Raw genomic sequence first — 67085 nt, 5'->3', positions numbered from 1 at the left:
CTAATGCTGCTGCTGTGCCGCTGCTGCACAATTTCTGTTCTCATCCTGAAGCAAAGTTCTTAACCCGAGGTACTATTTCTGGGTTAGCGGAGTCTGTAACCTGAAGCGTATGTAACCCGAGGTACCACTGTAAAGCCACACTATCCTGTGGGCATGGCTTTTAATAGCCACTAGAGGGCACTGGAAACTACGGAAAAGGCCAACTCCCGGCCTGAGGGCAGGGAGCCAAGGAATTGCAAGCTGGGAGAAAGCTGTTACACTCAGGTCCTGTTTGCAGGCTTTGTACAGAGAGGCATCTGGTTGGCCACTGTGTGAGCACAGGATGCTAGACAAGATGGGCCTTTTGGCAGGGCTCTTCAGATCTGATGCTGTCCCACGTGGGATCCTTTTCTGGCCCGGAGGCAGAACTGATTTTCCAACGTGCGTTTGGGCAGCTGGAACTCAAAGAGCTGTCTGCTTTGCAACCGTGTCTGTGCTGCTGCGTGTCACCATTTAGCGCAGGGATGAGCCAGCCTTGAGAATCAACGTCTTTCGTCGTGCCTGCCTGCCTACCTGCTCGGGGTGACTCACCAGAAGCACAAATCACACTTTCCATCCCACGTTCTGCCTCCCCCTCCTGCGAGAACATTTGTGGCAATGTTGAAGGATTCCCAGGACTCTCCCCCACCCTGCACACATGCACACACACATACACCCCGTGAGATCTGGATTTGAGCTGTGTCAATTGTTCTTTCGTTCAGCCAACATCCCTGCCAGCAAAGATGTGTGTGTATATGTGCTTGATATGTCATGTTTGCGGACACCCCAATCTCCAAGCGGCGAGAGACTACAGGGACACCTGCACTTACCTGGGATTTTTGTTTCCTTGGAAAGGAGGTCAATGGAGACTGTGGTGTTCTTGGGTTGTCTGGTTTTATTGACACATATGTACAACCTGAGAATGAGATGGGTGGGCTCCCAGCATGAGCACGCCAACAGCTTTTATCTCCCCATTAGGGTTTCAGGGAAGCCCCTACTCACAGTTCTGGGTCCAGCACAGAGCAAGTCAGTCTAACTGTTTCCCTATTTGACAGTGAGCTGGTGCTGTCAAAACAGTTTGTTTATAGCTCTGAATACACTGCAAATTACTTGACACGCCTTGTTAAACACCTCTGCCCTTCTCCCTTCCTCTTCCCCTCTTTTCCCCATTGCTTTGGTAGGAGAGAACAGGGGAAGGTTTGCATCAAAATGGTCCAATCGTTCTGGTAGAACTCCCGATCATATGATCTGGTCAGCAGGAGATGATTTGATCTGGAATGTGGAAAAGGGTCATAGTTTGTGGCTTGTGACAGAGGATCTGGTTTGCATGCAAAAGGTCCCAGGTAGGGATGGAAGGAACCACCCATTTTGGTTCTCGCAGTTTTCTATGTTCCTAACGTGCAAAGGAACAGCAAACAGAAAAAGTGCAGAATACATTTGCAGCATTGCTTGGGGGGCACTACTGAGCCCTTTGCTTCTGATAAAAAGGTGCCATGGGTGGGAGTCAGCAAGCTTGAAGCCTTGTCACGTCTTTTGAGAAGCAAGCCACAGCTGGAAGCAGATCACCTATATTTAAAGGGAGTGAAATTGAATCAGTGGGCTCAGATAGCTGGATCTGCAAGAGGGAGAGGCATCGGCAGCTTGTTGTGAGTTCCTCCCTCTCCCTGGCAAATTCTAGGCCCATCCTTCTCACCAAAGTGGTAAACTGGCCCACTTCCAAAATGGCCCACAGCAGACTGCAGGAGCAGGGAAGGTCGCTTAACAACACATTAATTAAGCTCCTCCACTAAGAAATTAAGTAAATCCCTACAAAGAGAAAGCAAGCATGTCAAGGACAAAGGTTGAGGGTAGCTTTCTCCCTCGCATGCTCAATTTCTATGTGTGTGTGATTTATGTAGTTATTGTACAAATAAATATTCAGTTACTTGGACCCACACCTTGGCACAGCCCAAACAGAAGTTGACCAGGTAAGTCCAGAAATTCTGACTTGGGGGCAGGGAGGATAGGTTTATTTGATTTTATTTATTACATGTATATCCCACCTTTTCTCCAGAGAGCACAAGGTGGTGCACACAGTTCTTTCCCTCCCAATTTTATCTTCACAACAACCCTGTGATGTAAGTTAGGCTGAGTGACTGGCCCAAGGTCACCTAGTGAGCTTCATGGTTGAGTGAGGATTTGAACCCTGATATCCCAGGTCCTAGTCCAGTGCTCTAACCATTACATCATACTAGCTCCTGTGGATGGCCCAACACATTTTAGCACCTGAGACGAACCACAAAATGGCACACACCCCTTACTTCCAGAAAAGGAAGGTTGAGTGAAAATCTACATCAGGAACAAAGGGGAGGGGTAATGCTTTACATTAGAATCCCTGTGGATCCTGCTGCCTGAGGCAGTCACCTTACCTAGTAACCTCATGGGTGGGCCAGCCATGTCTGTTGCACAAGAGTGCCTGAATTTGCCAGTATGTAACTGAATCCCACCCTAAAAGAGTTGCAGTCTGGAATCGCCCTAAGGCTGGGTCATGGAAGAAATGATGAATAGCTCATCAAGATACAGATAGGTAGCCGTGTTGGTCTGCCATAGTCAAAACAATCCCTGTGGCGAAACTATGTGGCGAAAACTATATAGAAGTGTCTGGTAACTTCTGTTTCAGTGTATCTGAAGAAGTGTGCATGCACACGAAAGCTCATACCAAGAACTAACTTAGTTGGTCTTTAAGGTGCTACTGGAAGGAATTTTTTTTTTGTTTTAGCTCATCAAGAGTGAGAGCTGGCTCTTTGAAGAAAAGGATGGTTTGGGGGCTTGAACGCAGGGCTCAGAGTGGAGCGGCAACATTTCCTTCTGCGTCCCCTTGTCATCCTAGTCAAGGTGCTAACTGTACAGCCTTCCCCAACCTGATGCCCTCCATATATTTTGGACTACAGCTCCCATCAGCCCCAGCCAGCATGGCCTGAGACTCACGGATTCACGGAAGGAGAAAAGATGTGTGTGTGTTTATATATGTGTATACAAACATATCAGAGAATCCATTTCTACTGTTGCTTAATGACAATATTCCACTTCTTGTCCATCTATTAATTATCCACTATCCATATTATGTTCTCTTCCAAATCATGGCCTTCCCACACTTCCCCCTTCCTCAATCCAGATTGTCTCATGCTCTTTCCTTTTTGGAGTATCCATGATATGAGAAAATCCGGTCTAAAGGAGTGGAATGTGTGGGAAGGCAGCACTTTGGAGGAGAATGTCATATGGACAATAGAGAATTAAAGGAGGAACAGGAAGCTCTGACTATCCACGTTAAACAGCACTATGGACGAGCCTTTAGTAAATACAGCTTGCTGCCACTGATGGTCTCAGTCACTCTGGTGTCTGCTTAAGGGTAGGAGGCAGGGACGAGTCCCACAAGGGCTTCTGGTTGCATTTAAGTTTTTGTCCACTAGTGGAAATCCATCTCCCCCTATCTTGCTTCAAGATAGGATTCATTAAACACCCACCCACCCACCCCTATTATGTTCACTTTTCTGGATAGCCATAAACGCATGCACCCTTTGATGGTGGGGGGTGCCACCAACTTGGTTTGTGAGGGGCCCCTCTTACAATCACCTGAGTTTTGTTAGGGGCCAAAACTACTTCTTGGTCCAGGGTCTTGCCAAGTGCTTCCATCCCGATCCTTTAATTCAGTGGTTCCCAAAGGGGGCAGTTTACCTCAGAATGAGCACAAAGGGGGCGGCAGGGAGTGCTGGAGGTGTAAATAATTGTCAGACTTTGAAAAACTGGTATCACTTAATCAAGTTCATCAGTGTTGTTTAATTAATTAAACTAAACGGTTTTAATTGGATTTTGAAAAGATGTGCAATGAATTGTTCCTGTTTTTAAATTTATTATGTTATTATCTTCCTCAGAGAGTTGAGCAAACCTCTGTTCTGAATACAGTAGTGCTTTTTATAGGGTAGCATAGGGGTTGTTGGAGATGAGTTTAAGGCCAGAAAAGATTTGGGAACCCCTGCTTTCATTCCTTGTCCCCTTCGCTTCCTGGTAGAGGCACCATGCTTTCAACAGGCAGAAATGCAGAAATGCAAAAGGTGTTGTCTCTTTCTTTCTTTCTTTCTTTCTTTCTTTCTTTCTTTCTTTCTTTCTTTCTTTCTTTCTTTCTTTCTTTCTTTCTTTCTTTCTTTCCCTCTCCCTGGCAATCACTGCACCACTAAACGTGATGCCACCCCCCTCTCGCTCCTCCCGCCAACCAGGTGTTCAACGCCCAGAGCTTGTGTTGGTGAAAAAGATATTCTCCTGGGTGGGTCTGTCTGTGTGGAGGGGACAAAGAGAGAGTGACTGGCGAAAACTTCTTTACTGTGGTTTTATCCTAATGAGAGTGTTTTAGCCGTGGAAAATTAAGCTCCTTTTTATATCATAAACTGGACTGCATTACATAACCACATACCCTGCAGGGATTATCATTGGGCACTTGCATCAAAACATCTGCTAGTCATTCTTCCTGGTAGAGCAGACACCAGCCTTGTGCAAAGGGGGAGAGAGAGAGAGAGAGAAAGAGAAAGCAGTGATTTTTGAGGGGAGGAGGGGGACTGCACCCCCACACCTGCCAAATGATGCTATGCAAAGTTCCAAATAGACTCCTCCAGTAGAAGATATATATGTTGCGCATCAAGTCTTTTGTGGAGCGTGAAAACTATCTAGAGGTTATGGGACAGGCTCTCAGGGGACCCACCCAGATGGTGTCTAGGTGTTGAAATTGGATGCAGCAGAGGAAAGGGCTGTGGGGTCCCCAGGGCCAGCCTGACAGCACTTTGTGGGTGAAGGGATCCTGCTGGGGTGCCTCTCTGGGGAACAACCAAGTAGGTCTGGCTGGGTTGGATTGTTATGCAGGAGAGGGAAGGATCTTGGCAAACATAGCCATCCTTGGCATCTTCTTCTGGGCAACACCTCTTAAAGATGCAGCAGGGCTCATCAGCTGCACTAGCTGTACGGTGTCTGCTTCATTTCGCATCTGTGCAGTGCACACCTGTGGGTGCCTCTGGCTGTGCTGGTCTCCAGGTGGATGGCAGGTGGCATTAAGGGAATGTTGTGAGCTACAGAGTCCATTGAGCAGGCTGCCTGCAAGGCAATGTGTGAGGCAGAAAAGCAAGGTAGCTAGAACCAGCTAAATCACCTTAGAGCTTTTGACAATTAAACAGTATACAATTTTGTATCAATAAACTGTGGTGTGTCTCCCAGGCATATCCTTGCAAGGGCTGCGTCTGGTATATAATGCAAAATTCAGCATCTTGAACATTTTCATTTGCACAAAGCATCCAGCTGGCAGAAAGTGGTTGTCCCATCTTTGGCAAAGAAATTAGACCCTTGCTTTAGTGCTGAGAGCTTATTCCGGCTAGATTGAAAAGAAGAGGGAGGAAAAGTGAATTCACAGAGAAGATGTCTAATCAGCAGCAACTGGCCAGGAAAGGAAAGCGGAGCCTCCTGATTCAGAGGCAGTCTACCAGATACTGTGGGACAAACAAGAGTGCAGGGCGCTTTCTTCCATGCCCCACTTGTGAGCTGCCTGGGAGCATCTGCCTGCCTACTGACAAGAAACAGATTGCTAGACTGGTTGGTCTCCTCCAGCTAGGTTGTGCCTGAGCATGTGCAGAGTATTTTCTCTTAACAATGGGTTATTCCCCCACAACCAGAGTCTGACTGGATCAGACCAAAGGCCCATCTGGCCTGACATGTCTGCTTCCACAGTGGCCCACCAGATGTCCCGAAGGGAACCTCACAGGCAGCCCCCCCAACTGATATTTCCCACAGGTGTAGAGGAACCTTTTGGGGGCTGAGGCGCACAGCATTGCTCCTGGCAACCTGTGTCAGTAGGTGGCCTCTGACATTTACACAAACACAGACCCTTCAGTACACACAGAGACACTGGCACACGTAGCACTCAGACACCGAAAGAAGATCTGATGGTGGGGGTGGGGGAGAGAATCCTGTCAATCCTAGAAGGTTGTGCAGAAAGATCAAAGTCACAGCCATACCTTATCGAGTCCCTTCTCATTTTACTTGCCTGAACACTCCTATCAGCCTTCTAGCTCACACATTCCCATTGGTAGTGGGAGGCACCAATAGCCATGCAGCTGCGTAATCCCCTTTTCAAGGCCATTCGAGTTGGTGGCCATCACTGCACCTTGTGGCAGGGAGTTCCACAGTGCAAGCTGTGTGCTGATGTGTGAAGAAAAGCTGCTTCTGGTCAGCCTTGACTCCCTCAACCTTCACTGGATCATCCTGGTGCTTTCTAGCATTATAAAAAGGAGGAAACCCTCTTTCTCCAGCCTAGTTCTATATAGGCTAACTAGTTCTATTCACCTGCTCTCATGCTTAAAACATGAACGGAGCTTTTAGAGAAGTCTCTCTCTTTCTCTCAGGAATATACTATTTGCAGTGCCCAGCTCCTTTTAACTGCGATTGCATGTTAATTTGCAGTGAAACACTCCAGATTGCCGGAGGGGGGGGGGACACACTTCCCTGCAACAGGACCAGGAACAGCTTGCCAGTACTGTAGCTGCAGCAGTTCCTGCCCTGAGGAGGTTAAGTGACTCGGCCACTTGATCTGGCAACGAGGGACGCCCAGGAGGTTCATGGGATCCCTTATAAAGAGCTTTCTCTGAGGGACGGGCACACACGGCAATCTGTGCACACGTGCCTGCACCCCCCCCTCCGTCGCCGCCGCAAACACACAGACACAGCGACTTTGCTGCTGCCTGATTCATCCTCGTTTACTGAGCTGCATCCAAAGGGCTACCGGCTCTTGATCGCGGGCGGGCAGGCAGTCCTGTGACAAGAGGAAAACAAGCTGCTCGTTGCCATTGCCACCCTGCTCCCCTGGAAGGACAGAGAGGAGGGAAGATGGACCCGGCAAGAGCTGGGCCCCCAGAGAGCAGAGGAGCCCCCCGAGACTCCGGCAGCAAAGCAGCCAACGGCGGAGGGCAGCCGAAGCAGGAGGGATGGGAAGATGCCCAGGCGTTTTATGAAAACCTTTCCCCCAAAAAGAAACCCAAATCAGTAAGAGATTTCTTTTTTACTGGGGTGGGAGGAAGGGTCAGCAGGTGGCCTGCCTGGCAGGGTGGCTTGTTTACTTGCATGCTTGTACATATAAAGAATATGACACTCTGGCTGGGTGCAAGGAGAAAGAGAGAAAACCCATCCTCGAGAATAGGAAATGTCAGTTTCGGGAACCTGTTGAATCTCCCTGCTTGGCTACCTTCAGCTGTAGAGTGTTGGAGGGCTGGGAGACCAGGGTTCAAATCCCACACAGTCATGAAGCTCACTGGGTGACCTTTTTAGCCAGTCACTGTTTCTCGGCCTAACCCACCTCACAGGGTTGTTGTAAGAATAAAAATGGAGAAGGGGAAACCATGTATGCCACCTTGAGTTTCTTGGAGAAAGAGGTGGGGTGTAATAAATAAATGTAATAAATAAAAATAGGTGATGTATGGTGGAGGGAGGCCCACCTGCTGTGGCCACAAGGAAGGGAGAGCCCTCAGCTCCAAGATGGAACACAGATTTTGCAGGCCCAGCCTGCAGCATGTCCAGTTAAAGGATTGCAGAGGCCTGGGAAAGTTGTCCTCACTCAACTCCCACCAGCCTGGATCAGCAGCTGGGAGTTGTAATCGGAAGTATCTGGAGGGGACCAGGTTGGGGAAGGGTGCCTTAGACTCAAGGGGTCTACTCTTAGACAGAGCAGACAGGTCTATACTCAATCTATGATAGTTATTCATTTAAGTTTTGAATTGGTTCCTATGAAGCATAAAAAATATATAAATACAATTAAATACAATCCAATACCAACTGGAATGGACTGATGATCGGACTCAGTATAAGGTACCTTTATATGGATCAAAGGCACATGTTGTACAGCATCATCGAGATAACGGGCATTCAGCAAAGAATGTTATTTTTCCTGGAAGATGCTGTTCTCGCTTGCATGGAAGAGGCCCATGACAGCTGCAGAGATAAAGCAGGAGAAGGGAGTAAGGAGTAGATGTAGCCATGAAAACAGAGTGTGCCTTCTTCCTTCTGGGGACCAAGGTCAAAATCTTGCAGGCTGAGACACACATTCCATCTGATAAGACCCCTTTGCCAGTTCATATGCCCAGCAGGTGGATGTGTCTGTGTGTACGCACGCACACACACACACACACACACACATCATGTGTCATGGTACCACATCCACTTTTTCCAACAGCAGGCTTATAAACTGCTACTCCCAAGTATTATTTCTGGATGATGTGGTGGATCATCACCATCTGAGGCTGATCCTTCTGTTTACTGCAGGAGAGTGCCAAATGTCTCAGGGTAGCCCAAGTATCAGCGTTTCTTTCTAACATGACTGCTGGAGACAGCCAGTCCAACTGGCATCACCTGACAGACTAACCTGGGCGAGGACCTGCCAAGACCACCTATATAAACCTTATTGAAATGAATAGGAGTTGTGCTGGAGTGCTTCACGAGCCATGGGCAGAGCCATCACTCACACCTGTCCATCTCCAAAGTTCACAATGTCACCACTCTAGCCATCTGACTGTTTGGCATTAGGCAGGTGGAAAATTCTTTATTAGCTGTCCATTTAGTTACTTCACACATACTTTAACAGGCTGCAAAGCTCTTGCAGGGAGAGAGAGTAAAATCTGGCCCACATACGCCTGCAACAGCCTACACAGATTTTCTGCTCATCATTTGCTTCTCTGTGGTCCAATGTCTCCTGTCCAGGGTAATGTTCGCATCCCTGTTTACTGTGCACACACAATGTTATCCAAAATGCACATGTATCCTGTACTTTGTTATACAAGACTACTGCTTGATGCCGTGGTTTCTCAAACCAGCTTGGAGTACTTAAGCCACTCTTAATTCACCTCTAGCCAAGGTGTGAGCACCTTGGCATAGGGTAAAGACCTTGGTGTACTGTATACACAAACAGATATGAATCTTACATTCATGAAGCTGTGCTGATGTGAACAGCTAGTGGGAGAAAGAGCTGTGAAACACAATGGGACTCCAATCTAGTACCCACCAAATGCTTTGGATTACAACTCCCCTGAGCAGGGTTGGGCTGGGCCGTTTTGCTGTTCTACCTCCTGAGGCGACTGCCTCATCTTTCCACATGGGAGGGCAGTCGCTGTCCATGAGTCCCAGCATCATAAGGCTGTGCAGACTGGGGTTGATGGGAGCTGTAGTTCAAAATATGTGGAGGGCGCCAGGCTAGGAAAGACAGTTTCCTTTTGAATCAAGCTCGAAAGGCTCATTGCTAAAAAACTGTTGGCAGAAATACATTAGTTTTTATCTGAACCCATGGCCAAATGAAAACCATGACAGCTTTTACTTTCCAGAACAGTGAATGGGTAGGGCCTTAATTTCTGATCAAAAGGAGGTGGGGGCACTGCTCCAGTCAACTCCCACCTGCAAGAGAAATGCTTCCCCTCCTGCACTCCTCTCACCAGATTTGCACCTCTACAACCTTTTATGACAGCCTTTCAAACAGGAGGTTGTTTGTGAGTTTTTCATATCTAGTTTTGCCCTGTACCTGGTGCTTGTTTGGGACACTCCCTTGCAGTTTTTTTTATTCCACATCTCTGCAGATTTTTAAGCTTCTGGTGAGGCAGGTTCCTTCCCTTTCCCCTCTCGGTTCCCGGCCCAAATGCTGGTGGCCTTTGCCAGCTGGCTGGCCCTTGTGGCTCGCGGACTGGCTCCACTTCAGCAATGCTGAGATTGGACTGCTGAAAAACAGCCCCCACCCAAGGGCCCCAGGCTAGCCTGAAAGCTGGCCACAGCACCATCCAGCTCAGGTCCAAAGTGTGGGCCTTTCTTGATAGGTAAAATATACAGAGTGTAGGGCCATTGGAAAAAATGTGCATAAAATGTGCTTATGCTAATTCATGCAAACTGATGCCTTTATCTAACTGATGCAAATTTAAATTTAAAGGCCAGGCAGCTAATTTCTCATCCAGCTCACCCCAGATGAATTCTTAAATTAATTTTCACAGACCAACTCACCCCAGGTCAGTTCCTCTTCAATTAATTTATCCCCCATTAATTTCCCCGTAGATCCTATTCAGAATCATTTCAGTCACCACCACCCCATTCACGGCTGCCAAATCATTTCAAGATGAAGTCATTTTTACTCAGTTTGGTCCCCAAATTAATATCCTACCCAGTTACCCTGATCACCCCCAGTTCAATTTGCCCCAAATTCATTGCCCTCCCATGATCACTTGTGACACTAATTACTGGGCGATAATATTCTGTCTTTGTGTATTAAATAGGGCTGCCATATACCTGGAATTTCCGGACATATCCAGGATTTGTCCGTGGAAAATAGTATCTGGGCTGAATTTCTGAAAATCGGCAAAAATGTCCAGGAAAACCTGGGCGTATGGAAGTGCCCCCCCCCAAAAGAGCTCAACAACTTTTGTGTCCGGATTTTCACTTTTTGAAATATGGCAATCCTATATTAAAAAGCTTCTCCTGTTAATTTCTGGAGATCAAGCTGCTGTTTCCTTAGGACATCCCTATTTTCATTGGAGAAATGTGGGAGGGTATGGAGTTATGCGACCCTGAGCCAAGGAGATAAGTGGTAACTGTACAACCTTTAGAAGACATCTGAAGGCAGCCCTGTTTAGGGAAGTTTTTTAAAAATAAATAAATTAATGTTTAATTATTATTTTTATATGTTGGAGGCCACCCAGAGTGGCTGGGGCAGCCCTGTTAGATGGGCAGGGACTAAATAATAAAATTATTATTAGTATGGAATAAGATGTCCCTATTTTCACTGGAGAAATATTGGCGTGTATGTTCCCTCCTCTCCACACCCAGCACTTTCCCCATAAAGACCTGCTCTTGGAACAAAAGGTAATCTGCAGAAAACCTGGATTGCTATTTGTTCCATTCCAGCGTTAAAATGTGGGTTTTCCTGAGGAAAGCAACAAAACAAACAAAACAAAGTGCTTGGACAAAGAGTGGGAAAGCATGGACCTGTGGTTCAAAAGGTAAGTGTAAATGAGCCGTAAGCTTACACAGAGGTCAGACTTTATTGAATTGCTTGCAGGGCATTTATATGCCTTCCTGTTTATTCCATTTATACCATTGCTTCGCCTCATACTTTCCAGTGCATTCCCCCTGTCCCTTTCCTAATTGCAAAAATTCACTTTCTTTTTAAACAGTCTTTTAAAAAATTCTTACAACTTGAAATTCTTACAACTTGAAATCACATCCTCTTGTAAATTCTACCTGGAGCAGCTGAAAAATACAAGGTCTTCTCTTTTTATGGAAAAAATCCTTTGTTGCCCTAGGGCAGCTGTGGGCAACATCTGACCCTTCAGTTGTTGCTCAACTACAATTCCCATCAGCGTGGCCAGTGGCTAGGGGTGATGGGAGTTGTAGTTCAGTAACATCTGGAGGGCCAAAGGTTGCCCACACTCGCACTAGGGCAATGGAGCACTTCAGCTGTCCAAACATTTCTGGTATGTTCTTGCATCCCTCCTGCAATTAACAGTCTGGATGTGACCTCCACAATCCCTATACACCTGACACAAGGTTTTCCGGGTGGAGGCCTTTTCCACCCCCACTTCCATACCTTTGTTTTTTACTCCCAGGGGCAAATTTCTCACTTGACTATCTCTGCACTCTATATTCCTGGAGGCTTCTGGAGTTAATAGGATTAATAGAGCACCATTTCTCTGATCTAGCACTTCCATTCTGGCTGCCTGGCAGCTTTCAGCTGTGAAATAGCTTGCATTCCTTGATAGTAACTCTGCCTCCTTGTCTCCTAGTACAATGCAATGGTGTTCTGATCTGTTTTGGGATGCCAGGCTCTGGTCAGAAACCCAGCAAATGCAACCAAATCACTCCCTTCTCTGTTCCATTAATCTTTCTACTAAACTTAATCCTCCACCCCAGTCAAGAGAGTGAGGAAGAGGATGGTCTGGAAGGGAGCTGACCTCATTTTTCCTCTCCACCCCAATTTCAATCTGCCAGGTTCTGTTTGCATTTATGCAACCAGCCCCTTCCCTCTCCTCCCTGCCAGCCAGGGGCTGCTTTCTAGATACAGACATCTCATTGGTGTTTCCCTGACCTTGTGCAACCTTGGCTGTTGCTAGGATAAATGGGGCTTGCTCGGAAGTATTGCCATCTCTTGCATCCTTGCAAGAGCTGAAGGTTGCTGAAGGTCACACGTGCACTGGGTCACAGGTCCTGAGGTTTGTCTGCCGTAATAAGAGGGAGCCTGACAAAGAGAGATTAATGCAGGAATAAGACTTGCATGGTTTTCTTAACTAGTGAAATGCCTGTTATTACAAAAGGCAAAATGGGAATGTGGATGGAGAGCCTGTACATTACTGTTGATATAGAAAAATAGGGGTGGTTGGCTTTTGCTGCCTAACTCCTCAAGGGACCAAGGCCCCTAATTCTGTGATTGGTCAGAGGTGAATGGATGGAGACAGGATGCAGTGAAAGCAAGCCAGATATTTATGTTTCTGTTGCAACAGAGTTCCCTCCATTCGCAACAAGGCAAGAGAGACCCAGAATCAGAAAGAAACATCTCTTTTAAGGGTTTGCATTTTGGCATGGAGAAGGAGGACATCCCCTCTACAAACAATCAGAAATTACATTGATTGTAATTTCCATGAGAACTAGTGTTTTGAGAGAGGGAGCAAAACTTTGTTTCTATCCACTTTTTCCATACCATGTCAAATTTTATAAACTTTTGTCGTGTTATTTTTATAAGGTCAAGGATCAAAAACAGGACCTCAAAGGCAATTGGTGCACTGGGGTGGGGTCATCCCAGCAACAGACACAAAGCAAGATCAGTTATTTTTCAGCTCTGCCAACTAACAGGCTCATTTGCCAGCCAGAGACAACTAAACCAAATTATAATTATTTTTTGAAAGAGCTCTCAAGGCAGCCTCAAACAAAAATAAAACAGACACAAACAAGAAAATCAAATAATTAAAAGGAAAAAAAACCAGAGGGCTAAAAACTAGAGCAACGCTAAAACCATCTGTAGTAGCAAGGAGAGGTCAGGGGAGTTATGCCTACGGCAGGAATAAGAAACAAGATTTGGTGGGTAGGCTGGATACTAACCTGTCCCAGTACCCAAGGTCATTTTGACAGGTGGGCAGGGCTGTGAGGCACTCCAGAAAAGGGCACTGCAGCAGGAAGCCATTATTATTATTTATTATTTAATTTTATTCCTTGAATTTGTATCCCACCCTTTCTTTCCAAGGAGCTAGGGGCAAGCTGATAAACAGTTTGAAAACAAAGCAACCCCCCCCCCAAAAAAACAGTTAAGGCATTAAAAACAACAACAGCAATTACAACTAAAAACATTTATTTCCTGGCACTGGGAATACTCTGTGGTACAAATTGTCAACTTGGGGGCAAAATCTGGGATTTTGAGAAACTGCTATGGGTGTCAGTAACAAGATGGCTGCCATGGGGTGCAGCATAACACAAAATGGCTGCCACATCCAAGAGAACAAAGAAGGGGACTGGGGGAAACGGTGTCAGCATAGTCCGTTCGGTGGATGTTGAATCCTGGCGTCCAAGAAAATGTGAGCATGCTTCAGGCAAGAAGGTGTTCAGCTCTGGAGAAGCTGAGTCAGTGCAAACAGGAGCTGAGCAGGAAGATGAAGGTCTCATATGAGGATCGTAAAACTTAATCGCCCTGCAACCCCTGAAGAGCTATTAAAATAATATTTTAGCTACTTAGTAACTCATGGCTCCCACATTATTGAGAATTATTGTTAGCAGGGATGTTAATAACTAGTTAATAGCTGACTACCTTGAACAACTAATGGCCCAATAATGCCTCATATTTTGCCTTTTTGAAATGTGGAGAGGTGGTCTTAGGAACGTGTTTCTACTTTTACACAGATTTCCCAAAGTCTTTGACCTCTGTTTTGGTCTTGCACCTCAGGTGCCGAGCTAGGTCTGAATGAAGCTTGCAAAAGAGCAGGTGGTGGTAAGAAATGGGTTGCACTGTGTGCCCATCCATGGCTGGTTTAAAAGTCCTTCTTGCCTGTCCACATTAGCACTTGCACACCAGACAGGGTCTCCCAACAAACAGGACTGCTAACTTCAGGGCTGCTCTGTCAGTCTGCCTTCAAGAGCTGTCCAGTCAGCAGCCATTCAGTAGCAGAAACATTCGCCTCTGTCGTCATTTTGTTGCCTAGTTAAGGCTTTCTTTTTTCAGCAGGTCTTTGCGGTGGATTTTTTTTTTTTACCCCATTCTGCATCTATATTGCATTTAAAACTGTTTTAACTAGGACATTGTTTATATATTTTTTTTATTATTAAAGCACTTTGAGATGTTTTATAGGAAGTGGAATCCAGGGAATAAATAAAGCCATCATGCTGCTAATTCAAAGGGCAGAGACCAGCCTCATAAAATTGCAGGATCCTGCCAAAGAAAATGCTAATTTGCAGTGTTGCACATATTATCTCTCCCAGGAGTGTCCAGTTCAAACTTTTAGACCCAAAGTGCCAATTATTCTCAAGGGGGGAAAAAAAGATTGTAGCTCTTGACTTCCACTTCCTGTGCTGTCTTTGGTCTCTTTCCCAGAACAGAGAGTGTGACTCCTGGGATGAGTTAATTCTGCTCATCCATGGGAGACAAGCCATATCTCTAGTATGATGTACAGACTCTTCCTCCAGTTATCAGTCAGTGAGAGTTAGAGGGGGTTGGTGGGGCTGGGAAAAATTCCTGCCTGCAGGGCCATTGTTGGGTACTTGGTTATATAGTTTGCTTTCTTCTTGTTCTTCTATGCTGGTTATTTATACATACTGTATCTGTATACATTTTAAGTTGTTTTAAACTGTTCTTAATATATTGTGTATCATTGTGTTTTAATAGTAATGTTGTGTTTTAATGGTTGTAACTCATCCTGGGATCTGGGGGTGAAGGGAGGGTAATAAATTGTAATAATAATAATGGTTTTCAGATATAGGTTACACTTGAAATTTTGCTAATTGAGCTTTTTGGCAGCTCCCCCCCCCCAGGAGTCTTGTTTTTCATTTGGTTTTCTTTGATACATTTTATTAATGCATTTTAAGGTATCTTCCCTATTGTTTTTACAAAAGTAACTTGATATGTTTTTATTCATTTAGCATGAGATAATGAGAAAGTGTTATACATTATTATATTTTGTAAACACTATTCCATTACTTTTTATGTTGTTCATATCTGTATAATGCCCCCAGGAAGGATTTTAGTTTGGCCTGAAATAAATTATATTTCAAGCCCCCCATTTTTTCTCCATGTCAGGGCTGCTGCCCTCATTTTTGTGGTTGGCTTTCAATCACAAAATTTGCATAAAATTTGCATGTGCTAATTTATATATGTGGATCCCTCTGGAAAATTATGATGTTGGGTGGTGGGGGGTACCGCCAATTATTACATTTCTATCTCACCTTTCCTCTGAGGTGCTCAAGGTAGTGTACATGGCTCTCCACTTCCCCATTTGACCCTTACAACAACCCTGTGAGGTAGGTTAGACAGAGAGACTGTGACTGGCGAAGGTCATCTCTGAAAGTTGTAGCTGAGTGGGTCCTAGCTTTAAGTAGAAAGTGTGGGTATGACCTGAAGCTCTTGATTATATTGCTACTGAAAAATATGCAGGCAGTGTCTTTCCTCTACATGGCAAAAAGATTCCTACATTGCAGGGGGTTGGACTACATGACCCTCATAGTCTCTTCCAACTCTATGATTCTATGACAATCAATATACTATATTATTGAATTAAATCAGGCTTCCCCTACCTGGTGCCCTCTAGATGCAACTCCCATCAGACCCAACCAGTAGGACCATGGGAAGTATAGTCCCAGACATTTGGAGGTTACCAGGCTGGGTAAAGTTGAATTAGAATAATATAATGTATGTACAATTTTATGACATCAAATTCCATCAGAATGGCCTTACTGGATCTAACTGAAGTCCATTCTGCATCCGGCAGTGGCCAGTCGGATGCTCTGGGATGTTGACAAGTTGAATATGAAGCTGATGGCCATCATCTCTTGATATTTGTCCTCAACAGGAGCACCTGGTGTTTAGAAGCTCCCTTTGGGTGCCATAGGCAATATGGCTGTGGATAGGCCTGTTGTCTTTCATGGGGCACTACCACCGCTTTCTCTTTCTCTCATGCAGCCAAAGCCACAAAATGCCATCACGATTGCTGTGTCATCGCGAGCCCTCTTCCGTATGGAAGAGGAGCAGAAGATTTACAATGAGCAGGGTGTGGAGGCCTACGTGAAATTCCAGCTGGATCACGAGAATGAGCCCTTTCTACCTGGAGCAGCCTTCCCCTTCGTCAAGGTCTTTTCCTTTTCTGATGATTTTGTTCACCTCCAGATGGAAACATCAGAATCTGGGTTCAAGATAAGGGGATGAAGCAAGTGCTGGTTGTCACTTATCAGTAAATTAGCCCAGGCAGAGGTTTTATGATTGATCCAATGAAATGTGGGTTGTGGTCTGTTGCAATGCCACAATATGTGTGTGCTAGGTTTTTCCCTGAAGGTCTAATATAAGACTCTGGGCACTGGAGAGTCTGTTGGGGTTTTTAATGCCATACTGCCATCTATGTGCAAATACTACTAAACACCAATATCCTTCTTGTGACCCCCCATTCCAAAGGGTACTGAAACCCAGCAAGCACTGGAACCCCTGAAACTTCTCTTTGCTTTGAGAAATGGGATCTGCTTAACAGTGCTTTAGGGAGGGACCTCAGTCGGAGAGCCCATGTTTTGCATTACAGAAAGTCCCAGGGTCAGTTCCCAGCATTGACCTGAAAGGATCAGGTGGCAGGTAAGCAGGAAAAGGGACTCTCTCTCTGCCTTTGGGGAACCACTGCCAGTCAGAATCAATATTGAGGTAGATAGAGGGACCAACCCATATAAGGCAGCTTCAGGTGCACAATCAGGGCTTCCCCTGCTTTTCTTTTGCATGATTTTGATTAAAAAATGATGTAAAGTATCTGAAAGATGAGCTGTTCACCTGACAGTAAGTACTGTACTGATGGTTTGGGGCCTCCTTCCCCCACCTGTTTATTGTTTTATTTAAGGAAGTCCGGTTGTGTTCTTGGCCAGACTGCTCTGCCATCTTTGACTTTCTAGGCACTGGAAGCTGTTAACATGCAGCTGCGGGTGCTCTACCCAGAGAGCGAAGAGCTCTTCGACATCGTCCTCATGACTAACAACCACGCTCAGGTGGGAGTCCGCTTGATCAACAGCATCAACCATTACAGTGAGTAACCGGAAGCCGCCTCCCTTGACTGGAAGCATCCAAGCAATTGATGGGTTACTTGTCACCTATTTGCAAACTACCAAGTTGTCTTGCTTCTATACCAGTCTAACTGTCTTGAGTCCCCATCCCACAGAAAACCCTGGTAAATGTATCTCAGTGATGGTGTTAGAATGGGTGGTCCAATTCACAGTCCAAGGGACACATGCAGCCCTTCAGGCCTTTTTTGGTGGCCCTAAGCAACATTTGATGCACCCTCACAGCCCTCACACTGCCTTCCCAAAGCTAGGTAAGCTTTGGGAAGTAAATAAGGTAAATAAGTACATCAGAGTGCTGCCTTTGAAAGATGCCACCTGGATTCCCCGAGAAACAGCTGAACAAAACTTTGGCACCAAGAGGCAACCGAGTTACCCGTGCAGGTGTGAGTCCCTGCAGGTGCTACATCTGCTGGTGGATTGCGCTTCCCAAGGCCTCTCTTTTCCTCCCCTCAATGTTTTCTTCTTCTTGCTCTCTCTTCCAGACCTGTTCATCGAGAGGTTTTGCATGACAGGTGGGAACAGCCCCATTTGCTACCTGAAGGCCTACCACACCAACCTGTACCTGTCATCTGACTGTGAGAAAGTGAGTGAAGCCATAGAAGAGGGTGAGTGAAGGTGTTTGTTGTCCTTCGCCTGCTGTTGGAAAGGAAGTAGGAAGTCACCCGTGTGTGCGAGTGTGTGGTCTGTTGCCACGTGTGGGTTAAAACCTAAATTATTTTTTCTGTTGTGACTCTCCCCCCTCCATCCCGGAAACCCCAGGTACTCTAGTTTTGCATGTGTAGTCTTGTAGGCTCTTTGAACTCTGTTTCCCATAGCAGACTGTATGATCCTGGGAGGGCTCACAATAGGTTTATGAGGCTTTCCCATTATGATAGTAGTAGGTAGGGTGACCGCCAGTCATATGAGATGAATTTGTGGGATGGATGCCTGGGAAGCAAGAGTTTGTTTACTACATGCAGAATCAAGTTGCCTAGAATAAACAATTGAGGTTACGGCTACTTCCTTTTGAGGATGGTGCTTGGTGTTGGTTTCTGCTTTCTTCTCTGTGCAGCGAAGTGCTTGTCACGAGACAGGTTGTTTACATTCCACAGAGTCTGTACTGTTGGAGGTTTTCTCACGGGAATGGAGACTGGATGTGACGTACACTGGTTTCCTGTTTTTCACTGTTCTTTGCAGTTTCAGTTTGGAGATTCTCTCTGTGCTTTAGAGGAGAGATGACGCTTTCTCTGCTCCGGCAGAGGGAAGATGTTTTTCTGTAACTTACCAGCTTTGAAATGTAAATAAAGCAATATAGAGTATGTTGGCACGTACTTTTCATCATTCCGCTGTGCACTGGACACTGCTTATCTCCAACATTTGGTTCCGGGCCCAGAAAAACGCAGTGTTTTGAGAATGGACTCCAGAAGTCGGGCTCCTGGCAAAGGAACAAAGGAGCAAGAAACGAAGTGCCGGCAAAGCATCAGAACAGCGGCAGAGAGACGGAACGCAAGGTATCTGCTCTGCGCGTCAAGATGATTGATGAAGGTATGTGCTACTGCTCCGGGCAGCCTGCCAGCTTCTAATTAATGGCTTTATGGCTGGACTTTGAACTTTTAATAGCCGGTTTTTGCTGTGGCACAGGCAAAAGGCTAAAAGAAAAGGATTTCCTATGCTGGGGGAAATCGAAAGTAACTTTTAGAAGTGCTGTTGTTTCACAGCAGCTGCAGATGTGACGCAGCAAGAATTAAAGGGCAACATAGAGAAAGCACTTGGGGACTTTCGCTTTAGAACTTGCTTTTGGAATGCAGTTTGAAGCAGCTGCAGATAAGCAAAGCAAATAAACAGAAGAGCGGCACAGGCTCATAGGCAGAGGCTGTTTTGATTTTGCTTTTGGATTGAAGCAGCTGTACACAAACGCAGCATGTATAAAGCAGCCTGATTTAATGCAGCAGAGATGATGCAAAAGGCAAATGCCAGAGTCATGATGGCTAGCTGCAGAAGGCTGGATGAGGCAAGTGGGGAATTTGATACCACTGATCAGCCAAATGCTCAACTCACAGTAGCTTGTGATACTGCCATGATTCTAAATGAAGCAGATCGCCGAGGTGCTGGCTGCATGGGAAATGGGGAGACTTCACAGATGTCATCCCATAGTGCAGTGGAACCACCAGATGGCGCCAAAGCTTTGAAGGCAGTGAAATGCTACTCGTGTGGACGTCTAGGCCATATGAAGAGGGAATGCAAATATCCCAGGGCCAAGACAGAGCAGCGCAGCGAAAGCTCATCGCGTGGAAAAGGCCAGAGCAAAGGCAAAGGTCCAGTGTCCAGGACAACGCAGCACAAGGCAATGGTCTCACGCTACGCTCCAAAGGTTGCAGAGGTTGCGGAGGTTGCAGAGGTCCAGAAGACGTCTAAATCTTTCTTCGTTGTTGATTCGGCTGCAACGCATCACATGTGCAACGATAAGCGACTGTTCGTGTCTTTTACACCGCAGGAAGGTGCGATTCACCAGGCGGATGACCACACAATCCCCAGTAAAGGCTACGGAACTGTTGTTCTTCACAGTTTGGACTTATCGATACAGGATGTTCTTTATGTGCCGGATGCGAAACATAATCTGCTCAGCGTTAGACAGCTGATTGAGAAGAAGATTGACGTTTCCTTTAAAAACAATAGATGCATCATCACCAAGAAAAATGATTATCAATTGTATGCTGAATTTGTTGATCGTTTGTTTGTTTTGTATTATGATGATGTTGTGCAGGATGACACTTGTTGCATTGCAGGTTCTAACAAAAGTTTGCATGCAGAATGTATTCATGATTTTCACAGGAAATTTGGTCATTTGCATTTTGAGGCAGTATCTAAAATGCCTGCCTTGGTTGAAGGTATGACTATTAAACCCTGCAGGTACCACATGAAGTGCAAAGCATGCGCAGCAAACAAGGTGAAAATGGCTGCGAAAGGTAAGGTGTCTAGTAGGCAAGCTACAGAACCATACCAAATTATTCATGCTGATTTGGTTGGACCACTAGCGCCCTCTTTGGGTGGAAATAGGTACTTCATGGTTCTCCTTGATGCATTTTCCAGGTATATTTATGTGTACAATCTCAAGCAGAAATCAGAGGCTTTTCCTAGGTTCAAGGAATTCTGTGCTTGGTTGGGAAATGTGCATGGTAAGAAGATAAAGATTCTTTTCACTGACCGGGGGGGAGAATTCACTTCTCAGCAGTTTGAAACTTTTCTGGCTGAGAAAGGAATTCAACACGATTTGTCTAGTCCTCGCTCGCCATGGCAGAATGGACTTGCGGAACGAGCAAATCAAACATTGCTTCAAGGGTTAAAAACCTTGCTGCATGATGCAAATCTTCCAGAGAGTTATTGGGCCGAAGCTCTCTCATGTTTCACTTACAGTTATAATCGCAGGTTATCTTCAGCGATTGGTTGTACCCCCTATGAGAAGATGTTTGGCAAGAAGCCATACATCAAACACATGAAAATTTTTGGTTCGGGCATGTGGGTTCACTCACCACAAAACTCCAAGTTAGACAAGCGTGGATTGCATGGTATCTTTCTAGGTTATCAGAAAGGGTCTTACAGAATAATGATGACTGACTCTAAGGAAATTAAGCTCACAAGAAGTGTTGAGTACAATGCCAAGTGGGGGGAGAATGTGGGAATTTTCCAATGTTATCCTGATGACAGTGATGAGACTAAGGATAGTCAAAAGCAACCGCAACAACCCACACCCACTGATGAAGGTTCTGATTCTGAGTCTGAAACTGAATCAGATGATTCAGAGGATTTCAAGAGTGCGAAAGCCTCTATGCGACCCTCTGAAAGCTCTGATCAAGAATTGGAGGAACCATTGTTCACAATAGGTCACTTTTCTCCTAAGAAGGAAGAGGAGAGTGTTGAAGACTTAAGGCTGATTCGCAGGTCACAGAGAGCCACAAAAGGCAGACCTCCAAAGAGATTTGCTGATGAATTTGCTAAGATAGCAGTAACAGCTGTTAAAAGCTCCAAGAAGGTTTTTGAACCTTCAAGTTTCCAAGAAATCCAGGATTTGGATTCAAAGGAAGCTGAGCCATGGTTAAATGCCATGAAGGCTGAGCTTGATTCCTTGGAAAGGAACAAAACATGGGACCTAGTTCCAGGAGTTCCAGGAATGAAACTGCTTGGAAGCAAATGGGTCTTCAAAGCGAAGACTGATCAAAATGGCAAGATAGTCAGACACAAAGCCAGATTGGTAGCCAGAGGATTTGCTCAGGTACCGGGTGAAGACTATCATGAGACCTACTCACCCACAGTGAGGTATGAGAGCATTAGGCTTATGCTCAAGCTAGCTGCAGAGGAAAATCTACACATTAGTCACCATGATGTGAATACAGCTTTTCTGTACGAATCTCTAGGTGAATCACTTTATATGCTTCCACCTGATGGCGTACAGGTAAAACAGGGATTTGTTTGTGCTCTGAAAAAGTCCCTTTATGGTCTCAAACAAAGTGCACGGTGTTGGCACACAAAACTCACTGAAGTGTTGTTTTCTCTAGGTTTTCAGCAAGGGAAAGCTGATCCATGTGTATTTGTCAAAGAGGAGGGGCAAAAGAAACTGTATTGTTTGTTTTATGTTGATGATCTTTTATTCTTTTGGAAAGATGTCACAATGTACAATAACGCCCTAGCTCAACTGAAAGAGCACTTTGACATGAAAGATCTTGGTGAGGTAAACAACTACCTATCTCTGGAAATAGAGAGAGATCAAGATGGTAACATTCTAGTACACCAGTCACGGAAAATTGCTGATGTGTTAAGCAAACTGAACCTGATGGATGCTAACCCTGTGGACACACCGATGACAACAGGTTATCAGGTAGATGACACTGAAGAAGCATTTTCTGACACTACACTGTACAGAAGTGTGCTAGGCAAGCTAAACTTCATTGCCAGATGTTCAAGACCAGACATTGCTGTAAGCTGTAATTTGCTAAGCAGACAAGTCAACAATCCTACTGTTAAGGATTGGAAAGCTCTGAAACGCATAGCGCGGTATTTGAAAGGCACTATGCATTACAGACTGAGATTTAACAATCAGAAGTCTGGTGGTCTTGAGATATTTGCAGATGCAAGTTTTGGAAGTGACACTACAGACAGGAAAAGTACGTCTGGAGTTTGCTATAGGTACAATCAGGGTCTATTTGATTGGTCATGCAAGAAGCAAACAACAGTTAGCTTAAGTACTTGTGAAGCTGAACTGAATGCACTGTCTTATTCACTTAAAGATTGTGAATGGTTGTTACAATTATGCAAAGACATGAAAATTCCTGTCAAATGTCCAATCCAGGTTTACCAGGACAACAAAGCATGTTTGGCTTTGCTAAATTCTGAAGGTTGTAAGCAAAGCACAAAGCACTTGCAATTGAAGTTGCAACATGCTAGGGAACGTATTCAGAAGGGACTCGTAACGGTGTCCTATATGCCAGGTAATGAAATTCCTGCTGATGTATTGTCCAAGATTGTATCAAGGGATCAACACTGTACCTATGTGCAGAAGTTGGGTTTGTACTGATATTGTACGAACACGCTGCCCAGAGATGTTCACAGAAAGGGGGAGGATGTTGGTTTCTGCTTTCTTCTCTGTGCAGCGAAGTGCTTGTCACGAGACAGGTTGTTTACATTCCACAGAGTCTGTACTGTTGGAGGTTTTCTCACGGGAATGGAGACTGGATGTGACGTACACTGGTTTCCTGTTTTTCACTGTTCTTTGCAGTTTCAGTTTGGAGATTCTCTCTGTGCTTTAGAGGAGAGATGACGCTTTCTCTGCTCCGGCAGAGGGAAGATGTTTTTCTGTAACTTACCAGCTTTGAAATGTAAATAAAGCAATATAGAGTATGTTGGCACGTACTTTTCATCATTCCGCTGTGCACTGGACACTGCTTATCTCCAACACTTGGTTGCTTTGCTTCCTTGACAGAATCATAGAATTATAGAGATGGAAGGGACCATAAGGGTCATTTCATCCAATCCCCTGCAATTCAGGAATCGTTTGCTCTAGTGGGGCTCGAACCCACAACCCTGAGACTACCAACTGAGCTATTCTCTTCAGATAAGTCTGGAGAGAACTCTGCCTGACCACAGTCCGTTTGACAGGTCCCCACGCCTAACACTTATCACACACTCTGACATATACACTACATTGAGGATATTGTTTAGTTATGCTCCAATATAACTCATATAGCATTTTGGGTTTTACAGACCTTTACATATTTTTTTAAAAGCAGAAATTGAAGTGCGAGCCACCAGGAGGCTGAGCTTCTAGAAAGTGCTGCTAGATCCTTTTCTTCTTCTTTCCCCAAGGAATTGCTGCAGCCACCATCTTCAGCCCCAACAGGGACGTGCAGGTTTCAGAGAACCAGCTGCGTGTAGCCTTCGATGGAGACGCCGTGCTGTTTTCAGACGAGTCTGAGCAGATTGTGAAGGCTCATGGCCTTGACAAGTTCTTTGAGCATGAGAAGACTTATGAGAACAAGCCTCTGGCTCAGGTATGACTGAGAATACCCAGAAATGCATTATCGGGAAATGTTGGGATGGCCACAAGCTGGTTGACCTCAGGAGCCAGACAGACTGTTTGATTCCCTGTTTGCTTGCTTCTTTGACAGTGTTTTTTTTTTGCAAACCACAATGAGGAGGAAGAGGAGGTGAATTTATTTCTGAAATTTATTTCAAGTTGATTTGTTACTGTTTTTAAAACAGTTTAATCTTTCAACCATAAGAGCAATTAGGCCAGGGGCCAGATGTGGCCCAATCGCCTTCTCAATCTGGCTCGCGGACGGTCCAGGAATCAGCATGTTTTTACATGAGTAGAATGTGTGCTTTTATTTAAAATGCATCTCTGGGTTATTTGTGGAACTTGCCAGGTGTTTTTACATGAGTAGAATGTGTGCTTTTATTTAAAATGCATCTCTGGGTTATTTGTGGGGCATAGGAATTCATTCATCCCCCCCCCAAAAAAATATAGTCTGGCCCACCACATGTTCTGAGGGATGGTGGACCGGCCCACGGCTGAAAAAGGTTGCTGACCCCTGAATTAGGCTATGAAAATAATATGGGGGGAAACTGCATCCATTCAAACCTTGCTTAGACTGTCTCCCTACTTTAGCCAGTACTTAGCAATAGAGCCAGTGTGGGCAACCTTTGGCCCTACAGATGTTGCTGAACTACAACTCCCATCATCCTTGGCCAATGGTCACACTTGTAGCTCAGCAACATCCAGAGGGCCAAAGTTTTCCCATTCCTGCCATAGAGCAGCTTCTTTCAGCTCATCCTTCTTCACAGACTGTTCATCTTCTTGTTTCTTCTCTCCATGGAGCCCAGGCTCTCTGCAGTACTCTACATCCTGACTTCTAGTTTCTACCTCTCTACTCTCCCTCTGTTTGCTTTACTTATTACATACACCATTCCAGTTCCCCATCTCAACCTCTTCGCCAATGAGAAGGGCAGGAGAGTTGTTTTACTAAGTAGTTCCAGGTTCCCAGAGTCATTAGGATTCCTTTGCCACCCTCCTCGTGCTTGTATTTTAGTTTTGCCTGTGAAGGAACAGCCTCCAGATAACCCAGTGTCTAATCTTTAAATTAGCCATTGGCCCTTCAGATGGAGCTGTACTCAGACTCCCATCATCCCTGACTATTGGCTTTGCTTCTTGCGGGGTTGGGAGCCCCACAATATCTGGAGGATGACATGTTCACCAGCCTCTGGTCTTACAGAAAGCAGCCATTCTGAAACAAAAGAACAAATACAAAATGGAGACTCGGCATTATTCTTTCACAGAAGTATTATGGCAACAGCCCCTTGCAACAATTGCAGACTCTGTGTGTGTAGCCAGAGAGGGTTATTTTCCAACTGTATGGAGGGTGGGGAAGGAAGTTCTGGTTGACGTTGTCTGTTCACCTCTCCAGGGGCCGCTGAAAGGTTTCTTGGAAGCTCTTGGGAAGCTCCAGAAGAAGTTCTACTCCAAGGGGCTGCGCCTGGAGTGCCCCATCCGCACGTACCTCGTCACGGCACGCAGCGCGGCCAGTTCTGGAGCCCGTGCCCTAAAGACTCTCCGGAGCTGGGGGCTGGAAACAGACGAAGCCCTCTTCCTAGCCGGCGCCCCCAAGGGACCCTTGCTGGAGAAGATTCGCCCGCACATCTTCTTTGATGACCAAATGTTCCATGTGGAAGGGGCAAAGGAGATGGGTACCATCGCAGCCCATGTCCCTTACGGGGTGGCTCAGAAATCCAGGCGCTTGGCACAGGCGAAACAAAATGAGAATAGCAAGTAGCAGAAAAGAGCGGGACTGAGCTAGGCCAGCCTTTGATACACGGAGAGCAACATCTCTATGGAGAGATGAAAAGTTTAGAACACCTTCCATGAGGACTAGAACCAAAAGGGTTGGGATGGCGGGTGTCTTGTTTGGGGTAGGTTGTTTGGGAGAAGGCTTCCTTACACCTACCTGTACACATTGCACTTTACAGAAATGCTGTTCCCTCTGCCTCACCATAACCTTGCGTGCCCATCACACCATTGCTGTCAGTATCTGCTGGTAGACTTTTGCTTCTGCCCTGCCATCCACTCACAATGCTTCAAGGTTGATTGTCACCTTTTGCTCTTGAATATTCATGAGATGTACTGTTTTTTCTTGCGGGCTGCTGCAAGGGGGCTGTGTTTTATTACACGCTTCAACAGTTGCATTGTGCAGAATTTGCTAATGGTGCCAATTTAAGCGTTGTGAAATTCCCAGCTTTCAACACTAGTTTTGAAAGAAAATGAAGAAGCAGCAATTTCTAGCTCTTATGTTTGCAAGGATGAGTGCAAAGCATGTGTGCAGTTCCTTGATGGAATTTATCTGGAATCAGAAGCCTCGGAGAGCAGGCATTGGTTGGGTGGTGAGGCTGGGCATGGAGTGACCTCCTGAGACTACCCCAACAATGTGCCCAACCCACATTGAGCACCCCAAAAAGGTCAAAGGCAGTGATGACCAATGGGGCCCATCACAAATGGATTGTCCAAGGGCCCCTCAAAGAGATTGACTGAGAAGGAGGCCTGCCAACAGAAAAAAATGCTCCATACAACTCTTTCCAGGAAGAACTCTTATCAGGAAGGGCCACAGCTCAGTGTTTAGAGCATCCACCTTACATGTGGAGGGTCCCGGGTTCAATCTCCGGCATCTGAGAGACCTCTGCCTGAAATCCTGGAGAGCTGCTGCCAGTCAGAGTAGACAGTACTGGACCAGATGGTCCAATGGTCTGACTCAGTATAAGGCAGCTTCCTATGTTTTCCCCATCTCTCATGGCCAACAGAAACTAAATAATTATGCAAAACACACATATGAATGCAAGTTTGCGTCATTCGTGCCATTTTGCTCATCAAATGTGGCTTTTGTGAATGCCCCATGCGTGCCCCAACCTAAAATCTGCATCTGCTTCACCTCTAGCCGGCTTATGCACACTTACATTTTGCCTCGCTCTTTCCAGACAGAGGCCTGTGCTTTAATGCTCCATGTCTGAGCAATCCCCACCCCAAGCAAAAAGGAGAGAGAGCAAGCACAGGATGATCTGTGTTTTCTTTTTATTTCTCAGTGCTTTGAGAAAAGACAGTAAATGAAGGCTGTGTTCCTGAGTAAGTGTGCTGCAGTTGATGGTGCTGGAACATGGACTATAACAACTTAGGTCCAGATCCCCATTGAACCTTGATGGCCACTGTTAGAGACAGAAAAATCAGTCTTGCTCAGCTTAACTTCACACCCCTATGCCCATACACCATCCTTAGAGGAAAAGCAGTCTATAAATGTGATAAATACACAATCTGGAACCTTCCCATTCCAAGTGTGTCTGGGAGCTTTCCACCACTTACCCCATGGTTTTTTCAGCAGGGCTCCAGAGGTCTGTTGAATAATGTGGCGTCTTCCACTTTTAACCAGTGTTGCATTTTCCCTGCTGTGCTCATGGGCTGTACTGTTAACATAGGGCAATATCGGGGGAACCGTTCCCTGCTTGACTGCCCATTTGCCACAGTGGAAGCAGGCGGAGGCTGCGAAAGGTCGTGCTTCTTTGTCTGCTGGCGGCTTTGCTTAGGAATGAAACAATGCAATCAATGACTGTCTGTCCTTCTGGGTGTGTTATCTGTAATAAATTCTGTCTATGTTACCATTCGTTCCCCCTCCTGTTTGTGAACTCATCACTGGTATGTTGATAGCAAGCTGAAGTGCTCTTGAACATAAGGACTAGAAACTTGGAAGAGTGACAGGGAACTAAGTGACAGCAAGCACCCCCTCTAGAATAGTACTAATTTTCCCTTTATTGTGAATCAAAACCTAGTTATCATACCATTTATTGGAGAATATCCACCACATCTTGCCATTGGAGGGTTATTGGGCATTATTATTGGGTTATTGGTACACTGTACACCAGGGTAGGGAGCCTTGGGCATGGAGAGGGGTGCAAATGCATCTCTGTCTGGCCCTTGGACTCTACCCAAGCCACACCCCTTTCCTAGGCCCACCCTCCCTACTGGTCTTGCTTTACTCCCCTCTTGGTTGTTTCTGCCTGCCTTGAACTCTGATCATGACTCTTTCTTGACAGAATGAAGGACAGAGCAATGTGTGTCTGCTGTACAAATGTAAAATGTACATTTCTTGTTCTGCTAGCTTTTGCCTTTGGGCCCACCCAGCACTGGCTTGCGGCCCTCAGAAGGAATGTGGCCCTTGGGCAAAAAATGTTCTCCACCCCGCAATAGGCCCAAAGTAGTTTAACAGAAGCAGTTCTCCAATCTCGTTCCCCAATTTCTTACAGTATTATTTTTTGAAACCTTTTTCCTTATCACTTCCTTTGGCCTCTTTCCCTCTGAGGAAGAGAAGGAGGAGGAGGACCTCTTTTTCCTCCCCCTGCCCCTCGCCAACATCTCTGTCTCCTGGCCATCTTCACTTGGCATCCAGGGAATTGCTGGTGCTGGCACTCATCCAACTGAAAAACTATTGCATGGCCATGGGTGGGGGGGCAGAGGAGTGAGGAGCCCCCATAGGCTGTGGCACTGTGACCCGCTGGTGGTTTTTGGCCCACCATTTGAGAAGTGTATTCAAAGCCAATGTGAGCACAAATGCTACCTTTTTCTCATTGCCAGTTCTGCATTTGGGTTCCGCCCAGGACTAAAAAACTCCACTGCCTCAGGCTTCCTCCCATCCCAATGTGCATATTTGAATCCCACCCAAGCTCTGCCTATTTTTAGGCCTGTTAAATTTAGAAGGCCCACTCAGATTGCACACCCATATTTCTGAGAAGGAGCATCTGGCACCATTGCCTTTCCAGCTACTGAAACGTTTGATAAGAGGCACGCTTTGTCATACACCCAAGATTTAGAGGCCGTTGTCTCTGCTCTGCTATCTGAAGACAATGGCTTTCAGGGGCAGTATCCTAGTGAAACTCACCTCAAGGTTCCTCCTCATAATCTTGACAGAGAAGACCAGCGAAGGAAGACCCGCTGCCCTGAAAGACAGCCTAGCCACCATGATCCATCCCCCCTGCACCCTAGATATGCTCTAAGGCAGGCATGTCCAAAATCCATTTTGGGGGCCTAATCTGGCCCGCCGGTCTGTTTAATCCGGCCCCTGTGGCAGTTTATTTCCTGGGGTAAAATCCAAAAAAACCAACTTTGGTTGGCCCTTTGGTCGGCCCCCCTCACAGCCCTTCACTTCATCAAATCTGGCCCTCTTTGAAAAAAGCTTGGACACCACTGCTCCAAGAAAAGACCACTCTCCATTAAGACCCCAAAATAGCTGGAAATAAATACTACTACAAGGGTGGCCAGACTTTTTCGCCCAAGGACTAACCCTCCAAAGTTGGGTCTGGCCAAAAGTGGATGGAGCCAGACTAGAGATGGAAGAGAAATCCCATTCGGTGTGCATTTAATCAATTTATCAAAATTTCACTTCCCCAAACTTTTTGAGAACCAAAATACAGCTGTTCTTCAAGATTCACATATGAATTTTGCGATGCAGTTCTTCAAACAATATTTACAAAATTGCTTGTATTAGGGGAAACATTTTGCCTATGAAATGTTGGTCAGGATGCAAGAGGTTTGCTGAAGGTAGATGCCTGCGAACCACCGTTCTCCACAGGTTGTGCCAGTATTGTGAAGCAAGGAGACACGGATGCCAGCAGCCCCATTGCACCAGGAGAAAGAAATAGAGGCCAGGCTGTGCTGCTTTGGGGAAAGAGCATCTGAAGGAGACTGGCAGATGGTAGGAACTCTGCAGGATGAAAGATGGCACAGCACCAGGAAGGCAAGGGCAGCCTTGGCTTGCAACTCTTGCAAGATCCCTGGAAGCCTCTGTCAGGCATCGCATTCCTGTGACAGTGCCCACTATTTATAGATGAAATGATCCATGCCTTTGCCATGGGAGCATCAGAAAAGGCTTTACAACATGAGATTGCAAGGAAAGACCTCCTTTTCCAAAGCAAGGAAATGTATCCACACATACAATCTAACTTTGTCCCCATCCACCTCCCTAAAAGGGGCAAAGCTGAGAATAAGGAGGAGGAAGCCAACAGGCACTGCCACTCTCTAGACAGGTTGCAAGTGAGATTCTTTTCGAGCTCAAGAGGGGACTCAACCTCTTCTTTTCAATACATTGCTGTTAACATTAAAATTGTTGCTTTATTGGTACAGAATGTATGATTTAAGGACTCTTCTTTTTACAGAAATGCCCAAAGTACTCTGGGCATGCTAATATTAAAAAATTAAAACCCAGGTAGTGAATAATTAACATGAAAACTGTGGAACTTAAAAAAATAAGGCAGTTTAAAGCCATCAAAAGTTAATGCTTTATTTCCCTGCAAGGCAGGACTATTGGACTGTATAAACCCACAAGAATTCTACATCCATTACAGTGGTACCTCGGGTTACAGATGCTTCAGGTTACAGATTCCACTAACCCAGAAATAGTACCTTGAGTTAAGAACTTTGCTTCAGGATGAGAACAGAAATCGTGCAGTGGTGGTGCTGCGGCGGCAGCGGCAGGCCCCTTTAGCGAGTGGTACCTCAGGTTAAGAACAGCTTCAGGTTAAGAACGGACCTCCAGAATGAATTAAGTTCTTAACCCGAGGTACCACTGTAGTGATTTATTCAGCCGCCTTCTTGGGGGACAACACTTTTTCTTTTAAAATGAAAGCTCAGTCTGCAGCACCTGCCCAGGGCGCCACTGGAATCTTCCGTTTGGCATTTGCCCAAAGCAGCCCTACGGGGTGAGGTCAGGCTTTTGCTGAGATTAGCAAAGGGGCCAGGGCTGTCCCGGCAGATCCATCTTTTTCAGTCTACATAAAACAGCCAAAAAGATCAGACGCAGTTGGAATGAATTCTTAGCTTGCCAGCTCTGTGTTCTTTGCTGAGGCCTCTTGCCTGAGGACTCTCCTATTCCTGAAACTGGCAGTGGAAGTCAGCCTTCCAGTTGATGGTTGAACAACTCTCAAGGGTTTAAGGCAGCATATTGTATTCTGGCCCAAATGTAGTTGCAAATGCATGGAACAGCCTCCTCCCAAGCAGGTGGTCCAAATATACATGTTTTTACATATGCATACCATACCTGGAATGTAACCCCTGCATAAGATGTGTGTTACCTGCATATGTCAGCTAAAGGTAAAGGGACCCCTGACTGTTAGGTCCAGTCGCGGATGACTCTGGGGTTGCGGCACTCATCTTACTTTATTGGCCAAGGGAGCCAGCGTACAGCTTCCAGGTCATGTGGCCAGCATGACTAAGCCGCTTCTGGCGAACCAGAGCAGTGCACGGAAACGCCATTTACCTTCCCACCAGAGCGGTACCTATTTATCTACTTGCACTTTGACATGCTTTCGAACTGCTAGGTTAGCAGGAGCAGGGACCGAGCAATGGGAACTCACCCTGTTGTGGGGATTCGAACCGCCGACCTTCTAATCAGCAAGCCCTAGGCTCTGTGGTTTAGACCACAGCGCCACCCGCACTGTCAGCTAGCAGACCTGAATTAGAAAATCCAAACAGGTGCCACAAGAGGGTGCTGCTGAACCACCAGAAAGAGAGGCAGAAGGATCTGGTGCCATTTGGTAAACTTCAAGAAGAACAGATTTAAGTGTTATTCCTGTCCTTAAACTTTCATGAGAAAATGAAAAGAGCTAGAGATAAGGACAGGAAATGAAGGGAGGCTTCCTGTCAGGACAGTGTGTGTGTGTGTGTGTGTGTGTGTGTTTGCGTGTTTGCATGCAGGGGCTCATCCCCACTTTTGTGCCATGTTTCTAGGCTCTGGTCTGGGCTTTTCAGGTCCTGGCCCCAGTAGTAACCCCCCACCCTTCCCGCTTCTGCTGCTTTCCCCAGGTAAACCGGTGTTTTACTGCTGAATCTGAGCAAATGCTAATCAGATTTTCACAGATTGCTGTTTGTTCCAATTCAGAGGTAAAGAACGTATTCTCAGGGAAAAGCTGTGGGGCAAATGGAAAACTGTTTTCTATGTGGCAGCCCTTCAGATATTTGAAGATGGCTATTATATATATTAATATAATAAGTATAAGTATAAGCGGGTGGCGCTGTGGGGAAAACCTCAGCGCCTAGGACTTGCCGATCGTCAGGGCAGCGGTTCGAATCCCCACGGCGGGGTGCGCTCCCGTTGCTCGTTCCCAGCGCCTGCCAACCTAGCAGTTCGAAAGCACCCCCGGGTGCAAGTAGATAAATAGGGACCGCTTACTAGCGGGAAGGTAAATGGCGTTTCCGTGTGCTGCGCTGGTGCTGGCTCGCCAGAGCAGCTTCATCACGCTGGCCACATGACCCGGAAGTGTCTCTGGATAGCGCTGGCCCCCGGCCTCTTAAGCGAGATGGGCGCGCAACCCCTGAGTCGGACACGACTGGCCTGTACAGGCAGGGGTACCTTTACCTTTAGCTTATTATATATATTATATACCCAGTAGTGATGTATGGAAGTGAGAGCTGGACCATAAAGAAGGCTGATCGCCGAAGAATTGATGCTTTTGAATTACAGTGCTGGAGGAGACTCTTGAGAGTCCCATGGACTGCAAGAAGATCAAACCTATCCATTCTGAAGGAAATCATCCCTGAGTGCTCACTGGAAGGACAGATCCTGAAGCTGAAGCTCCTGTACTTTGGCCACCTCATGAGAAGAGAAGACTCCCTGGAAAAACCCCTGATGTTGGGAAAGATGGAGGGCACAAGGAGAAGGGGACGACAGAGGACGAGATGGTTGGACAGTGTTCTCCAAGCTACCAACATGAGTCTGACCAAACTGCGGGAGGCAGTGGAAAACAGAAGTGCCTGGCGTGCTCTGGTCCATGGGGTCACGAAGAGTCGGACACGACTAAACAACTAAACAACAACAACAACAACAACATTATATCTCATATCAGTTTTCTCTTTTCTGGGCTAAACATACCCAACTACCTCAACTGTTCCTCATACGACTCAGCTTTCAGAACCTTTAGCATCTTGGCCCCATCAAGGGAAAAATGTCAAACAGAGGTACACACACCATTTAAATGGCAATGCACAGCAACTTTGTGGGGACCCAGCCCCCTCAAATATTTTATTGAGGGGGCCAAAGCCCCCACAGCCCCTAGAAGTTGGCTCCTATGATGTAGAAAGTGTGCTCCATATACTAGAACGTCTCTGTCTCTTTCCTCTGATTTAATCCCATTGACAGCATATTTAATTTAACTGGGCACCTCCTTATCAGGCCTTTAATAATTCTCATTCATTCTCCTCTGTGGTCTCCATTGCAATTGAAGTGTGAGTAAACTCAGAGCAGTATCTGTTTCATATCATTACAAATACGAGCTAATCCAGGAGCGGGGTTGCCTGGCACATAGAGGGCTTCTGACCACACTGCAGGCTGGGAGCTCTGGCAGGCAGGAATGTGGATTTGATTATAAAGGAGTTAAGTCACTTTGCGCTCTCTGCTGCACTCATAACACAGAGTAATCCTAGAGACAACATGTAACCAATTGCACTGTAATTGAGCTGACATGACAAAAGTTCAGAGAAAGCCCAGAAAGGTTGTATGGGGAGGGCTGCTGGCAGTGGAGAGCAGCTCTGTTTCTGTCCAGAAGAAGGAAAATGTGCCATGATAATGGGATCAATCATATAAAGTGCACCATGTTTCTCGGGGAATGAGTTCTTGTTAGTACCCAGCTGGAGACAGGTAATGGTTTTGGAGGGAGGTTTTGTTTCCTGTGGTGGACACACACCTTTATCCTGTTGTCCCACTGCTGCCTCTAGACAAACACATTTTTGAAACAAAATAAAGCCTGCCATGTTTCTTTACCAAAAGCAAAAATGAAAGAGTAACAACAGAAGCTGTTTTATACTGAGCCAGACCACTGGCTCATTTAGTTCAGTACTGTATTGTCTATTTTGACTGTCAGTGGCTCTTCAGCGTTTCAGTTTCAGCTGCAGTTAGTTGCCAAACTGCTTCCCCCCTGGAGGGTGGTACAGCCCTGCCTTGCATGCAAAAGGTCCCTTAGCATCTGCAGGTTGGGCTGGGAGGAAACACCTGGCGGGCTGCTGCCAGTCAGTGTAGACAACACTGATGGACCAGTGGGTCTGACTCAGTATAAGCCAGCTTCCTATGCCCCTAGCTGAAAGGTGCATCCCAGAGTCCTTTGAAATGCTAATGAGGATCCTGGGGTACATGTTTAAGATTGTGCAGGGTTTATTTCCATTCTTGGTGCTTTGTAGCTTATGGTTGTTGTGTGGGCTGCTGCTGGCCCTGAGATCCTTCAATGTGGTTAGGAAAGTACTTTCTCCCCTTAGGCCCTAATAGTTCCACCACCTTGGGGCCTTCTGTTTGTGCTCTCTAACTGATCCTGGTCAATAGTCCCTTGAAGAAAGTGTTCTCCTGCAGTCAAGAGCCTTGAAAAATCTTTTTAAAAAATGATTCAGCCTCCAGGCCAGCAGAGTTGCAGAGACATGATGTGCCAGGTCTCTCTCTTCCACCCCACCCCCATTTCTTTCTTTCCTTCTTTTCCTGAAACAACTCAGGGCTTTATCAGTCTCGCCTCTTTCCCACGGTTTTCTGTTGCCAGGATGGTCACTGATCCTTTAAACTGCAGCTGAGACCAATCAGTGGAGGCTGAGGGAGGGATGGAGAGGCAATTCACACAGGCTGCTCTTTGACAGGAAGATCCCCCCTCCTCCTGGGATTTCCACCAGCAAGAGGAGAGGGGGGAAGGCAAGAGCAAGCCAGTAATCTCTCACCCCTGGGAGGGAGCTCCTTCACTTACCATACAGGAAGGTTAAAGATGTGCTGAGAAAAGGAAGGGAAGGCAGGAGCGGCGAAATCTCTGAGTGGGGGACAAAGAAGAGCCCATTTCTCTATGTCTTGAAGAGGGGAGATCTTAGCACCTCCCTATGCCCCTTGGAAGAGGGAAAGGGAAGTGGTGGCCCATGTCCTTCTGCCTGCTCTGGGCAGAGTAAGGAGAAGGATGTTTGTCCACTGTTCAGGTACCTCAGTATGAAGAGACGCTGCTGGGAGGAGGAAGAGGGCCACGACTTGTCGGACACAGGCTTGGATCATGCACCCATTGCGGCGGGAAAAGAGGAGGAGGAAGAATGCAGCAGGTAAGGGGACACCTCTTTGGTGAGGATGCCAAATGGATGGAACTGCATCATTTGGAGGCAGGAGGTCTGGTACCAATGAATGATCCATGCCCAATTGCCCAGGAAGGAAGCTGGTAGAGGGAAGCCACTAGAGGCAGCTTCAGCAAGCACACTCTCTAACGCGGAGCTGTTCATAGATTTTGCTTTCCTTGTGTTATAGGAATTTTTTTCTTATAACACTTGGCACTGATGGGAAACTTATTTGCATGAGTGTCTTTCATTTCCCTTTCAGGGGCAAATGGCAAGTATTCTGAACTCGGATGGGAGTACCAAGTTTTTTCATTTCAGCTTGTGTGAGATTCCTGATTTTCCTACCATTGAGCGGAAGATATATCCTCATGCAATCTGATTTAGGGCCACACTCCATTCAAATTCTGGACCACCAAATCAACTCTCTTGGTCTAGCAGCAGCTTCTAAGCCAGGGCTGTGCATCTTTTCATACCAAGTGGGCTGCAAGAGTACTTTGACACACAACTTGCGGGCCCCACACTGAATTAAATTTCCATATCGTAAATTAAAGTGTACGTAGTATATTTCATATTATTGAATATACACAGTTAATACATTTCATTAAATATATGTAATTAAGTACACAATATATTTAACTATTAAACAAATTTAATACACAAACAGGTGCATACACCTTCGTTAACAAAAAAGGCCGTGGGTTGGACTACCCTGTTCTAAGCAGCATTTAAGGGCAGCCCAATACAATGCATGGAATCGTAGTTTAGTCAAAAAGTGCTAAAGCCACAAATGCTTCTTACTGGATCTGTTGATGTTGTTTCTCAGTTCGCCATCCCCCACAAGGATCTTTCATATACAAGCAAGAAAAAAGCGGAGAGGGGTGAGTGCTGCATGATCGAAACCTGATTTATTTTTATTCTTTTTTCAGAATGGTTTTTATTTGCAAAATAACTTGCATTCCTTAGCCCTCACAGCAACCAGTGGGGTAGGTGGCTATCATTTAGATTTTACAATGAGGAAAGTGGCTGAAATATAACGACTTTCTTTAAAAAGCCTCCCAGGAGTCCACATATGGAGAAGGGGCAATTCAAACCCAGGTCCCAAGACCATCCACTGTTTGATCAGAATTGCCAGATCTCAATACAGTATCTGTTTATGGTCCTCCATCCCCAGGACTTTGCTGGAGTGGGGGAATGAATTGCTGCCTCAGAGCTCTCTACATGGCCAGGCACCCTTTTCAGGCTCCCCTCCCACATCTTGGAATGCCCTCTCTTGTGTACTTCAACTGGCTTCCTCACTTCAGGGTTTTAAGGGGGCCCTAAGGATGATTGGCAAGAGTGATCTGATGCTGGTGTTTATTGTGCTGTTGTTCTACTAATTAATTATGTGGCTGTACTGAATTGTTTCTACATTTCTGTTACGGTACTGTCTTAGAATGGTTTGCCTTCAAAAGTGGCTTGCAAATAGTTGGGTGGTTACACACAAAGTTCTTCTGAGATTAAACATTAAACAGAGTGGATAAAGACTGATGATGTATTGATTTTTAATTTTAAAACATTTTTATATTTTAAAGTGTTTGTATTTTTATTTTTATTTTTTGAGTTTCAGCAACAGTGAATTTCTCTTTTAAAAAATGATGTAATTTTAAAATGAATTCTGAACTTAATGTAGACATCAAAAACTTAAGGCCTACTTAATGTCTACTCAAAAGTAAGTCCCCTGGACTTCCTTGAGGCTTACTCCTGGGTTAGCCAAATGAATAGCCTCTTCAGTGAAGTGCAGGGTGCAAATGAATGATGCAGAGTTGTCCTTTTCCATGATGCCCTTACAGATAATCGAGAAACGGCGCAGGGACCGCATTAACAGCAGCCTATCTGAACTACGGCGTTTGGTTCCCACTGCCTTTGAGAAGCAGGTAAGTGCATCTCCCTGTCAAATTCCTGCCCCCCCCACCCCAAGTTCTGACATCAGTCTCCTCCAGAATACATGTTCATTGAACATTCATTCTGATTTGCTTGCACACAGCTTATGTGGAGGTTAGACTATGTCTGGTCTTCATTGAGCATTTGTTCTGATTGGTTTGCAGGGAGGTTATACAACAATGCGCATTCATGCCGCTTTCATTCTGATTTGCTTGTGTGGTGTTTATACATCTTCCCATTAAAGAATGGTCCACCGCACACTTTGCAGTGCATTTCCCCATCGCTTTTGGTATGGTCACATTAGTGGCTTAAACGCGGTGAAGTTGTCCCCCTCCTGCTGCAGTTCAAGCTGCATTGGCATGACATTGTGTACTTCAGAGAGGGGGGGATGTCTTCAACCCAATGTGCACGACCTTTTTGGTTGCATTCATTAAGCTTTCATCTGCATATGGATGTTCAATCCATTCATAGGCAATGGCAGTCTTAAATATTCACACCATTCCAAAGTACAAAGTGATGATCATGTACGTTTTCTTATTGAATTGAAGCTGCTTTGAGAGAGAAAAACCGCATCGAACAGTGGTATTTGTCGATAAACTGAATGTTTCTTATGGATTCTGGTTAATGTTGTGGGAATGTGGTTTCAAAGCAGTGGGAGCCCAAGGGTATGGGCAGAGTATGAGGGTGCCAAGTCGAATAAAATATTGAGGAGGCCCAGTTAAGCCCCACCTCACATAATTGATCACAATACATGGTGCACGCACACTATTTGAATGGCAATGCCCATCAATTTGAGGGGAGGGGTCAAATATTTTAGGGGGGGGTTGAAGGGACCTCAGTCCCTTGGAGTTGGCTCTTATGGCAGAGTAAGTGGCAGTGTGCACGTAACTATTAGTATTCCCAAAAAGCAGTACGTCCTCTTTTTAGAAAAAAAGAAATGTGGATAGCCATTGTGGTGTAGTGGTTAGAGTGGTTAGTCTAGGACCTTGGAGAGACCTGGATTCAAATCATGAAGCTCACTAGCTCACTAGGTTAGTCTAGGACCCTGGAGAGACCTGGATTCAAATCATGAAGCTCACTGGGTGAACGTGGGCCAGTAGCCTAACCTTACAGGATTCTTGTGAGGATAAAATAGGGAGGGAGTCAAAATTGCCACCTTGAGCTGCTTGGAGAACAAGGTGGGATATAAATGCATTGTGTGTGTGTGTGTGTGTGTGTTGCACTAGGGCAGTGATGGCCAAACTTGGCCCTCTAGCTGTTTTGGGACTACAACTCCCATCATCCCTAGCTAACAGGACCAGTGGTCAGGGATGATGGAATTGTAGTCCCAAAACAGCTGCAGGGCCAAGTTTGGCCATCACTGCACTAGGGCAATGGCACACTTTAATCTACTTAAGTTGTGCACCTCATGCCATGCCCCACCGCCACCACTATGTGGTTCCCTGACACTACCCTTAGATTCTCCTCAACTACCCTGGACCACCTGACCACCTGAGCTGGCTTTCCGATGGGTATTTCTATCAACTGTCTTTATTTCTGCTGCCATCACAGATACCAGGTATCTGAATATTTCTCACCTCTAGTGTCGCCCAGTAAAGAGACGTGTGTGTATGAAGCTATAATTTATTTTTCTAAAGGTATAATCAAAGGCTGTATGATCACTCAGTATATATAAGTGTATGTTCAGTTTTTGGTTACTTAGTCTCATATAATACAATAAGGAAGAACAATGCTGACCCTCCTTTATCAAACTAACCTAGCCATCATCCAGATACCTCCACCTCTCATACCAGCTAACAGGCACACATTTTGGAACTCCCTTTCAAGCCCTTATCCCATCACCTCTCACTTCCAATATTCCAAGCATGCTCTTTCCCCTCCCAACCAAACACATCTAATTCATCTAATATGCCTACCTACATAAATCTCACATATTAATTTTACCTTAATTACTCTACTATACATATATGCACACAATATTGTTTATGTATAACCCCAGCAAATCCCAGGGCATATCTAAATTTCTGGTATGTGCATGGATCCCTCCCCATAGTACTAGTGCTCTGGAAACAGCCACTATCACACATTACAATCTGTGTTCATATAATGGGAGTCCTCTTTTTTTCCAATGAACAGGACTCTTCCAAAATGGAGAAAGCAGAGATCTTGCAGATGACGGTAGATCACTTAAAAATGCTTCATGCCATTGGAGACACAGGTAAAAAAAAAACTGACTCTGCTCAAGTCTTTGCCATCCATGTTATGTTATTGCCATCCCATGAATGGAGGCCAGTCAGATGCTGCTGCTGCAGTTAGCAGTGCCAGTCCTACCATTAGGCAAAGCAGTGCAGCTGTCTCAGGTGGCAGAAGCTGAAGGGTGGCGGCAGCAGAAGCAGCTCTCCTCCCTCTTGCCATTCTGTCTAAACTTCTCCAACGATCTTTCGATCATAGGGTACAAGTAACTCCACGTGGGTATATCACATACATTAAAAAAATGAGATAAAGCATGTAAAAACCCAGAGGATGTATTGGGCCTCATAGCAAATATCTAACTCCAATTTTTTGGGCTTTGGGGTCCCCTATCTTTGGCCCTGCAGGAAGATGAGGCAAGCAGCACAGTAGCATGGATTATGTTCTGGCTACCTCCTGACATAAAAGAAAATGTTCCTTTAAAGCCAGTTCTGGGCATGTCTGGGAGTGCTTTGCTCCTTGACTGGGCTGTGTGGTGTGTGTGTGTGTGTGTGTGCATTTGCTACTCTGCCTCAGGGGCCACAAAATGTCTTCAGCCAACCATAGAAGTTAGCATGTAGAGCTATGCATTGTGTAAATGGCTCCCCAGCACTAATCTCACTCTATTGTGGTCTGAGGTCAAACTAGATGTGACCCCAATAAGCAATTGCTTGAATGGATTTACAGAGTGTGTGTGGCAAAGGATTGAAGTCCCCCTGCACCTCCATCCTGCTGTAGCCAGAGTCCTGACTGTATTGGCAGACCTGCTGCTGCATCTGCCTGGTCCTCTCATTTAATCAGATAATCGTTGCTAACTGCACAGATGATGCCACATTGCGTTTGACTCTGCCAGTCCGTTTCAAGTGGCATCTCCTGACAGAAAGTACCTTCAGGAGGCAACATATGTGCCTTAAACTCTCTTGCAAAGTGCATTAGCCGGCCAAGATTGCCTCCAAATCCCATTTTAGAGGGCATCAAAGTCATGTGTGTCCTGCTGAGGGAAGTAATGGCAGTGTATCTGTTTTCATTTTCAAAACACTAGATGCTCGAGTGCTGGCAGTCGATTACAGGACTATCGGTTTTCGTGAATGCTTTACAGAAGTAGTGAGATACTTGGGCACCGTCAAGGAGCAGAGCGGCACCGATTCTATCCAGCTACGGCTCCTCTCCCACCTGAACAACTGTGTGGCTGAAATGGAACCTCCTCCTAGAGCAACATCCACCCTCTTGCCCTTCCAGTCCTGGCCTTGGTGGCTTTTCCATAAATCTATAGCTCCTTCTTTTCCCCAAGTCCATCTCCCCAATAGGGAGGGCAACCCTGGCTTGGCTGTCCTGGCTGCTTCGACAGGAATCTATCTGGGCCCCATGCTGGGAGGAACACCCATTTGCCAAATTCCAAATTCTCTCACATCAGTCTGCTCTAACACCTTGTTTAGTAGAACTTCATCACCCCAACAGAGTAAGCATCGCCCACTGATGACAACAGCCACCCCCAGTAGTGCATCTAGTGAGAGGCCGAGGGAGGCAGCGGCCCTCAGGAGCAGCCAGTTTGCAGCCCTTCTCTTCTCTTCATCCTCCTCCTCTTTGGCTCACAGCCCAGCAGCACCAGTTTACATGCCTCCACCACGTCCAGTTCTGAACGCTTCTGCTCAAGGACCAGGAATCAAAATCGGGAAAGCTGCTAGGCTCTGCCATTCCTGGACTATGGAAATTGGACCTTTGTGATCCTCCCCCCACCCCCAGAGAGAGAGAGATTTTCAGTGGCCTTCTCTTGAATAAAAACAAGAAGTGAAGCTGAACTCAACCCTCAATCCTGCTTTTTGCATACGTTAGAAGAACCTTTCCTGGCAATTTGTTGATTATGTTGTGGACACAGTCTATACAGTGGTACCTCGGGTTAAGAACTTAATTTGTTCTGGAGGTCCGTTCTTAACCTGAAAGTGTTCTTAACCTGAGGTACCACTTTAGCTAATGGGGCCTCCCGCTGCCACCGCACAATTTCTGCTCTTATCCTGAAGCAAAGTTCTTAACCCGAGGTACTATTTCTGGGTTAGCAGAGTCTGTAACCTGAAGCATCTGTAACCCGAGGTACCACTGTATAAGGAAAATGCTCTTTCCTCCTGACTACCATGCCTTCATTGCCGCTGGGACTGGGAGTGCTCTCTGGGCCATATGCATGCAAGTGTCAAGAGGACAGGAACATAGAGTGGGTAGTGCTTGGACAATCTGCACTGTTTCAGCTTTATAAACCCTTTTCCTTTTTCATGCTTGTTAGAGGCTGAGCATGCTGTTGTGGCACTGTAATAGCAAAAAGTCACCATCTGCTGCTGTACTTCCAGTAAAAAATAGTACTGTTGTTTGCCTTTTGCTTGGTTCAGCTGATGTACTTCCCTCTAAGTTTTTGGAACAACACACACACAGGGAGAGGAAGGAAATGGTGTTCACTGCTTTCATAGCTCCGCTCCTGCATCTTCTCCCTCTTCAGCAGCGGTGGGCAAACGTTTTCAGCCCTGGGATCACTTTCGGACACCTTTCAAGGGCAACATGCCCATGGTGGGTGGGTCCAGAGGCAAAAATGGGTGGCGCGAAAGTAAATTTTACCTTAGTACAGTATGCTAGTTTCTACACATACTCACACCCCCTTCTTTCACCTCTATATAGGTAAGCAAAAGGCATTATCAGGATTAAGGCAGCTCCTACGATTGCCTGCAATGAGCTTGCTTCGTGGAGTGCTATTATGTCGGAGGGGAGGCTTCCTCTCTGCAGGCCTCCTACCCATTGGACCAGGAGGCTGGCTGACTGGCTGCTGTTTTGACTGGGATCTTGGAGCCTCCTTTGCTGCCTGCCTGGCAAATGGGTGCCCCTTACTGGGCTGCTGCATGACTGCAAGGAACTTGAGATGTTCCCTATAAGGGGTCACCCTGAAGGTTCTGGCTACAGGTGGTTCTTTTGCCACCCTCCCCTCTTCTTAACTAGGGAGGTTGTGTTAGGGGAAAGGCACTCCTCTGTCTGGCATCTTGGTGTGTGTGGAAGTAGTGTGCACTGGGCAAGGCAACATCATGGGCATCCTTTGCTGCTGCTGTGATTTCATTGGCACCACCTTTGCATAGGTGATATCCAGAACATCACTGGGGTGTGACATTGTGTTTGGGGGGTGTTGCCCTGCTGGGGATGCTGTGGGAGTGGCTGTCAATGCTGCTCTGTCCTTGGGGGGCAGAGGGAGCTGCTGCATCTCAGGTCTGGGTCAATCTTGTCTACACAGACTGACAGTGGGCCCACTGAGCCATGGCTTCCACTCACACAGACTATACTTTGTTTCTGGCTTTGCCATTGTAAGTTAACAGGATGATCCCAGCTACATTATGCCTAAGTGTGATTCACAGTGGAATCACAGGATCGTTTTGGCTCTTCGAAAAATGTACACAGCCTATGATTTGCCTCCTGCTGGCAAAGCCATGAAAGGCCTGGAAATGTTGGAGATTAAAATGAGGTTGAGCTCCTCAAGATGACCCATTTATTCAGCATTTATCCTGATTTGCTTACACAAAGCCTATACAGAGGTTAGATTATGTCCAGACTTCACTGAGCATTTGTTCTGATTTGCACCATGTTTTTCTGACAGAAGGACCATGGGCCATGTTTTTCTGATGGAAGGATGCGTATGAATGAGTGGGGTGTTTGAGTGAGAGTGAGATTAATATATGAGGAGAGAGAAGCCAGAAGAGGTACACCACACATCCAAATTACACCACTTCCCCCAAAGAATACTGGGGACTGTATTTCACCTCTCACAAAGCTACAATACCCAAACTACAGTTCCCAGAATTCTTTGCGGGGAAGTAACGTGCTTTAAATGTGTACTGGATGAATGGAGTGCATCTGTCCCAACACCCTACATTTCATGCTGCACCCCGCCTCAGCCACCTGGGAATTGTAGTTTCCCCCTCACAGAGCTACAATTTTCAGCCTCCTTAAGGAACTACGTGATTTCATGGGGAAGCCTCCCGGCGCCTTGGCGCGACGAGTGTGAGGGAGAAACGGGCGTGAGGAGAGAGACTGAAAAGCAGCGCCGTCGCCGCCTCCTCCTTCGGCCAGGCGGTGGCGCTGCAGCTGGCGGCAGCCCCTCCGTCCCGCTGCGTGTGCCGCTCTTCCTACCCCGCTTTCCTTGTTGCTGAGGCGGCCCAGAAGCCCTCGCGGCGGCGGCGCCGGCAGCACGAGCAGCAGCGTCGCCCTCGGCCGGCGGCCCGCCTCGGCGCGGCCTATAAAGGGTCCTGGTCGGCCAGCGCTGCCCCCTCTCTGCTCGCAGCCTCCGAGGAGGGAAGAGGAAGGGAGGGGGGCGCGGGGAAAAAAACCCTAAAAAGAAAAAAAAAGCCTTAAAAACAGCAAAAGAGAAAAAAAACCAAAGGAAAAAATTGATTATAACAAACAGGAATAAGGAGGAGGGTAATTAATTTAATAATAATAATATAATTAAGCAATTGTTAATTGCGCGGTGGTCGCTTTTGGCTGATACTTCTTTGCCTGCTTGTCTGTCTTTGCCTCTAATAACCCCCAAATCTGCCTCGTGATTTTTCTTCCCCCCTCAATCGTCTTTGGTGTGTCTTTTCCCCCTCAACACCCCCCCGTATTTATTCCTATGTATTTTCACCTCGCCTCCAATCCCTCACCTTCCGCCACCCTAGAATCGCTTTTCCCCACCCGGCCCGCCCAGAGTGGGTCGGAACCCCGTTTATTTTCTCCCCCCGTTCACCTTTCTTGAAGCCAGAGCCCAGGTTTGCCTTACTGCCTCCCCAATTCATTGCCGCCCCTGCGCCTCGTCTGCAGGTGGTTCTCTTGCCGCCGGCGCCCCACTTTCCGCGCACTTTCTCCTCTCCTACCACTACCCTTCGTTCTCCCTCTTAATGACTGCCGGTCTCTCGCTTCGTCTTGATCTGCTTGGCCTTCTGTACTGTTTTCCTGCCATTTAAAAATTACTGAAGTTTTTTTTTTAAAAAAAGAACTAAAGCCATACCGGGCCTTGGTAGATACATATTGTTGTCTTTTTAAACCAGATTTTATCTGTGTTGCATAAGTAGTCTTATAGGGGCAACAGCTGTTAGTTATTAATTTAAAATGGCACAGGGTTATTGACCCCTGCTCCTAAAAAGTTACCTTTTTATTATCTGGAAGACAGGGAAAGAAGTTAATCCAGAAGTATTAAACTACAAGTTTAAAATACAATCCACAATTGCTCATTTTGCATGGGAAAGATATACGGGTTTTTTTAAAGGCAGAATTGGAAATTTCATTTTAAAAAATACATTTAAACAGCTTTTTGAAACATATCTATTTCAGGTCCCTTAACTTAGTTTTCTGTACACATTTCCACCCAAATCTGATTCAGTCCTCTTATCAAGTCAAATATTAGTTATATTTTTGAAATTTGCACTGCTTTTTTCTCTTATAGCTGCTTTCCCTTATTTTCCAATACTTTCTAGCATTTCTTCAGCCTTTCCTCTTAGCTCTGACCCCATTCCTCTAAAAGCTAGTGAAGTTTTAAAAAAATATATATATTAAAAAATACTTTTAAAAAAAGTTTAACATAAGCATCTGGGCCTCTGAGTGAAAGATGAACACAGCTGCTAGTAGCTACCCGATGGCATCTCTGTATGTGGGTGACCTGCACCCTGATGTCACAGAAGCCATGCTGTATGAGAAGTTCAGTCCTGCCGGTCCTGTGCTCTCCATCCGTGTCTGCAGAGACATGATAACCCGTCGCTCCCTAGGATATGCATATGTTAACTTTCAGCAACCAGCTGATGGTAAGTACAGTATGGGGCAAATCAAGATTATTTCTTATGGTATCCCAAAGTTTGCACTCTGCACACACCACTTGCTTCTCACCATTTCCTTCCAGCCACGTGGTCTCCCAGAAACAAGCACTGGCTGAAACTAGAGTTGTCTGAGCATTGCAGTCTACAGGGGAATGAACTAAAGGAGCCTGCAGTTAGGCAAATGAGCCCAACAGTTGTAGGAAGTTGAGAATAAAAAGCAGTTGGAAGAGCTGCAGTACCCTAACGACTGATATACAGAGTTTTGGTGAGAGAGCATATTGGCTACCCTGGAATGAATACTGTGTGAAAGAAGCAGCCCTAATGTAATTATTTCATGTAAGTTCACTGAGGAGCTTTCTGCGTTGAAAAGCCGGATATAAATCAAATAGATAAATGCATGGGTTCATCACCTGGAATTCTATTTTGTGGAAGCTCAACTTGAATATGATGGAGGTTTGTAGAGAAAATGAAAAGCATTTTCCAGTAAGTGTTTCAGAAGGCTGCCAGTCCATTTGCTACAGTGCTGTATAAATATGACTTCAAGCATGGGGGAATGTTTATTTTACAGCAGCATCTCAAAGCCCATGGTCACATGCTCCTAGGGAACCTCTGCAGGGCAAGGGGTCCAGCATATTTACGGTGCAACAAGTGCTGTGGTGCATGCCTACTTCCAACTGTTCATCCCCTTTCAGCTGCAAGTGGTGTATTCTAAGGGTTGCTGTGCTTGCCAGCACATGTCTTTGGAGCACCTCTTCTTGCTATAAATAAACGCTGCCAAATTTGACTAGCTGGGCTGAGGTGCCACTTGAAATGGAATTCTTTTGGTTAAAGCAACACAACTGAATCTTCCCTTTCAACTAAAATCATGGTACCTTCCCCCCCTTTCAGCAAGTGATTGACAGTAAGGGAATGGAATGAGGGTAAGAGTCCTTGAAAATTTCAGCCATGGCTCACTCTTGGGTAGCGTTCATGTCTTGCTCAGTAGGTGCTTTCAGTTCCACCTGCCTAGTAACGTGACCTGGAGTGTTGGTGGAAGCAAGCCGCCCCTTAAGCACTACTCGTGACAGCCCTGGTCTGCATCATGCTATGATGCAATGGGCAACTTGAAACACTGGGCAACAACAGCAGGTGGTCAGCCAGTGAGGGTTAATTTTTAAGGGTTCTGTGTAGTATTTTGGGCATACTTGTTGAGAACTATTTTTGGTAAAAGGGGAAACTTATTTGGGAAGGCGCTGAAATGAATTGATGGCGAAAAAGACAGCATTGCCTCCCCCTTGAGATGCAGACAGTTTAATATTAATAAGGACATGCATTTTGAGGTATAGTCAAGAATGATGAGTAATTCATTAAATTAGCTAACTTTTTCCACTCAGCCTCCCTATATTTAGAATATCAGGGAAAAGAAGCCACAGGTGTTTAGTTCAATTTGGCGAGGCAGCTTTCTAATTTTGTAGGTGAGGTCTTCGTAAAGAGTACTTCTGGGGACGTATGTGAAATCTTAAGCCTGTATTCATTCATTCTCCTGATTTCTGCTGCCTGTGCTCCCCCCTGCTTTACCTGGGCTCTTTTTTTTTAGGTGAGGCAGCCAGGAAAGCCCTGCATGGGTTCTTCCCCCACCCCCAGTTGGGACAGTTTTGCCTGTTAGGTGGGTAGCATATCAGGTAGCAAATTCTCATTCTAGCCTCAGGCTTGCCTGCTCTCTCCTTCCTGCTACTCACTTGGCGTGCAACTGAGTCCCAAGCCTCTGAATTTTATGAACAGGATCCTGGTGTGTATATGTCATCATCCTTTTAATATGCTACTCAGTACAGAAATAGAATCCTGAAGGAGGATTAGAGTGAGTTAAGGGGGAGTCTACATTGCTGAAGCTTTAGAATATGATGGATGTGATGTCCTACTTAGTTCGAGTAGGACTTCTCTGATTCTGTATTGGCATTTGGTGGACATACATAATAATGCCTGAATGTCGAAGAAAGCAGTGATGCTGAAGTACACATGGTAATACCAACTTGGTTCCAAGTCTTTTGTTCCTGTTTATAAAAAAACCCTGGCACTGGCAAGTTTTGGATATGCACCAAGCATGTTTCTTTCCTGGTTAGGGAAAATCTTTCCATCAGTATCCTAGTTACTACAAACACTAGGTGCAGTATTTGCACTGTGCTCTTGGACCTGTCCATATTAGTGCTGATGTACTGAATTACCTGGGACGTGGGTGGCGCTGTAGTCTAAACCACTGAGCCTTGGGCTTGCCGATCAAAAGGTCGGCGGTTCGAATCCCTGCAACGGGGTGAGCTCCCGTTGCTCGGTCCCAGCTCCTGCCAACCTAGCAGTTCAAAAGCATGCCAAAAAGTGCAAGTAGATTAATAAGTACTGCTCCGGCGGGAAAGTAAACGGCGTTTCGTGTCCTGCTCTGGCGTCGGTGTTCTGCTGCGTCAGAAGCAGCTTAGTCGTGCTAGCCACATGACCCGGAAAAACTGCCTGTGGAGTAGACAAATGCCAGCTCCCTCGGCCTGTAAAGCGAAATGAGCGCTGCAACCCCAGAGTCGTTTGCAACTGGACTTAACTATCAGGGGTCCCTTTACCTTTACTGAATCACCTGCAGAGGTCATAGTCAGTATTGGCAATAGTCAGATGTTGAGTATTGCATAGATGTGCATGTACATAAATACACCTTTCCACCCCTTCTCCTACTCTTCAGGTGGTTTGCTGCTTAGCTGAAGGAAATACTTTATTTATTTAAAATACAAATTGTAAAAAAAAAGGTTGCCTAAATGTGTGATGTGGTAGAGAATGAATGTCCAGAAGGTTGACATTATTTAGAGACACCTGCTTGTGAAGGATTGCTTCCCTTTTTCTCAAAGGACAGTCTTTTTATTGCTTCTCATCCTACAGCTGAGCGAGCCCTGGACACCATGAACTTCGATGTGATCAAAGGGAAACCCATCCGCATCATGTGGTCTCAGCGTGATCCTTCCCTGAGGAAATCAGGTGTAGGGAATGTCTTTATTAAGAACCTGGACAAATCCATAGACAACAAGGCACTTTATGACACTTTCTCGGCTTTTGGGAATATACTTTCTTGCAAGGTGAGACTTTTTATCTTCCCAGGATTCCAGGAAGATCTGCTCATATGTATTTTAACATATCATGAGGTAGTTTGGATCTTAAATGCATGCAAAATGGAATAGGATTTTTGTGTGTGTGAAAGTTAAGTTACAATATGGAAATCTAGTAAAAAGATCGCTTAAATGATCTGGAGACAAGAAGTTCTTGCCAGGTGTTCTAACTGCATTTCATTTCATTTCCTTGATTGGAAACTTTGCTTAGACACTGAACAACAGCTCTTGTGATTTCATTCACAATTTTGGTGCAAAAAACCTCAGGTTTTTTGAAGTTCAGTTCAGGTGAAGAGAAGTGAGCAACCCAACACCTTGGGGTGCTGGTACATGCTATTCAGTTCTGCCCAATTGCCTTGCAGGTGGTGTGTGATGAGAACGGCTCTAAGGGCTATGCCTTTGTGCACTTTGAGACACAGGACGCTGCGGACCGGGCCATTGAGAAGATGAATGGCATGCTGCTGAACGACCGCAAAGTGTGAGTGTCTCGGCCAGAAGCAGCGGCAGCCACCGCATGAGCCGTGATGCATCTCAGTATTAACCCACAAGGCTGCTGGTTCTCCTGGCCCAGCTTTGGCCTGCTGCCTCTCTACTCCAGGGCTGGTGAGTTTCCCTGCCCGAGCCACAGCCTACTCCCCCTGGCGTAGGGGCCTGCCCCTCACTTTCTGCCTCCCTGCTGCTGGGCTTAGTTGACTCCCTTCTGGTTTGCCCTATTGAGTAGCACTGGGTGGGTGTTTTTGTGATGCTGCTTCCATATCAGGACTGGATTTTTCCGCTTGGTCTTTTACCCTATTTCTTTCTGCCCTTCTCACACCTACCTGCTGCCTGTTTTTTGTTGTTTTTGCTTTAACCTTTCTTTTCCGTTGTTGGCAGGGGAGCGTTTCTCATCTTAGCTTTTCTTCTTTTCCCCATCCAGATTTGTTGGGAGATTTAAATCTCGTAAAGAGCGTGAGGCAGAATTGGGAGCCAAAGCAAAGGAGTTCACCAACGTCTACATAAAAAACTTTGGGGATGACATGGATGACGAACGGCTGAAGGAGCTTTTCAGCAAATATGGTAAATATTCCAGCAGCAAGTTGTTAACATTCTGAAGCCATCATAGCTGGTACCATTTTGTTCACTCATTTTTGAACTTATCATCTAGGCTCTTGGGTGCTGTGCACATGAAGCTTCCTCACATAAGGACAGTCAAGAGTTTGGTTTCAAGAAGCCACAGTGATCCCTTACAGCTAAGCCAAAGGCTGAAAGAGCTGAAAAGATGCCAACAAAACATCCTTGAGTGCAGGGGGCCATTCTTCCTACCTTCTTCATTGCTGTTGCTTTTAAACTATCTGAACCTGGAGGGTGTTAGATAAGCTGAACTGATAGTTTTTTAAAAATATGTATATATAGTTTGTCATCATATTATAATGCTTCATTAACTAAGCTTTTATGTAATTAATATAGAGAGAATTGAGAACTTATTTTTCAGCACTCGGTGTCCTTTTTGAGAGCAAAATTGTTTAAATTCTTTTGCGTGAGATTATCTAATAGTTCCTGGCAATAAAATATAATAAAGCAAAAAGGAAAGAAAGATTGCAAAGCAGAATAAAATAGGGTGTTTCTCCTAGGAGACATTGTAAACATTGGGTCTCAGCTTGGCAAATTTGAAGCATCATTGTTGAGTTGGTGTTTGGAATAATCCTTAGGCTACAGGTTTTCATTTTGAAAGCTCTTCCTTGAAATTTTGCTGTAAGCTACCTTTGCTAACTCTCTTCTTCTGGTAATAGGTAAGACTCTCAGCGTTAAAGTCATGACAGATCCCACTGGGAAGTCGAAAGGCTTTGGTTTTGTGAGCTTTGAGAAGCACGAAGAAGCCAACAAGGTATATGGGTTACAGTATATGCATTATCTCCTTCTGGATTGGAAAATAGGCATTCAGCAAATGTTTATGGGTGGCACCCAAACACAGAGCCAGTCTTATGCCTTGGAACTATTTTCCACTATCTGTCAGCTGTTCTCCTGCAACCACAAAACAAAGTGGTTTTGGACTTTAAAGGGTTTTATTTATGGTTAAAATGTGGCTCTGCAATTATTTTTAGGGGTGCATATGAAAAAAGGAGCCCACTTTAGATTGGGGGTTTGGATGGACCTTGCCCTTTGCTTTCAGCCCAAAGGGTAGCCTCACTCTGGTTTGTTTCATGTAGCTTTGCGTGTCTCCCTGTTGACTGATGGGGAAATCAACGCATGGCTATCCCTTTTTAATTTTTGGCAGAACTGGAAGATGTCTGCCACTACTGAGTGGATGAAGCCTGCCAAATTTCAGATGGGGTCGTTAGTCCAGGAGAAGAAATAGGAGTGTTAATTAGTGTGTTTGTAACCAGTTCAGCATCTTAGAGACATTTACACTTTTGAAATCCCTTACAGGCAGTGGAAGAAATGAATGGAAAAGATATCAATGGGAAATTGGTGTTTGTGGGCCGGGCACAAAAGAAAGTGGAGCGCCAGGCAGAGCTGAAAAGGAAATTTGAGCAGCTAAAACAAGAGAGAATCAGCCGGTATCAGGTAAAAGGAATATGCTCCTGATTTGATTAGGTTTCTAACATCGCACATTTGTGGAGTGGAACCGTTATGGTGTGTTTTGTCTTAGATTGCCATCTGGGCTCTGTTCTCCTTGTACATTCTCTGTTGTGTCAAATAAGATGGACACTGTCAAATTAAACAGTGACACTTAGTGGGATTGGCCACGTGTGAAGGTTTTGGTTCCATGAGTAGCGGCTATCAGCTGAAGGTCCTGTTTGAGTAAATTCAATACTTGGATGGTAGTAACAATACGTGGGTTGTATATAGCATAGAAGAAAGTCAAATCCAGGGAAGGGGGCTGATGTGAGTTGCATCTGAATCTTTCCCGCTCCTTGCTGTGAGGTGCAGGCCCGGGGACATGTGATGCTAAAGCAATGCAGAGGAAATCCAGGCAAGTTCTCTTACAAGAGACTTGCCTCTACAACTCTGTAACATTTCAGGGGTTTTTTTGCCTTCAGCAGGTGATGGAACATTATTCGTTAGTAAAGATAAATCAGTAGTTTACTGCTTGTAAAGATGAATTATTGTCCCCATCTGCATTGTTACCGTGGCATGCCAATTTCTTCTCTCTGTTTTAGGGAGTTAACTTATATATTAAGAACCTGGATGATACAATTGATGATGAGAAACTGAGGAAGGAATTCTCTCCTTTTGGGTCTATCACAAGTGCCAAGGTAAAGACTGGATGGAATTTAACAGACACAGAGTAAGGCTTCATAACTGAAAGTCCCTCAAAAGTAGGAACTGTTGAGGAATCTGCCTAAGGGTGCAATCCTAAATATATTTTGTTAAGACCTGCTGAACTCAGTGGGACTTAATTTCAGGTAACCTGCTTTGGATGGATCTTGTCCATAAAACAAACCTTGTTTGTGCTATGTGTTGAAACCTCTGGCTGCAAGAGGATAGTGAAATTACCTGCAGCTTTGCCCCTGATGATTGTATGATCCATGCTTCTGTTGTTCTGAGAGGGCTGCACCTGAATCTTTCCCAAGCCTGGCAGAATATGTGTAGGTCTGGGGACACATGGTGCTAAAGCAATGCAAAGCAAATCCAGACAAGTCACTTCTTTCTTTGTTGAGGTCTTGTCTCTACAACTTTGCAACATTGGGCTTATGCAGGGCAGTTTCCTGGGTTAAGTTCAGCGGTGCTATGCAAATCACATGATGAGGCATAGGGGTACCTCAGGTTCTGCCATTTGGGTGTTAAAGCCTGCAGTGGTCCTGTGGTGGTTTTCATCTGCACTGTTAAGTAGCAAGTGATAGAACAGGGATAAAGTTACCATCCATGTGTGAACTAAGGGCAGGGATAGGGCTGGCTGGGGTTATTGAGCAAGCCTGCTTCCAAAGTGCTATTCTTATATGTCCTGTTTGTGGTTACAAACTTATCCCTGGCCAGTGGCAGAACCGTTTGTAGAGTGGTGTTGCATGAATTCTCTTAACAATTGGGCTCCTCTAACATTGCCATTTTGAGGTGTTCCCCCAGCTTAGGCAACTTGACGCAGCATCAGTGCAGAAAGCATGAGGCTTTCTTTCCCCGTGTTGCTTTTAAAAACTACCTTTGTTTAGGTGATGCTGGAAGACGGGCGAAGCAAAGGGTTTGGCTTTGTCTGCTTTTCCTCTCCGGAAGAGGCCACCAAAGCTGTAACGGAAATGAATGGGCGCATTGTGGGCTCCAAACCACTATATGTTGCATTGGCACAGAGAAAGGAGGAGCGGAAAGCCCACCTCACCAACCAATACATGCAGCGCATTGCTGGAATGAGAGCCCTGCCTGCCAATGCCATCATCAATCAGTTCCAGCCAGCTGCAGGAGGGTATTTCATGCCAGCTGTGCCCCAGGTAAGTCCCAGAAAAAATGGATTGTGGCTCTTCAAGGATTATAGCTACTCTGTCCAAAATACTAGCTTTGATACATGATCTGTCTACGGCATATTAAACTACCTGAAATAAGCAAAACTATCACCTTTTAAAATTGGTAGGTTCTTGGTCACTGGAGAATGAAGCATACAGGATATTCCCCCTCCCCCTTTTCCTGTGAATTGGGGGTTGGAACATATGAACAGGGGCATTTAAACCTGCTTAAGAACCATTTATCAAGTTGTTTTGAGACTTTTTCCTTTGTCTAAAGCAATTTTGCAATGTGACTGCATGCCCTGCTCTGCTTTTCAGGCTCAGAACAGACCCACTTACTATGCACCTAATCAGATGACTCAGATGAGGCCTAACCCACGCTGGCAGCAAGGAGGGAGACCTCAAGGTGAGCATGAAGGAGCCACTTGGACCTTGGAGGCAGGAAACCTTTTTTTTCTCTCTCAAGGGCCACATTTATCCTTGGCCAACTCTGGGGGGTCACATTTCGGTGGGTTAGTGTGGCCATCCCACATTCTCACATGTGAAGACACCACATGTATACAAAAAAAGGAGCTGTCCTGTGCAGATCAGCTGAGGAAATGAAGTAGGGAGGGGGCTGTTTGCATCCCCATCAGGCTGCTGAATCCACCCACCCTGTGCTGTATTTGTTTTTTTCTTTTTTGCCCCTACAGCCAAAAATAGTCTTGTGTGGCAGGGGGAAGAAACATTTGCTTGGGGCAGCCTTATCAGGCCCCTGAGCCAGGAGTTGACAATCCTTGTAAAGGCAGTCATCTCCTTTTTTTGATCTACCAGGATATGGCAGCCTGGCAGAAACTGAGTGTCACAAATGTCTAATCCCTGTGGTTGTCCTTGCCACAGTTTAGTTCAGTAGTATTGTCCTACTGTGATTGACCAGTAGCTTTGTGCTCTCTTATCTCTCTGCCTCCCCCCCCCAAAAAAACACCACTCCAGGCTTCCAAGGAATGCCAAACACTATGCGCCAGTCTGGACCAAGACCAGCCCTACGCCATCTGGCTCCAGCGAGCAATGCTCAATCCTCACGTGGCATGCCTGGTGCAACCCAAAGGGTTGGTAAGTGACTGGACTTGCAGGGTTTCCTGCTGGTTTATAGAAGCTGATTTGGAATGTGGATAGAAGGTAGATCATTCTGTTTTCTGGTGTGTGCAAAGAGTGGTGGGCTTCTGCTGCCCATTCCTTCTGAGGGCACCTGATAGCATTGCATGACACTGACAGTAAGATAGATGGGTCTGTCTATAGACATTTTGGTAGCAGAGAATTTTAGTCCTTGCACTTAAAGGTAAAGGTAAAGGTACCCCTGCCCGTACGGGCCAGTCGTGACCGACTCTAGGGTTGCACGCTCATCTCGCTCAAGCGGCCGGGAGCCGGCGCCATCCAAAGACACTTCCAGGTCACGTGGCCAGCATCCTTGCACTTAGTTGATCACTAATTTTGTAACCTGCCCTTCATTCCCAAAGGAACCCAGGGTGACAAACACTTAAAAGACAAATCTTATAAGAATTGACAGATAATAGCCCTAGTTTCAAATAAACTTGCTTAACAGGACTAGGATTGGGGACACCAGGCTCAAATTCTGCACTCAGCTGTCAGTCACAGTCTCAACTTGCATGTCACATTAAAGTTAAGCCATAATTTAAAAGAATCTGCATGTTAATGTGACTGAGCAACATGCACCAGCAAATCGTGAACAGTGAGCCACAAACAAACCTTGGTTACCACTTCTCGTTTGGAGGAAACAAGCCATGAGCCCAGGTTCAGACAGTGTGACAGCTAGACTGTGGCTCGTTTTGTCAGCAGCAGGGGAGCAGCAGCACAGGAACGTGTGAGAGGCATGCATTAGCACGCTGCTCATTCCTATTAAGCCATAGTTTGCTTTACAATCTGGTCTAATGTGATCTGCAGTTTACTTGTGAAGATAAAGTGAGGGTAGTGGGGCTATGTTGTCTTGAGCTTTTGAGAGGGAGGTGTGATACTGTTGACTTTTTAAAAAAGATTCTGATTCTCCATTTTGTATCTCTTTTTAAAAAAACACCCTAGGAGTTCCTGCCACAGCTCCAAATTTAGCGCCTCGACCACCTGTAGCTGCGCAAGCTCCAAGGGCTGTTCCACCATACAAATATGCCTCCAGTGTCCGCAGCCCCCACCCAGCTGTACAGCCTTTGCAGGTAGCACAAGAAGCTTTGCATGAAAACATCAGTGTTAGACTGCAGGGAATATCTGTGTTCTGGTTTTTCCTCTCGAGCTCAGGAAAGTCATGGTCAGGTCTTTCAGTCTCAGGCTGAAACAGTGTGTTCCTATCATGCTGGTTCAGACCTGCTTTTCTTAAATTTAATGTGGCAGATTGTTTTCTCCCCTTTGTTTGCAATGCAGCATGATTCTGAATCTCAACCAAATCTGTGGTCAGCAGGCAGTTTAGCAAGCATTCTGTATGTAAGCAACTGTTTTCTGTTTTGACATATAAAAATGGCATATAATTCAGACAGTTTGCCATAAACATGTACAGTCTGGGCAGAAATCAACAGTCCAGCTTTGTGCAGGGTAACTGAGTTAACCTAAAGAAACTCCTTCAGGTGCTTGCTCCACTAGCTTCAAGGGAACTGTGTTCTGTCTTTAGCATAATAGGACAGGGTGAATAAAACAATAAAGTGAAGTTACCTTGGGACTGTTGGTGCGGGCAGACTACTGCCAACATATAACACCGAAGCTTAAAAGCTTGCAGTGGCTGTCCCATGTAATTGTGGGACAAAGTCAAGGTTCTGAATTTACAAGGCCCTTAATATGTTGGGTCTAGGATATCTTAAGGACTGCCTGATTCCTGACTCATCACAGTTATTTAGGGGAGTCTCTGTTAGTGGTTGTTGATGGCTCAGATGCATGGTTTGTATCCACCAGAAACCATTATGCAGTATTGCTGCCCTTCCAGCTGAGATTAGACAGGCCCTCCTCCACTTGCCCTGTTGAGCTTCAGGCATTTGACAAAGACCTATTCCATCAGGCATTTTATGGAAGCTCTGTTTTCCCAGCAGCCCCTTCCTGCTGTTGTATTAAAGAACTTCGCTGATAAGATTCAGGCATTTCCTCTTACGTCCCCAGTTTCAAAGTTTGAGGATTTTGAGAGAAACTTTCTCCCCAAACTATTCAGTGTGTGTTAATATTTGATTATGTAGTTCCATTCCCTGACTTTAACAAGTTCTTTCTAAAACTAAGATAGAGTTCTTGTAAGGATGATATACTACTGTTGTGAACATTTTAGTCAAAATTATGACTTCTAAAAAGAGAACTTTCGGCATATAATTCTTTGATAAGTTTATTGTTTTAAAACAAACAAAGAATCAATTCCCTTTTCACTTCTTACTGTGTTGTTTTATTTATTAAATTTATATACCACCCTTCATCTGTAGATCTCATTTGTTGTTCACAACATAAATGTTTTCTTCTCTTTTACAGGCTCCTCAGCCTGCTGTCCATGTGCAAGGACAAGAGCCTTTAACTGCATCTATGCTAGCTGCTGCCCCTCCCCAGGAGCAAAAACAGATGCTGGGTAAGCCAATCCTTTCTATCCCTCTGAGATTTGGGGTCTTGTAAAAGCAAGTTTCTCTACAATATGTTAAGCACATGTGTACAAAAGTGACAGGGTACATAATAGCTTAATATCTTACTTCTCAGATTGTAAATGATCTGTACTGGAAAGCCCTAGATTCTAGTTTGGTGGGATGGTGGGCAACTCCCATGTATAGCTTTTCCTGGGAAGCTTCATAGAGGACCAATAGAGTCTTGTGTGTTGATATCCCATGGCACTTAATATTATGATTTAGGAAGATACCTGCTTTCTGTGTTGATTTCCAGTCACGGTCCCGTTGACACAGTTGATTATATTTCTATGCCGCTTATGTGTATTTTATGTTACATAACACCTGTGGCATCAACTCCCTACTGAAGGTTCCTTGGGTTGGATGGAGGTGGGGCAGCACAGGTCAAACGGAGTCTCTCACCCTTCACAGTTCTTCTTCTGGAAACAGCTCCCTTATGAAGGGAGGGAGGGACAGGGCAGGTGGAAAAAGTCATTACATGCTGGCCAACACAGTGTCTCTCACCCATCATCTAGCTGACTAGATGGTACAGAAAATACCTTCAGACTCAAGGATCTCTTCCCCCTGCATTGCCCTGGCTGTGTGAGCCTGAATTTGACATCCTTCCTTTTGACTGGCTTAACTTTTGCTTCCCTAGGAGAACGTTTGTTCCCACTCATCCAAGCTATGCATCTCAGCCTTGCAGGAAAAATCACAGGAATGCTGCTAGAGATTGACAATTCAGAGTTGCTGCACATGCTAGAATCCCCAGAATCCCTCCGTTCGAAGGTAATGGCTCTCCCCATTCTCTTTACTCTGCCGCATACATTCAAGGGGGGAGTATCCTTCTTTTTGCTTTCTTTGGTGAGTGATAGTGAACCTGGTTTCTTCCTGACCCAGGTGGAGGAGGCTGTGGCAGTGCTGCAAGCTCACCAAGCCAAGAAAGAAGCTGCCCAGAAGGTGGGCATAGTTGCTGCTACCTCGTAACTAGGGAGGCTGGTAAGTAGTTCAGCTGGCCTGGTTCTTCTCTTTGCTCCCAGCTGTCACTTGCCTTTGAGAGCGGATATGGAGAAGCTGTGGATCTTTCTGTCTTGTATGTGCCAAAAAGCTGCATCAAGAAAGCAAGTATGGTTTGGTTTCTAGGCTTACCTGATAAGGATAACTTGTCTTCTGTTTGCAAAAATGAATGTTAAAATTGTCCCAGGTTCCATGGGCCATCATTATATCCTTTAAAAGACCAAAACGTTTGCATAAAGATTCAATTGATAATCTCAAGTAATTACTTAAAATCAGTAGAGAATTTAACTTTAGCAGATTTCAGGGTTGATTCCGCCTCCCCTCAACCTGTACTTCACCTTGATTCATAATTGCTTTGCAAAGTAACCCTAAAATGTCTATGTTCTTCTCAAAACCTGTGAGGTGCAACAACATACAGAATTACACTGTCTGAAGAGTGGGCAACTAGGAAGAAATTGAGGAACTAATTCAGCATTACAGCATTCTTTCTCTCTTTATAGGTTGTAGAAAGCCAAATGAGCCCCCTGAAGAAACCACCTGAAGCTGTTTAGAAAATAACATTATACTGCACATTTCAATATCATGCAACATAATTCATTGCCAGTGTGTAAAAAAAGTTAATATGCCTTATTTGCAAAAATAAAAATTAAAGAAAAATCCTCTACTGCTTTTGGTTTCCAAGATTTAAATATGCAAGTTTTCCTTCTTGAAGCCAGGGTTGCAGCTACCTTGTCTTCCCATGAGCAGGCACTTACATTTTTCTGACTGAACATTTTCATTTGTGGTTCTTGGTTTTGATCAAACAATCTTGTTTGGAAAGTCTGGAAAGTGTTATCAATAAAGTAATTAAAATATTTCAAGTAATTGCCCGAGTCTTCTTCAAGCCTCCTGATGATGTGGCCTCCAGGTTTCAAATTATTCTGAGTGCAAACAGGGGCGCCGACTTATAAAAAATATTGGGGGGGCAGGGGCCCATACCAACTTATAAAAAATATTGGGGGGGCCCAAGACCTCCAAACCGCTGCTGAAAGGGGCTGCCCCGACCTTAAGTGAACCTGTGAGGGCCTGCCCTTTGCGGCAGCCGATTGGCTGCCGCCGTGGGCGGTGAATATTAATGAGCTAGGGGGAATCCCCGCTTCTCGCAGGGCTGATGGGTCGAGAGCCCGCAACCCCACCCCCTCTCTAGATCGGGAGTGGCTTTGTTTTAACTCATTACTGAATGTATTTTAAAAGGTAACTATCGTCCAACAAGGAAAATAAAAAATACCAACATAATTTTGTGATTTTACAAAGCATAATATAACTAATAATTTTCTTAAATTATTGGGGGGGGAGAGCCCCCCAAACGAATTTTTGAGGGGGCTCGGGCCCCCTCAGGCCCCATGGAGTCAGCGCCTATGCAAACCCCTTTAGGTAGGAACCCCGGTGAAAGCTGGGTTGAAGTGAAGGAATTATATACAAACACTATTGAGGGCGAATTCCTTTTGCTTCCCTTTATTTTCATGTTGCCACACAGCACCAACTTGACTGACATTAGCATTCTATTTTCAAGGTTGATATCTATGTGGGTAGTATAATTGTGATCACAAGCTTAACATGAGCCCACAGTGCAGTATAACTTCTTTTTTTAAAGCCTGTGCAATATTGGACTGCGTTAACAGAAGCCCTAGTGCCTAGAGGGAGAGATTAGAAGCAGGGGTATTCTGTTGGCTCTGCTGAGAAACCAGATGCATTTTGGCTCTTAACTCTTACCTAGCAGCAGCCATTCCACAGGCTACCTCGAAGTGCTTCTAGCCCACCCAGTTATTTTAAGAAATGGTAACTGCACTAACTTTTTTCCTCCTCCCTCCCCCTTTTGTGTCATGTCTTATAAATTGTAAGCTTGAGAGCAGGTACAGATGTGTTTTACTGACATAAAGCTGGTCTAGCAGTCCACTTGATTGTGTGTCAGGCCACAGGTGGAATACTATTTATGGGCCTCACATTTTAAGGACACTGACATGTCTCCAGGGGAGGGTGAAGAGGGTGAGGGGCCTGGGAACCAGGTCATGATTGAAAGAGCTGGGAGAAGGTTACTGGAAGATGTGATAGCAATCCTCAGTGGTCTGAAGAGCTCTCATGTGGCAGACTAGAACTGTTGGCTTAAACATTACAAGAAATTTGTAGGCATGTTGTTGTTTTTTTGCTTTGTTTTTCTTTTTTTGGATTTTATGTTTGTGATTTTTGTTGTAATTTTGCATTGAAAATAATAATAATAAAAAACAGTGGAACAGTCAGTCTCAGGAGGTTTTGGGATCTCCCTTGCTTGGAGGTATTTAAGCAGAGGCCATATACCTGTTAGGTAAAGGTAAAGGGACCCCTGACCATTAGGTCCAGTCGTGACCGACTGGGGTTACGGCGCTCATCTCGCTTTAGTGGCCGAGGGAGCCAGCGTACATGTGGCCAGCATGACTAAGCCGCTTCTGGCAAACCAGAGCAGCGCACGGAAACGCTGTTTACCTTCCCGCCGGAGCGGTACCTATTTATTTACTTGCATTTTGACATGCTTTCAAACTGCTAGGTTGGCAGGAGCAGGGACTGAGCAATGGGAGCTCACCCCGTTGGGGGGATTCAAACTGCCAACCTTCTGATCGGCAAGTCCTAGGTCTGTGGTTTAACCCACAGTGCCACCCGTGTCCCTTATACCTGTTAAAATGTTGCAATTTACACCCTGGATTGGGATTAGATGATTTCCTAGTCCGCTTCCAACTACCAGCACTGCCCAGGCTGCTTGGGAAGCCTCTATTTTAGCTGTTTTGGGACTACAACTCCCATCGTCTCTAGCTAACAGGACCAGTGGTCATGGATGGTGGGAATTATAGACCCAAAACAGCTGGAGGGCCGAGTTTGGCCATACCAGTGTAACCTGAGAAAAGATACTCAGATATTTAAGACCTAAAGAACCACAGGTAGTTCTGCATGCCTTATAAATCTGTTTCTTTGTATCAGACCACTATGGAAACTGCAGAGGCCGTTCAGAATCTTGTTTGAAATATAGCTCAGGGCCCTGCTATTTTAAGAGGCAGAGGAATCCTATGGCATGCCCAAGCTCTCCTGGGTGAGCTTATTAATAGCTCTTCGGATCCCCACCTATGCATTTCAACAGTGAGCAGATACTTTGGGAAAGAAATCAGTTGGCTACAGCTTGGGAAACACTAATGAAATTAACATTCTGTATTATTCTGTTCCTTTTGTCATTATAGAAGACAATTGTTCAAATGATTAAGTTTGTTTGTTCAAGAAAGATACGCAAGAGGCGGCTACTGGGTCAGACCAAATGCCTCTCTAGCCCAGTGTTCTTTTCCCACAGTGGCTGACTAGATGCTTCCAGGTCATGGAATCTGGAATCTGAAGGTAGCATATAGCCATCATTACTAGTAGCCATTGGTAAAATTGTATCCTGTGCATTTTATCCAATTTCATTTTAAAGCCATCTTAAGTTGGTGGCTATCATTTTCTAGTTTCCATACTTAGCTACCCATCTTCATTGGGTACCCCGATTTCTAGTATTGTGAGAGGAGGAAGCTCCACTTACTTTCTTTACCACTCATCTCCTTCCTTAGCTGCCTTTCCTCCCTTTCTCTGAACTAGCCGCCCTGCTGTCAAGTTTTTAGCTTTGCTTGTTAGGAAGGTGCGCCAATCCTGTGTTTACATCGGTTGCCTTTTTCTGCACCTTTTCCAGTTATGGGCTTATTTGTGAAAAACGGAGTAATAGTTTTTCATAGGCTGCCAATGGAAACATCTCTCCCTGCAGGCATGAACAGCTGCCTGTTGGGCCCCCGGTGACCCACAAACTTTTGCTGTACCTGTTGGTGATACAGAGTCAGACTCCGGGTCCCTCTAGCTCAGTGCTGCCTACACTGATGGGCAGCGGCTGCCCAAGGTTACAGTCAGGGCGCTTGGAGAGATTCTAGTCCTCATGGCTCTGATCAAAAGGGCCGAAGTAAATCGGAACATGGGAAGCCGCCTTATGCAGACTCTTTGGTCCCCCCAAGCGCAGTGCTGTCCTCGCTGACTGACAGCAGTGGCTCTTCAGGATTGCAGGCGGGGGTCTTGGTACCCGCCCACCTGGCCCCCTCTCCCCTAGGGCTGGGCACAACAGCGCTCCGCCCTGCCCGAGGAGCCTCGCTGCAGAGCGGCTTCCTGGGGCGAAGGCGCGCAGCGATGACGTTTTACTTCCGGAAAAGAGCATTGTGGGAAAGGAAAAAAAGATGGCGGCTACCAAGAGGGTGCTCTATGTGGGTGAGTGAGAGCGCGGGAGGCGGGGAAAAGGGGCGGCGGCGGGGAAGGGGGAAGGGGATGGCGACTCCCGGGTCCCCCGACTTAAGCGCGGGGTCTTGGTGCGTCTTTCAGGCGGGCTGGCGGAGGAGGTGGACGAGCGGGTGCTCCACGCAGCCTTCATCCCTTTCGGCGACATCACGGATATCCAGATCCCCTTGGACTACGAAACGGGTGAGGAGGAGGAAGGGGGGCGCGTGGCTTTGTAACTACAGCAGCAGCAGCCTCGGGCGGCTTTCTAGAGGCTTTGGACTACAACTCCCATCAGCCCCGGTCCAAAACCTGTGGAGGGAGGAGTTCCCGGCGTTGGGGAAGGCTGAGCTGGAGGGCGGGATTTTTCTCCTGCATCTTGAGCCGAGAGAGGATTCCTGCAGGTGATAACTTTGCCATGCATGGCGTACGGGGATCTTCTTTGCTGCAGGGCTAATGCTGAAGGTGCAGGAGCTCTATCACGGCCACCCTCGGCATGCAGTGATTCCTGTTGCTTTGAAAGGCGTTTCCCTCTGGCGTGGGATGTTTCCCCCCCCCCAAATTCCTGCTTGCCCCCTGCAAGTGGGTTTGAAAATGGGCCCTGTGTGTTAGGGTGGGCAGGATGTCAGAGAGGATAGAGATCCTGCACCTTGAAAAGTCGTGTAAAAGAGGGGAAACACACCTGGCATGAGAAGCTGTGCCTGTTGAAATGATTCTGTTTGCACAACTGCTCAAGATGCTGGAGCCCTGTCCTCTCTTGCATCCTCCTACTGGAGGTCTACCCATGGAGAGCAGCGATGCTTTGGATTCCTAAGAGAATACTTGAATTTATAGGGCACCACATTACATTTGATATTGTATGCCTTAAGGGGGACTCTAATAGCAGGTGGCTCAGATGCTAAGACTTTTTCCAAACTGTGACAGAGGTGAGGTATCCTTAGGTTTAGTCATGACAGCATAACATACTGTACTTGTTCTCAAATGAGACTCATGAGCTGCACCTGTTCATTGTAACTCCTGAATGACCCACTGAGTCCCTCTTTGGCTTTTTAGCTTCTGGTGTATGAGCTCCATAAACATTTTTTTCCATAAATGAAATATGAAAAAGAGTGTACCCAATGTTTTGCACCATCTATAATAATTTCACTCCACAGTGTTTGTTAATTATTTAATTGCGTTGTTCTGTTCCAGACATTTCGATCTTAGATTAGTTCAAACCCATCCAGATGGGCAGAGTATAAATAAATTATTATTTATTATTTAGTAGTATTAGGAGTTTAGCTCTGAATTCCTACTTCAGCATGATGCAGATTGGCTTTAGATCTGTACTTACAAATTGATCCTGACAAAAAACAGAACTTCTTATGGAGAACTTTTAGTCCATGATCTTTGTGGTTTCTTGCTTCCTATATTCTCTGAGAAAAAACAGCATCCAGGTGGTAGAATGAAAGTGAATTTCTGAGCACTTTACTCCTGTTCACTAAATGGTCTGCTAGTAACATGCCATTAATCAATTGGACGGGGCTTCTGAAATGTCATTGTGAGACATTTTGCTTCTCTTTGCAATCTTGTGTTGATGTTTTTTGTCTGCCTTGAAGCCTTTGAGTGCTAATTTTTCTCTTGTATTTCTGCAGAAAAACATCGAGGTTTTGCTTTCATTGAATTTGAGCTGGCTGAGGTGAGGAATAGCAGAGGGGGGAGTTTTGAGGTGGATTTTCAGATTTGTTGAACTTTTCCTCGTCCATTTTCCCTCACGTTTGCTGAACTGGTGGGGTGGTGGTGGTGGCGGTGGTGGTTAAAAAGGGTGCTGACGGGTAGTGGCTGGGTTTAATCAAAGAAGGAAGGGTTGGCCATTAGATAATCAAGGCTTTTGAGGGCAGGGGGAACTTCTTGATTTTCCATGAATATTTTTATAGTTGCTTGAATAATTAAAATTGAATGAGCAGTAGAGAGTAAATGTAAATGTATCTTGGGTCAGAAAGCAGTGTTTGAAGGCACCCTTAGGATTACAGTGGAACAGAAGCTTGTATTGCTTAACCATGCAGAATCATGACTCTTCCTCATTACATTCCTGTTGCTTCAGTTAAAATTCAGAGCATGCAACTGTTGAAACTGTGAATGGGCAGAATCGTAGACTGGTGTTCAAAAGTGTATTTCTGTCTTTGTAAGCCTGTAGCGATAATGTGCCTGACTATCTGCTGCTTCTTGTGGGTCCTAGGAACAATTTCTCTCTCAAACTTAATACTTCTTGGGATAGGGACACCAAGCTGGAGTGAACTGGGTGAGCAAGTAAGCACATAGTAAAATCTATATTTTTCCTTTTAGGATGCTGCAGCCGCCATTGACAACATGGTAAATTGATCTTACTTGCTTTTCTGGAAAGTTCAAATGATGCCCCTGCTCTGGATTCCATTTCATGGGAAGAAAGCAGCCCAGACACCTCAGGCCACCCTTCTGGGGTGCTTTACACAGCCTCCTCATGCAAAAATGTTAGTTTCAGGTGGCCTTTGAGAACTAAGAATTGAAAGATCTGTTATCTCCTTGCTATTCATTGGCCTGATTCACACAACACTAAACCAGCTGTTTTTATTAATTAATTTATATACCACTTAATTGGCAAAGTGACTTCTTTGTCACCCAGTGGGTGTGATCTTGGGCTAGTTGCTTTCTCTTAGCCTAGTCTACCTCACAGGGAAGTTGCGAGTATAAAATGAAGGGGTGCTGCTCTGAACTCTGGCAGAAGGGTCATTAAATAATACTGTCCCCCTTTCTAGAATGAATCTGAGCTCTTTGGGAGGACTATTCGTGTCAACCTGGCCAAGCCGATGAGGATTAAGGAAGGATCATCCCGCCCAGGTGAGGCATGGAACTGAGATTGGTACCACAAGCCAATAGTCTTAGCTATTGTGTGTGAGGAAACCATTGTATTTTATACCTTGATGGCAAAAAGATCAAAAAAGAATCTATTCTTTTTTCTCAAGAGCACCTTCTGTTTCTCTTTGACAGTTTGGTCAGATGATGACTGGCTGAAGAAATTTTCAGGAAAGACGCTGGAGGAGAATGTGGAGGAAGAAGGGGCAGAGCCTGCCCGATCAGAGACCCAGGAGGTACATGGGCATTACCTTGGCTTGTGGTGGGAGCATGCAGCGCTCTGTAGTTGCAACATCTTTTGGGGGACATAACTATTGAGCCACATCTACACAGGGGGCTTCTTACTAATAATCTGTTTCACTTGCTGAGCACTTTCAGTCCCCCTTAAGTTGCAGAGTACCCCTGCACAGTTTAGCCTGCACAGCCTCTTTGCCTACCTGCACAATGGATGGTAGTGTTACGCCAGTGCACACCAGGTTGCCTAACAACTGAGTGAAGTTTGGAGGCATGGCATGCTCTTCTTCCACATCACACACACCTTAAGAGGGGTTTCTTTGCTTTCAGAGGTGGCAAAATTCACTTAGACATCACAGCGGCAACAATAATAATAATACATTTATAAAGTGCTTTGAAGTATGTAGTTGCTTCCTGTACATTATCACAGTAATCCTTACAACAATCCTGTTAAGGCTGGTCACATAGAGATAGCGGCTTTGCTGTGCTCGCTTTCAAACTCATGGTTGAGGCGACTAGGGTTTTGGACTTGGAAAAAGCTGTTTTTCTTCTAGGGTGAACCACCAGCAAAAAAATCAAGGGCAAACCCCCAGGTTTACATGGACATCAAGATTGGAAACAAGCCTGCTGGTCGATTGAACATCCTGTTGCGATCAGATATTGTACCTATGACCACCGGTAAGCTGCGCGTAGTTTCGGCATTGCACTGGGAGCTTGCGGGGCTGGGGGAGGGGGAAGCCCGCCACCTGCTTGCAAACCAGGTCGGGAGACAGCGGGATGACGCGCTGCGCCTCCCCACTGTCCTCCAAGCTTGTGGAGCTGGCTGCAGGGAGAAGCGGGCTTCTCCCCGCCGCCAGCCTCGAAACCAGGTCGGGGGACAGCGGGATGGCGCCGTTCCGCCTCCCCGCTGTCCCCCGAGCTTGTGGGGCTCTCCTGAAGCCTGCATTCACCCCATAGGACGCACACACATTTCCCCTTCCTTTTTGGAGGGGAAAAAGTGCATCCTATAGGGCGAAAAATACGGTACCTCATTCAGCTTCGTTTTGTATGAAATGAGGCTGTTATTAGGCCTGGGCGAAATGTAGCTGTCATTAGGCCTGGGCAATATATATTGATATATTGCCCAGGACCGGTATGAGGGGTAGACTGTGAATGTGGCTTCACTAAGCGGTATATCGCTAGTGAAACCTCCACTGCTCCCTTGTCCCTCCAGTGCCCAGCACAAGCTGCAGCTGGCCACTGGAAGAAGTGGAACTCAGAGCTGTGGCGCGTTCACCAGTGTGAAACTGCCATCGCGGTCTGCCCCTTATGCCAGCACAGAGGGAGAACCAAGCTGCATCAGCCAGGTACCGATACAGCTTGTTCCTCCCTCTGAGTCTTTAAACTGCTTGGCTGAGAAGTGCACAGCCGCCCTTGCCACAGCCAAGCAGTTTTACAGAGCCCCCAACTTGCCAGTGGCTCGTGCGAGCCAACATCAGAGTGGGAGCTCCATTAAACTGTAACCACGCATGGCTGAGGAAGCCTTGATCCTTCTCCTACTAGCATGCAAGTGAGTGAGTGAGTGGGAGTGGGAGGCTTTGCGCTCCCTGGCTGAGGTATGTAAATAAGCCCCCATCCCTCCGGCATGTGTGCGTGCCAGATGGATGGGGATCTTGCTCAGCCGGGGGTCAAGAGTCTTTGCGCTCTCTGGCTGAGAGGGCCGTGCCAGTGAAGGTGGAAGGGAGCCCTGATGACGGAGTCTGCCAGGTTCCATCGCAGTGCTTCCTCCGTCTTTTGGCAAGGGAGGGTGCGAGCAAGCAGCATCTTTCTCATAGGAAAAGGAGGCTGCTTTCACCTACACCCACACTCTTGCTGGCGAAGCTGAAGGATCCCTGTGAACAGAGTCTGTCAGGCTCTGTTCTCAGGGACGCCTCCATCTTTGCCAGCAAGGAGAGGGCAAGCAAGCAACTTCTTTCTCCCAAGAAAAGGAGGCTGCTTGCCCACCACTCACACCTTGCTGGCAAAGGCGAAGGGAGCCTTGCAAACTAAGTCTGTCACAGGGCTCCCTCCATCTTGGGAGCGGAGGGCTAGCTCAGCTGGGGGGACGGGAACCTTCATTGCTGAAAGCACCTCAGCTCCTGCGCAGTGAGAGCTGAAGTAGTCTCAACTGGGACTTCGCATGCTGGGGCCCATGCAGCTCTTTTCAACTGTGACGTTGGGCTGGTGATGTTGAAAACCTAATATCAGCCAGCCCTAGCTGCCATAAGCCGCTTCATTGTCCTCCTTGATTTTGAACTTTTCTGTTTTGACCCTCCTGGATTGCAGAGAACTTCCGCTGCCTGTGCACACATGAAAAGGGCTTTGGCTTCAAGGGGAGCAGCTTCCATCGTGTCATCCCTCAGTTCATGTGCCAAGCGGGAGATTTTACTAACCACAATGGCACTGGGGGCAAATCTATCTACGGGAAGAAATTTGATGATGAAAACTTTATCCTGAAGCACACAGGGGCAGGTAAGTAACAGAGTTGCCGGGGTAGAGGGTGCGTTTATTTGCCCTCGAGTTGGTCAGGCAGTTTGGAGTCGAGGTTCTCTTGATCTTTTGACTTGAGCCTCCTGCTTTAATTGCTGTGTTGTTTTGAATTATTT

At 45.9% G+C, this 67085-nt stretch overlaps 4 protein-coding genes across 5 annotated transcripts in view; all 4 read left to right on the top strand.

Annotated features, from left to right (window-relative positions):
- The first annotated feature begins 6583 nt into the window (after positions 1-6583).
- On the top strand, positions 6584-27501 carry NT5C1A (5'-nucleotidase, cytosolic IA). 2 transcript variants are annotated; one of them, XM_081922887.1, is made up of 6 exons: positions 6584-7074; positions 16208-16375; positions 17173-17302; positions 17820-17942; positions 23674-23858; positions 25272-27501. In XM_081922887.1, exons 1-6 carry the CDS (start codon positions 6919-6921, stop codon positions 25635-25637), a joined length of 1128 nt encoding a protein of 375 aa, XP_081779013.1. In that variant the 5' UTR covers positions 6584-6918; the 3' UTR covers positions 25638-27501. The 2 variants fall into 2 exon arrangements, with proteins under 2 accessions (XP_081779013.1, XP_081779014.1); XM_081922888.1 differs by lacking the exon at positions 6584-7074 and adding an exon at positions 13354-13616.
- A 5021-nt stretch (positions 27502-32522) lies between these two features.
- Positions 32523-41625, top strand: HEYL (hes related family bHLH transcription factor with YRPW motif like). Its single transcript, XM_081922892.1, has 5 exons — positions 32523-34945; positions 35778-35832; positions 36784-36867; positions 39011-39092; positions 40146-41625. The coding sequence occupies exons 1-5, from the start codon at positions 34839-34841 to the stop codon at positions 40826-40828; spliced, it is 1011 nt and encodes a 336-aa protein (XP_081779018.1). The 5' UTR covers positions 32523-34838; the 3' UTR covers positions 40829-41625.
- A 3086-nt stretch (positions 41626-44711) lies between these two features.
- Positions 44712-57929, top strand: PABPC4 (poly(A) binding protein cytoplasmic 4; the record flags this gene model as incomplete). The annotated part of the gene is made up of 15 exons (XM_081922865.1): positions 44712-44904; positions 47809-48002; positions 48395-48510; positions 48949-49088; positions 49802-49896; positions 50439-50576; positions 51173-51268; positions 52160-52432; positions 52763-52850; positions 53417-53536; positions 54521-54648; positions 55931-56024; positions 56711-56841; positions 56953-57051; positions 57570-57929. The coding sequence occupies 14 exons, from the start codon at positions 44712-44714 to the stop codon at positions 57037-57039; spliced, it is 1893 nt and encodes a 630-aa protein (XP_081778991.1). The 3' UTR covers positions 57040-57051; positions 57570-57929.
- Positions 57930-61276: 3347 nt separating this feature from the next.
- PPIE (peptidylprolyl isomerase E) overlaps positions 61277-67085 on the top strand; it is a 7071-nt gene continuing 1262 nt past the window's right edge. Inside the window, exons 1-8 of the mRNA XM_081922894.1 lie at positions 61277-61350; positions 61462-61560; positions 62991-63034; positions 63682-63708; positions 64131-64212; positions 64363-64463; positions 65016-65139; positions 66766-66951. Of these exons, the coding sequence (XP_081779020.1) occupies positions 61320-61350; positions 61462-61560; positions 62991-63034; positions 63682-63708; positions 64131-64212; positions 64363-64463; positions 65016-65139; positions 66766-66951 (694 nt within the window). The 5' untranslated portion in view covers positions 61277-61319. The remainder of the gene's footprint in view (positions 61351-61461; positions 61561-62990; positions 63035-63681; positions 63709-64130; positions 64213-64362; positions 64464-65015; positions 65140-66765; positions 66952-67085) is intronic.

This window comes from Podarcis melisellensis, assembly GCF_964234715.1.
Source record: "Podarcis melisellensis genome assembly, chromosome: 8".
Taxonomy (NCBI): domain Eukaryota; kingdom Metazoa; phylum Chordata; class Lepidosauria; order Squamata; family Lacertidae; genus Podarcis; species Podarcis melisellensis.
Note: the sequence above shows the minus strand (reverse complement) of the source record. Positions and strands in the feature narration are given on the sequence as shown.

Excerpts from the sequence above, each read along its gene's own strand:
- NT5C1A (XM_081922887.1), top strand. The coding sequence starts at position 6,919 with ATGGACCCGGCAAGAGCTGGGCCCCCAGAGAGCAGAGGAGCCCCCCGA. Across the intron at positions 7,075-16,207 it reads CCAAAAAGAAACCCAAATCA|CCAAAGCCACAAAATGCCAT; the intron begins GTAAGAGATTTC and ends TCTCTCATGCAG. Across the intron at positions 16,376-17,172 it reads CAGCCTTCCCCTTCGTCAAG|GCACTGGAAGCTGTTAACAT; the intron begins GTCTTTTCCTTT and ends TTGACTTTCTAG.
- HEYL (XM_081922892.1), top strand. The coding sequence starts at position 34,839 with ATGAAGAGACGCTGCTGGGAGGAGGAAGAGGGCCACGACTTGTCGGAC. Across the intron at positions 35,833-36,783 it reads CAAGAAAAAAGCGGAGAGGG|ATAATCGAGAAACGGCGCAG; the intron begins GTGAGTGCTGCA and ends ATGCCCTTACAG. Across the intron at positions 39,093-40,145 it reads TCATGCCATTGGAGACACAG|ATGCTCGAGTGCTGGCAGTC; the intron begins GTAAAAAAAAAA and ends TCAAAACACTAG.